Raw genomic sequence first — 66,227 nt, 5'->3', positions numbered from 1 at the left:
CTGTGGTGGTCTACTGGAATTGCTCAGAATGATTCAGGTAACATTTCTAGAGGTTAAACTACCTCAGTGGGGCTTACTTAGCTATTTCATTATTATAATAAGAGGCTGCTCTTAAGTTGTCTTAAAACTGGTTATCGGGCAAGAAATCTTGAAGGTCAAATATTTTCAAGTATTTTTTACTTTATGGAAATGTTATCTAGGAAGTTTTCATAATACTTGATGAGTTCCGCTGAAGGAGCGGGAAGTAGACTTTTTCTCCGGACTAACAAAAATGAATTAGTGTCTTGCAAGAAGATATGTAATAGAAATAGTCTGCTTTATGACATATTTTAAAAGTGATAATGTGCATTCCTCTATACTTTGCCATCTCCAGTAGTCCAACCACTATTTGTTTTCACTTGGGATATCAAGGTCGCATGGGAAGTGTATTCTTAAAGCAAGTTCAACCCTAGTGCCTGTGCATAAGCTGATGAGCAGGCTATTTATGTCTAGGTGGAAGTACACTTCTCAGGCAGGGCAGGTGCTGCTGCTCCAACTGTGTAGGAATTACTTACCCGAGCCTCCTTTCTAGGAACGTTTTTCAAGAGAACAACTAAATGTTTTTTATTTGGGACAGGCTGTGCTACCTACCACTGGACCGGTGTTGGTAATAAAGGATACCAGGTAATAATATTTTACAAAATCAAAGGCTAGAGGGCTTAGTCCTAACTGGACAGCTAGTGAATAATTCCTGAAGTGCAAAGGAGCTATTCAAGCTCCAAGCTTCTCTTGTTGCAGCAAGTAAATGGCTTGTAAGGATTTCCTTCTTCCTCGTGTTCTTCTGGAGCCCCTCGGCTCTGTTGTATTTTCCATACGCACAGCATCCCTATACATCCTTAACGTAAAGCAAGTTACACTGTACTGAAGGGTAACAGCAAGAAAGAACAAATGGTGGGTTTCTGAGAAGAAGCGAGATGGACGTCTCTTCTGAAGTGGTTGGAGCAATTCATGGTGATGACAGGATGATGCAGACTGCTCTGGCTGGAGAATGTTAAGAAACTGCCGCCACAGCTGTTTGCTTCATCACTGCTGGGTCTGGTCATCCTTGAACATGGTGTCCATGCATCAGCTGTTGCGTTCTGCCACCTTAAATTGAAAGGCCACTAAAGGGTTGGACTGGGTGACCTCCCAAGGTTACATCTGACCTATATTCCCCTACGAGTGTTCATACAGGGTTATTGTATTAATATTATATTTAATTAATAATTCTATTTAAGTTGTACATTATATTAAATAATTATGTAATATATTTAATTAATAATTATATTGTTCATATAGGATATGTATGGTCCTATAGGATTGTTGCTGCCTGACACAGTAATGACAGCAGTGAAACAGCTGCTCTCACAGCAGCTGCTTCTTACCTGCTAGCCAGCATTCATGAATTTTACACTCCAAACTAAAATACCCAAGTTCTTACTTGCATCTGGATTATTACAGCTGTTTTGAAGTCTTGAGCTTAAAGAAACAATTGTTTGCATATGAATGTAAAGACTCCACCTTAGATTACCCTTAAAGCATAGTTTATGGGTAGACAGGCCATGAAAGAGACTTGCATTTCAGTATGCGTGTGAAAAAATACTGTGCGTGTTCTCATATACTTGTGTATATGGAAAAAAATAGCAAGACACCAGCCTGTGTGGAGCTTTGGGATTCTTCAACAGGCCATTAGGTGGCACTCCTTGCACTTAAGGAATACTTACTTCTTCCTCTCCAACCTGTACAGGGAAAGAACAGAAAGTGCAGAATTAGCAGGCTTGTATTTCACCTACACCTGCACTCCAGGCTGAAGATGGATCAGCAGGAACCCTGACTGCACCACAAACAAGTTAAAGGAGGAGGAATGGGGGGGGTGTGGAGGGAGGTCTGCAACGAGCTGAGAGATGAGAAGTAAATTTACAGCTAAATGGGTTTTCTGTGAGTGTTTCTTCTAGCTTTGCCACAAGAGGGACTTGGAAGGTGAGACAGTAGCTCCTTTTTCTAGTTCAGGGCTCAGTGAATAACCCAAAAGGCATCCTTTTGTGGTCTACATATACCACACCACTTGCATCCATTGCAGTAAAAATCTAATTTTCTGTCACCATGTGGCATCAACCCAGCTCCACAAGAGAGGCAGGATGGAGTTGTAGGAAGTCAGAGAGGTTTATGAAACACAAAACTTAACTCCTGTGCCTCAGCTAAGCCAGGGAGCTGGAGGGATGTGACAGGCCGAGGGAAGGGTAGTGTACTGTAGGTGTGAAAGCTAAAAGAGGGAGACGGCCATGGCCTTAATCCCTCTGTTCCCTTTTAGCCTCTGCCAGGCCAGGCTGCTTTAAGACTAGATTAAGTTTCTAAGAAGGTGTAGCAGCTTGGCCTGAATAGCTCACCCTGTCTCTGTCCCTTCCATCCCCTATCGTTCGCATCATTTCATCTGCTTTTTTGTCCCAGTAAGTCTTAGACCTGACATTTCATAAACTGCCTAACAAAGAAGGTTTGAAGGAGCAAAAACCAACAAGCCAAGTATTTGGCTCCCTCATTGCTTAATTTAGAAGCAGTAAGTACTTTATTTTTCTTTAAATGACATCAACCTCTGGACCATAATTTCTGTGTTCACTGCAAGTACCTTCTCTTCAGAGATCTGTCACTAGTCACACACAAAGTCTGGGGTAAGATGTAGACTACAGCTCAGTGAAGTCCTGGTACAGTATCTTAGCTATAGGAATATGGTTTAGTTGGGGTTTTTAATTCTTCTAGTAGCTTTGTTCAGCAACTTACTGATGGGAGGAACAGCCATAGGGCCTCTCTGCTCTTACTACACTTCCTCCCCACTGCTTCGCTCCCCTGCCTTTGCCTTCCCACTGACCACCCTGGTCTCTTCCCAGAAGCATCCCAGTAATTATCCGCTTTCTCCCCAGAAGGAGCCGCTTGGTGGGTGTGCTGCCACCCATTTGTAAGCGGTTTTTGATTCACCAGGAGGGTGTGGGTTGTGTTCTGAGAGAGGCACAAAGCAAAAAAGCCGTGCAAATTGCTTGCTCGGAGGGTGCCCACCTGCAGATGCCGGCGCAGCCTCTGCAGCACTTGCCTGCAGCCAGTGCACAGTGGGACGCAGCCTGCCTGCAGCACCCACACGTGGCTTGAGGAAGCACTGGCCATTTTGTTCAACTCAAAGGCAGCACTTCTCAGAAGCAAGAAATAATTCAACTGGAGCAGGTTATTTTTTACCAATTCAGAAGTCCCTTCATGTTGAGCGCAGCGTACCAAGTCCAATGGTTTTGGCCTGTTTAATGCATAACCCAGCACACACTTGCTATTTTACAGGCATTACTCCCAAGAGTCTTAGGGGCCGCGCTATTTATAGTGCACAGCACATCTTACACTAGCTGTTTTTCAACCAACAGCAAGACAAACTCCCTGGTGTGTGACAGGACCACACAGCTTGGCATAGGCTGCTCCAGATAACACGACGGTGGAAGGATACGGTACAAAGTCTGGGCTGTTCTGCCAGATGGCAAATGGAAACACATCCAAAGGGAAGAGTCATCCTGAGGATAAAACACCCCAGGGGCTCCAGAGAGGACGGCACCTGTACCAGGTGGGGTGTGGAAAGCTGCAAGTAAGGGACTTCAGTCTTAAATCTGCTGTCTTCTGCGGGATATGACGCTAAGAATTATTTGGGTTATTCCTTTGATTTGCATTTAGCAGTACCTATATAGGAAATTTAATTTAAACATAAGAAACAACTTTATTACAGTAAGGGTGGTTGAACACGGGAATAGGTTGCCTGGAGAGGTGGTGGAGTCTCCATCCTTGAAGATACTCAAACCCCAGCTGGACATGGTCCTGGGCAGCCAGCTCCGGGTGACCCTGCTCAAGGGCAGAGGAGCTGGACCAGACCATCTCCAGGAGCCCCTTCCCACCTCCCCCCCTCAGTGGGGATTCTGCCTAACAACAACCCCACGAGCACTTCACGACAGAGTGAAATTACAGCTGAAGGCAGTTAAGATCCACCTGCTTGCCCTTGCGCTGGCGCAGCCCAGGACTGCTCACACCATCTCTAACTACCAGTTTATTTCCAGCTGCACGTTTCTTTCTCTCCCTGCAAGGTTTGGCACGGGCAGCTCTCGTCCCTGCCACCACCCAGACCACGTCCATGAAGGCTAAGCCCCCCACCCCATGCATCAGAGAGACTGGGGGACTTCAGGCAGGAGCTGGGCACGTGCCACGACACAAAGACAGGTACGAGGAAGCTCTGCCCTGCCAAGCTGGGCAGAGGAGCCGGTACCTGGGTCACCGCCTCTCACGGCCTGCCCTGGAAAGGCAGGTTTTAATTGCTGCTTCATTGCCAAGCCACGCTGGGGCGGGGGGAGGATTATCAGCCCTGTAGACAGCATGAATTAAAGCTCAGATGTAATTAACTCTGAATGCACCTATAAGAGATTTAGAAGGCAAGAAAAGCATCTGATGACAGGAAATAGGAGGTATTTCAGGCACTGCAAAACCCTAAAAGACTATTCAAGCTCGCTGGCAACATTTCCCAGGCAATTTGGCAGAGTTAAGAGGATACCACCCAAAAGGTCTTACTGCTAACATTTGGGCTGACACTTGCGTCTTGAAAAGCAGTTTTGTCTAAGCAGACACACGTCCCAAATGGTAAGCGATACCACGACTTTGGAGCTGTTTGCAAGGCGTTATGGACACAAGCATCCCCTGAAGGAATGACGAGACCTCAGTTTGGAGGAAAACGCTGAAAAGTTGCCTTAATGCAGCCTTCCTCTTAATCCCTTCACTGGCTCCAGAAATGTTACATTCCCCCAAGACTCTTCTGCAGCGGAGCGCTCCCACACTAAACCAACACTTTGCACCCTGAGCAGCGCAGGTGCTGAACCACGCATAGGGTTGCGGTCAGTCCATGCCCACCCTGCAGCAGGTACTGAGGGAAACGCTGCCTTAACTTCTTGAGCAAAAGGAGAGGGATTGGAGGTCTCTGCTGTCGGGCAAGCATCCTCACTCAGCTTTGAGTTGTTAAATGATGGGTTGACCCCAGCCCCAAGAGTATTTTCACATGTGGGTGTGGATTTGTGTTGAAGTGATACCATTTTCAGGAGACTGACAAGTAGATGTCCTGTTTGTGAATCCTGCACCAGTTTCCAGTCTCCTTGTGTCTCTCTTTCCTCTCTTCAATAGAAAGACTACCCAAGCTTGGCATGAAACTGCTCCTGGGTGATGCTAGCATGGTTGGATACACTGAATTCAGTGCAAGCTGAAGGGTATGTCCCATGAACTGCCACAGTTCAGCTGTGTCATGTATAATCCCGCCACCTCTGCCAAAAGAGGAGGAGCACCCTCAGCAATTCAAGACTAGTTTGCTTCCCCGAGACGGTCAGCAGCTTGCCACACTGAGCTTTTGTCAAGCAGCACCAACTCAGGGCAGGCAGTAGAAGCAGCCAGAAGCTACACTGCTGGCCATGACTTGGTAGCCACTCCTCTCCAGGCATTTTTTGCAACTCTCAGCCAAGGGCTTATGTAGCACCAGGCTGCTGCCAGCCTTCATCTCGGAGAAAAAAACCCAAACATTTTCCTCAGCCAAGTATTTTATAATTTAATCCAACACCCACACAAGGGGTGTAGCACAAAAGCCTGCAGCTCAGCTGACAGCACGTGGGACAACACTTGGGGAGCTAACGCAGCCCAGAAGGATGCAAAAGCGCTGGGTTAGCAAGGGGCAGGAGAGGCCCCCACGCATGTGTGGGAGCAGAAATGGCAAGGGAACGTGCCGGGGAGGTAGGAAGCAGAGCTGTTTTTCTCCGTGCACTCTTGCCTGAGAAAACTAGAGCAAATTTGCAAACCTACTGTAAGCACTGGAGGTGTAACCAGCCACCTCCCTCTTCCCTTCCTCCTTCATCCCTGCACCGGTGGATGTTTAGTCGTAGATAAAGCTGCCTAGTGAGTATCTAAACAAGAGCTTACACCACCGTAATCAACAACAAAAAAGCCTCCCAACCAAAATACACATCCTTTGATTGCTACAAGTTAAAATAACTTTTGTTTGCGCAGCACAACATCCTCCACCTAAAATAGAGCGACTTGTCTCCGTCGCCTCTAGGACACCAAGAACGCGTTTTTCTGCTCTTACGGAGGCCTTGTCCCGGTTAGGACACCAGGGGGACCCCGTCGCCCGCTCCCGCTTCCAGCCGTCCCCGGGAGCAGGTTCCCGCAGCATTTCCGCGCCCCGGCTCCCTGCGCCCCCGGCCACAGCCGCGGCCGCGGCCAGCTTCCCTCGGCCACCCGCAACAAGGATCGCGCAATACCCGCTCCCCCCCGCCCCCGCGTGTTTTCCTGGATTTGCATAAGCCTAATTTTTACCGTAAAATACATGCCCTCCCTGGTTACGTCATTGCGTAACATCGCATGGTGATGAAGTTGCAGCAACTCTCGACTCTATACAGTTGTTCCCTACTTGTGCTACTTTAAATAAAGGGTTTTTTTAAAAACTAAAATGTTCTCATAGTGCAGGTGGGGAAAAATAAAAGTAATCAAAGAAGTTTAGAAATTGCTACCTACATCCCATTAAAGAGTTCTACATATAACAAAAATTTAGGACCGAAGAGAGTTAACTTACTACAGTTTTTGCTTGTTCATTAAAATACAACTGTGCAGAACACGTGCCCAGCACCACGTTACTTACTATTATGTTGTGGCTGGGGAAGGGGAAGTGAAGGGAAAATAAATATGCCTAATCTGACAGCTCAAACCTTGCTCTTTGCTATCGGGAACACCATCAACCGGACTCTAATCTCAGAAAACACATTGTTATTACCCATGGCCCCAATTCCCTTTGCCAAACATTAGTGGTGTCCACAATCACATTTTCCTTGGAGAAATATTTTCTCCTTGATGTCCAAAGATGTTGCCAAGTGCTCAAATAAAAACAGTTCTTCTGAAATATCTTTCAGTTCTGGTAACCCAAGGTACCGCACTCACCAACAGCCAAGATAGCACTTTTCAGGGTTAGGGGTGGTAGTGTTTAGTTTGTTGCTGGCTAGTGGTTTGTTGGGTTTTCTTGACACGTTCACTCCCATCTTGTCCTCTGCTATAACGCAATCTTTATTAATGGCTTCATAAAGCTTGCTTACATACAGTAATGTAAGCAAGATACACTTAGAACCTAAGTGACTTGCCTTAAGATAGTTCTGATCATTTTTTTGCTCAGCTTTTTGTTTGACCCTTGCTTTCTTTAGGTAGTGAAATACCAGCTCACAACCCAATACAATATTCAGGTATTAGGCTTTCTGTTTGTGAGTAGGAGTCAAATCTCTGCATTTCAGTTATTCTGGATTCATCTTTTATTTAAAAGCAAAACCAAAATTGAACCACATCAGCTCTTGAAACGAGCCCAGGAGAGGAACTGGTTCCACCCTGGCAAACCACACTGACACACAGACAGGCCCACAAGGAGCACTGGATCCACATGGTGAATACCCAGAGATGAAATTTTACTTCCCATCTCCAACAGCATTTGAAAGAAATAGTGGGTTTCCAGTTTAGACGCTGCCCTGAAGCAGTGAGTCAGCTGTGTGTGATGCTGGCAAGTTGTTAGTCCATCTGTGTTTTTTGCATCCCTCCCCACTCAGATGTGAGGCATGCCCTGCAAACTTTTAGCCACGTGAAGATGCTGGTACTGGGCTTATAGGCTGAGCTGGTCACCTTTTCCAGCATTTATCACCACGTTATATACAAGGCAATTATAGTAAATTCTCCAGAAGAACCCATAAGCTATTACCAATAGAAGTTTAATCCTGAGCTGCACATTTAATAAGAGGGGGAAAAAAAAACCCAAAGTCCAACAACTTACAACTGACAGACAAGGAAACTAACTCCTAGTTCAAGCAAAAAGTTATGGACCTCTCATCTTCAGAGATAAAAATACGCTATTTTGCCACACACATCCATGAAGAGAAAGGATGGATGGGATGCATCAACAACTGTCTTTCCTGAAGCAAACACATTGTGCATTCTTTCTCCTCACACTTCACGTTCCTCCCCAATGCAGATACCTATAGCATATTTTTACTTGGCACGTCCCATATTCCTCATACTCACCTCACACACGTGTTTTATCTTGGTCTCGTGCATCAGTCTCTTCCCATCCTACTTTACCATTTCTATTCCACTCATTCCTTCCTCCTTGTCCTGCTAAGGACTTGAGTCTATCCCCAATGGGTTGGTGATTTGCATCTCATCTGCCCCTTCCACTTTTAGAGCCAACTCTTAGTACCTGGCTTGTCCATTTGGGAGCTATGGGCTTTTTTTTTTTTTTTTTCTTATTTCAGGAAAGGGATGAATGTGCTGTATATTCACTCAACTTCAAAGCTATGGGGAAAAGCCTGATGGAACTGAGTAAGTGGTAGCAAAAGTCAACAGAGTGAATTCTCTGAACTAGTTTTGTCTGGTAGGACAGAGGACCTTGAACCTGCTTCTGTCAGCTGCTATCCACCCCCACCAGACAGGGTCAGGAAACTCAGATTCAGCAGACAGTCCAGAGTGAACACAGCTCCCGCAGCAGTACAATAGCACAAACAGACTTCAAAGCATCTGCAGTAATTACTTACATTCAAGCTTTACTTTACACCCGCAAAAAAAGCTAAATGAGTATTTTATATGAAAGCTGACAATGGGAGACCCAAGTTTCTACAGATCCATACCCACCCCCTCCCCCCCCCAAAAGCAGATGAGATCCAAATCCAGTTAAGTCCCACAAATTTCTTCGAAGTCTTTGCTGCTCAGTACTCATAAATTCCCACTATGTATTTGCAAGTGCACGCAGCTATCTGCATATCTGCCTGCCTGCAGGCAAGGTACACGCGCTAGACTTCCACTAGACATCTGGGGTTTTGAGACTTTGAGTTTGCTATTGTCACTTTGCACTCTCTCCTCTTCTTCAAAGCATTCAGCAAGCACAAAGATGGTACTTTCCAGTCTGATTATACTTATCGGTATGACTTAGAGGTGTGATCTTTCCACTCCTGACCTTAAAGTGGTCAGCACAGCCAGATGTTTTACATAAGATACAGGCTGTCAGCTAGCTTCCTCTCAGGTTTGCAAGCATCCTTCTTTTCAGAAACACCCAAGAGAGACTTCATCTTTCCCTGGTGCAGTGTTTGACTTTACTATGCAACACGATCCCCCTGCATATTGTGCTCAACAATGTGACAATTTAAAAAAATCAGGTCTACACAGGATGGTTGCAAGTGCTAGAAAGGCTTCTTCCTTGTTCAATGTAAAACAAGGATGGGGAAGAGGCTATTTCAAGAGAACGTGTAAGAAGTTATACAGCACGGAAGCACGGAAAAAGCCTCAAAGCACTTCGGGATCAGCTCAGTGCTGCTGCACTTAGGTTTCAGCCTAACACACTGGCAAGAACCATCACCTTAGAGCAGAACTGAGCGCAACAGGTACCCAAGTGCCATGAAAGGTGCACTAAGGCTGGCAGACTCATCCCGAGATCCAGGTAACTCTTCCTGAAGCAGCACAAGACAGACAAGCACACGCAGGAGGGCTTCACAAGAGTTACAGCAGCGGCAGAAGCACAGCCAGCCACATGTTTCCTTGATTACCATCCAGTCATTATGAAGCTCATCAAAAAGCTTAGGGAAATTGTGTGGCATCTTGTATGGGTTGGCATCTGTAGACTCTACCATTCTTCTGCCATCTTCAAAGGGCTCGTAATTCATTGGGAGCCAAATAAAACTGAAGAGCTCCCATTAAACCTTACAAATCCTGTTTGAAGAGGGCTTTCATTTTGCACCTCACATACCTGTCAAAGTGGTGAAAAAACTAGAGCTGCCTCTATGTCCCACCATCACTCTCCAGCCAATCTAAACTTGGTGCTGTTTTTGAGGGAGAAAATCATCAAGAAAACGATCACCACACCCAGGCAGCTGTAGGCATTCTAAAAAAAAAAAAAAACAAACAAAAAAAACCAACCAAACAAAAAAAAAAACCAAAACAAAAAACCACCCCTCAGATCCTTCCCCAGAGCAGAAATAGCTCTGATTTAAAAAAAAAAACAAAAAAAACCAACAAAAACCCCAACAACCACCAAACCCAAAATCACTAAAAAAACCCCACAACATCCCACAACAAAACAAAACACCCCCAAAAACCCACCAAAAATCCACATGCCCCCTTTATCAGGGGGCATTTATAAATTACTTGCTATGGAGTAGTTTTAAAAGTTACAAAGATTACAAATAACCACATAGTTTTCAAGAACCTTTATACATCATCTTTTTTAATTAGATTAGCTTTACAAGCAACTTGAGAGCTCTTTCATAATGAACACTGCTTTTCAAATTACACAACTTTATAGGCAACCTGTAAATGAATCCTGAATTTCTTCGCCTGCTATAGATAAAGGTCTCATATTTCACAGCCAGCTAACATCATGAATAAAAATAACATTATGAAGCTTTATCTTTAACCAGGACTAGACACATACAGATCATAAGACAGTTTAAAAAATAGTTTTAAAACAAGGACCTGCTTGGTGATGCTCAAGACTGAATATTCAACCGACATGAAATGAACAGTTTCTAAAGGACATGGAAGAAATGGCTGACCTGATTTGTTGACCCTATTGTAATGACTTACATGGAGTGAAAAATTAAGCACTTTTTAAACCTGTCTGGCAAGCACAAACCTACAGTGTGATTAGAATTTGATACGCCGTGTAACTGCAGAAGTTTGAATTACAGAGGGACCGAAATGAGTTTAAAGGCTTATGCTTACATTTCTAAAACAAAACCAACCAAACCTCCATTAAAGTAGTACTAAAGAAGATGAAGTAGAAGAGGTGGCTTTTTTGCTTGTTTCATTGGTAGCCTAAATGCACTGCAGACCAGACAGTAATGAAGATTTGCACTCCTTGGCCAGGTTGGCAGAGGCACTTACAGTAAAGGTATCCTGTCTTTTTTTCTGGGAAGAAAAGAGGAAAGAGGAAGAGAACTGTAAAGGGCAAGAACTTACTAAAAAAAGGAAAAGCGAAATCAAAACAAAACTGGGATTTCTGTTAGTTCTTCTAAATGATATACCAATACTGAATTTTTTCCCCCTTCTGTCAGTTTGTTACTAAACAATTAGCTTTTTCATGTTTTACATGAACAATAGTAATCTTTTTAATAAAAAATTACTGAGCTTTCCATAGAAAAGGTCTCTAATTGAATACAAACTATACAGATGCTAAAATTGTCACAAGTTGTAATATATACAGAAATATTTCTGTACACTCACATTGTTTTGGCTAAGTAAGGAATAAGGGACAGATAGAAAACTGCAATGGGTAAGCCGATCAACCCCCAAACTCCTGTAAATATGAATGCTGTCTTTTATAGGTTTGCTTTTGTTTTCTCAAGCTTTTGAAGCTCAGGAAAAAAAAGAAAGAAGAAGAAAAAAAAAGTATCAGTGTCCAAAACATCCATTTCTTAAAAATAAGAATATCAAAGTTTCTGCACATCTCAGTTTTATTCTGTGATGTCCCCTCTCCTTGATAAAATGAAAACAATGTAAAAGAAAGTAAATGTTTTCTTACTAAATATATACCTCAGTATTGATCAAAGGGCAGTGTCGTCTTGGGGAAATCCTTCAGCACAGTGAAAACCTAAAGATGTATTGCACAAGGAGCCTACAGTGATGCACTTCAGCTTCAGTGTGCTGACCATCTCCTTGATACTATATAATAGATCAAGGTGTCAACTTACAGACTGCATGGGACACCAACATTTGAAAAGGAAATTAAAAAAAAGTGAATTTTAGATATTCTATTAACTTATATACAAAGGAAAGGGGAGTGGCAAGTATTCTTTAGAAAAGGGAGAAAGCTCAAAATTTTCTGTCAAGTACGTAAGGAGGTTCTGGGTACCTCTAATAGCCTAGGAAAGCCCTTGTATATTCTTGTAACTTGATGGTATTTACCAGGTCCCCAAAGCCAATGACAGCAACCGATAGTGTCAAGTTCACTTAGTGCCAGTCACTTAAAAAAAAACCAAAATAAAACAAAAAAAAAACAAACCAAAAAACAAAGAAGAGACAGAAACTTCCCCTCTGTGGATTCAACATAAAAACCACAAACTGAATGTTACTAATAGCGAGATACTGATTTGCGTCTGTTAATAAGGTTCAAGAGGACATAGTCAAAAAAACAATACAGCAGCAATCTTTAAAAGTTAAGATTAGTGTGAGATATGATATAAAACAATCAGGTTTTTAGCTGGTAATTAAAGTGCTCCTTTTCTGACTTAAGGTGTAAAGAAAATTAAAGTGAATCAGTTACTGGCAACCCTCACATTAAATTAGGTCTTTCATGGCAGAGGAGAACAGTATGAACAGTTTTACAAAAATAGATCCATGTTATTTTGGAGAATACTGTAATTTTTTTTCTTTTTTTTTTTTTCAGTTTTTCTTTTTTTTTTTTTAAGACTCAATTTTGATAAACTGTACCTGGTCATACAAAAATTACCCAAAATTCAAACTTTTACCATATAAAAAAAGGGAGAGATGAATTGGATTCAGCTGGATGACAGGTCTGGCAAAATATAAGGATGGACAAATTCTATGTAGGGCACTTATTTATGTCCAGATGCATATGCTGTTTCTTACTGATTGCTTATCTTCTTCACATAAGCAGTCACAGGCCTGGAGTCACAATCACATAGTACAATGCTTCAGCAGTCAAAGAACCTTCTATTTGATGCAACATTGAAACACTGTTTGCTTCTTTATTAAAATGTTGGTTTGTTGTTGATTTTCCTTTATCTTGTTATTCACATTCAAAAGTTAATAGATAGCATCAAGATTTATCAGGGAGAATAGCAAGGGGATTTGCTAAATCAAAGGCTTATAAAACGTCTTTCCCAACTGAGTCAGAAGGTTTATTAAGTTCAACCCTCACACCTTTTTCACCTGCAGAAATATGAAAAGGAAATAGGTATTATTTTTCAGTATTTATCAAAGTACAGACTATAGAACTGTTACATCACTTTCCAGATTAATTTTAAGAGAGTACTTTGAAGATTGTCTAGTACGTATGATCTAGCAAGATAGATATTTTTGTATACATGCTCTGTATCCTGTGCTGTGTAGAGTTAACAAGCCGTGGTTACTCATCATCTCTGAAAGCAGGCACGTATTTGGCTGCCCAAGTAGAAAATGGGATACTTCACATAATACTTGCAGTTCTGAAGCTCATCATCTCAGCCTTTATAAAGGTAAGCTTTAAGAACGGCCAATTGAGAATCTGAGGATATTGTCCATTATCGTGTAACAGAATATCCGGAGTTTCTGGGCATTTACCTTTGTAAAAAAACTCTGAGGGATTTTTAAAATACAACATTCCATTTGACTTGCTGCTAAAAAATAAACAGAAGAAAACCACCAACCAACCCACACCTCTTCTGTCCTTTTTTCTAAAAATTGACCTAGATAACTTCAGGTACTCCCAAATAAAAGTTTGACTATCAAAACATTAACAGACACAGCATCCCATACTTAAGAAAAATTCACACATATTCTACCTGGCTTTAGTTAGACTGACACTAAGCCAAAAATGCATAGTCTTCTATTTTATGACATTTTATTCTATAATTTTATATTTTATTGTCAGTAGAAAAGAAAAAGCATCTCACACAATTCTTGCTGCAGATACAGAGCAAAGAATGCAATTTTAATTGCAAACGAAAACTGAAATCACAACAATATGATAATATAAATCAATTACAGGGCAAACCAATACTGAAATTTAAACAACCCCTCCAACCCAGCCTTTCTTCCTTAAGGGCCTGCAGTTTAGGGGGACCCTTGAGAGGGAGGGGGGCCGGGAGGGAGCACCTTCCCTGCAGATACAAACCCACCCGAACCACTTCCCTGCACTCTCTCTGAAAGGGCAGCAGCCGAAGCTGCGCGGAGACAACCAGAACAGCTCTGATCCGGCAAGGCTGGCTCCAGGAGCTGCGTGGTCACACGTGTGTGACACGAAACCCGGCTTACAGACAGACAGGCTTCCTGCGGAGACCAGGCGGGCGTTACCCGGCATTCCTGACCGCCTGGGAAGTCACCGTGCCTCGCCGGGCATGCACCACCGAGCAGCAGGACAGCCTGCCCAGCCGGAGCTAAAGGACTCCCTGCATTTCTTCGCAAGCCAGGCAGGAGCTGCATTGCTCTCACCGCTCCCGAAATGCACAAAGTCACTGGCTGCACAAAGGGGGACTGAACTAAACTGCAGCTTTCGCAGCCGCTAGATAGCTCTGGGGCTACTTATGAGCTTCAGACACCTAACAGCAATGAATGGAAATCTCATTTGGAAATGACTGGCACACGTCTTCTACATCATTGGTTTCAGAGCTCTTGACAAAACCATGGAGAAACTGGCCCTGTGCATGTGTGCACTTGCAGTACACCTGATTTTGGTTTATTTTTAAACTACTGTAACAAACCCAAAATCGTGATGGCAATTACAAGCATGGCAGAAGTCCTAGGCCATTTCTCCTTATAGTGCTAATTTGAACAGGAAAATTAGATCAACTTCCTCTTGAGGGAGAAGCCAAAAAAGGAAAACAGATGCTAGATATGTGGAATTGGAAATGGAGGAAGTAACTCCATTCTTTGATTCCAGATTTTAATTTTAGGCTTTTGTTTATCCAATATAGAGATTCTAGTCAAGTTAAGTTGTATTCACTTGTGGAATCACTATATTAGATCAAAACTATTTGGGCTCTCAGTTCTGCAGTGCCTCACAGTCTCTGGTGTATTTATCCTCCATACCTATTAAGGAGACAAGACTAGGGAGAAGCTGTATCCCCCATATAAAAATACTGAGCAGCCTCAGGTCTCAGAGGAAGTGTGAGCAGGACAAGGCACTGACCTGGATTTCCCAAGTCACTGTCTAGCAGCTCAGCCACTGGGTCACCTTTCCCTGTAAAACCTGACTCCGAGTTATGCTGTTTTTCTCCCCCTTTCTGTGCACAGGGTGGGCTAAGGAGATGAGGCTGGACTACTTAGCTATTCTTCCAGAAAAAAAGAACACAGAGGATTTTAATAAGAGATTACCTGTTAGATATTTTACTTTAGCTCGTGCTCTTTCATCTGCATCAAAATACCACACTGTTATTGCGTACCTAGGGAAACGGATGGAAAAAGAATTCCTGAACTATGAAGAAAAAAAAAAAACAGTGAAGCACTTGACATAAAACACAACCCAAATGAGATGATACTTCTGCAGTCTGACAGAAGAAAGATTTTATAAAGCACAAAGCAAGCAGGTTTTTCTTTCTATTAGTAGGTATTGTTTGAACAGTCATTGAAAGGGTGACACTGATGCTATAAGTTTACACTTCTTTTTCCTGATGAGTTGCTATTATGGTTCTTGCCCAGAATCTGTAATATAGTCTCTGTCCGTATCACCTTGCCCTGTGACTTCACCTTTTACTTTACTTGGTGTCCTGGTTTTGGCTGGGATAGAGTTAATTTTCTTCTTAGTAGCTGGTATAGTGCTGTGTTTTGGATTTAGTGTGAGAATACTGTTGATAACATGCTGATGTTTTAGTTGTTGCTAAGTAGCACTTATCTTAAGCCAAGGACTTTTCAGTTTCCCATGCTCTGCCAGCAAGCAGGTGTGCAAGAAGCTGGGAGGGAGCATAGCCAGGACAGCTGACCCGAACTAGCCAAAGGGGTATTCCATACCATAGAACATCATGCCCAGTATATAAACGGTGGGGAGTTGGCTGGGAGGGGCGGATCGCTGCTCGGGCATCAGTCAGCAGGTGGTGAGCAACTGCATTGTGCATCACTGGGGGTTTTTTTTTCTTCTTTTTTTTCCTCTTTCTTCTTTTTTTTTTTTGTTATATTACTTTTCATTACTATTATTATTATATTTCATTATTATTATTATTGTTGATAGTATTATATTTTACTGTAGTTCTTATCTTAACCCACAAGTTTTACCTTCTTTCCCGATTCTCCTCCCCATCCCACCGGGAGCGGGGCGCGGGGAGTGAGGGAGCGGCTGCGTGGTGCTGAGCTGCTGGCTGGGGTTAAACCACGACATAGTGTAATGGGTCAAGTCCATCACTGAGTCACACTGCAAGAACCTCTTTTTTTGGACATTTGCCATAAGCAAAAATTAACTACCCCTTCTTACACAGCTCCTTTGCTTTTCCACTGCCCATAGAGGATTTAAATATGAAATGCCAGCTATTGAGAAAAGACGTGAAGGAGCTTTAGTAAATGGCATTTCACCCTCTGACTGCTCAGAGCACAAAGGGGGAGGGGAGAGCGGTACAGCCTCCCGAAAGGCTACAAGAGGACATGCTGATGGCAGTTTCAAGTTACTTCTTGCAAAGGTACTTGTGTTATCTCACAGCTCCAATGTTCAGTGCTCTGGCCATCCAAATGTGTTACAACACGGGCAACAGGAAGTCTGGATCAACAACTCCAATGATTTACCTGTTAACGCTATCTGGAAACGCCACTCAAGATGTGAGGGCAGTGAATGCAGGTACCTTTAGCATCAGCCACTGCCCTTCACTGAGGGACAAAGGAGATATCAAGTTCCCCCTGTGACTCAGACTGGGAGCAACTCCTCTAATACTCCAGAGAAAGAAAAGATTTGTGTGTCAATGGTCGTTTCTGCCCCACAGCCCTCTCCCAACTCCCAAACTAGAATGTGGTGGCTTAGTTTGAAAATTACTATTTTTCTAACAACTCCCTCCCAACAAGAGGGGACATAAAACTGAAGTACCTAGTCAATCTTCCAGTAACACAGTAAGGTGCTAAGGACGAAGGGAAGGGAGGAGAGTGTAAAGCCATTACAAGAGAAATAATGAAGACAACACCCCTTGGCCAAGGTGGGGTCTGCTTATGGCTCTGTGTGCTCCTAAGCAGTTCTGCCAAGTACATGCTCAGAAACTTCTGGTGTTTCCAGTCCTCCCTCCTACCCACCCAAGAGGATGTTTTCTCCAAAATAAGAGATCAGACATCAGTACAAACTCAGGAGCACAGCAGAAGCCTAATCAATTAGCAGAAGAAAACCCCTTCTCGTCATAGTGCAACTGGACCTGTACACGGAAAGACCTGGGATCAGGTCATAATTCATAGTGTCACTCATTTCTCATTAGGATTTGCTCATTTCTTGATAAAAGAGGCATCATGCAATATATAGAGAGTCCATTAGTCCTACCTTGTAGCAAATGCTGGCTGTACTTCATGAGGGTTGCGGCGATCAGACCAGAAGAATAGCAGTCTATCGAATTTGGGTTCAATATCAGCGAATTGGGCTTTACCTTCTGGAAATATCCGAAGGATGCCTCCACTTACCTACAAATTAAATATTTAAAACTTGTGCTTGAAAACAATGTCTCATAGTATTTAGAAGTACTGAATATCACATTTGAAAATATTTCAGACACTTGGAACTGAAATAAAAGCCTTTACCAGATGCTACAGAAATTCTGAATCTATGGCTTTTCTGTTGATACATTTCATTTAACAAAACATTTTACACATTTTTCACTGAGTAATTTCAGAATGCTTGCAAATACTAAACCTCCATTCATGTTTAAGCAAAAAGCTGTGGTTTTAGATTGGTTGGGTTTTAGCTGCATTACCTACTTGCAAAAAATGGACAAGACTGACTGATATTACACAGGTGGCTAAAAATATGCCAATACACATGAGAGAAACTGTATTTCACATCGGAGTTTCATCCTTTCCCATTGAAGAGACTGTTTCATTTAACAGCAGCACAAGTTTATGTCATGTTTCTGTAATTAAAATGAGGAAAGACTAGGAAACTTCAAACTAAAGCTTGAATCTGTATTACTCCTGGTCAATTTAGATCTCTTCCAGGCTTTGAAAAACAGTTGGACCTACCTATGCACACCTAGAAAACAGTACAATTAGGTGGGGTTAATTATTTTCCAGTCACATTAACTTCTTCCTACTGATGGTACTGATGTTGTTAAATCTAACTATAGATAGCCACCATAGGCCTTCATGGGAAAGTCATAACAGTGCAAGTACTAACAAGGTAAACTGACATAAATGACTGTTTTTTAATTGTGATCTAAATCCGTGAACAAGAAGTAACAATTTAGATCAATTTGTTCTCCTAAAGAAAGTTTGAGCTTCTTTCTTTGCTAGCCAATATACTTGGTAATATATTAATTTGTAATTTAAAATAGATTTTGCAGGAAATGAAATACCTTTGTTCATAAATTAAATATCCAGCTAGTAAACTTTCCACAGTTATTGTGAAAATGCAATTTGCTTGACTTCTACACTCTGGTATGTATTCATTTTCTTCCAGGAGAGAAACCGTAAATCAACTAAAAATGCCCCAAAGCTGCATTTTAAGATGTTCAGTCCAACCAGTGCACTTATATGCAAAGATGCTATCATGGCAAAAAAAAGGCTAGTAATTTATTTTCTAATTGAAGGATCAAATTTGACATTTCAAAGAGCAAGTCAGAAACAGAAAGCTTCAATTGCATCCATTTCTGACTCAGCTTTCCGATCTACCAGTTTTATGCGAGTATGTTATCAGTCTCATTGTCTCATCCGGCTCTTCTAAGAAATGGACAGCACTCAAAAAAAAAGGGGGGGGGGGGAGGGAGAAAAAGAAAAAGAAAAACTCTCAGCTCCAGCCTGTGTTATCCATATCTGGTGCACCCAATTCACAGAAACCAACTGCTTACGTGCTCTTCCACATGCTACTTCCTAAGTATGATACAAATATCGGTAGTTCTATCTTTTTTTCATATACAATGAGAATAAACTTCTCCATAGCTAACTGCACAGCAATCAAGGAATAAACAAAGCTATCTTTGCATTACTTTCTCCTGCTTTCAATACAGCCAGTTAGCTACGTCCATTCTTCAAATCTACCCAATTCTACTGAATCACTAGGAAAATCCTTATTAAAAAGTTACTTTATCATAGTCACTACATCTATGGAGAGTTTCGAGTCACTGGTAGCAAATTCTTAGACCACTTGAACTGTGTTACAAATCCTTATCCTACACCCTCTATCTACAATGATACAAAGACTTGTGCTGCTTTGAACTATACTGATATAGCAATAACCATAACACTTGGCTTATCTGAAACTGCTCTCAAGCTACAGCATCCTTCTTTTTATAAGCATACTCAATTAAGTAATCTAGTTGCACAAACAGTAAACTCAAGATTCAACAGGAACATAAGGAGAAATAAACTAAGAGCCATTACCTTTCAAATATTCTTTATTTACTTTGTGCGTGTGTATGGGGGGGGGTTTACCATACAAATAATGTACAATAAGTTGCATAATTAGATATTTATGAAATTTGGATACTAGCAGATACTTACACGTATAATTGAGAAACACACATGAAAAACACACAACCTTCCTTCAATCTCACTGTCAAGGAGGTCCTGCTGGCATCATTCAAAACCTTGAAAATAAATGCCTCATCTCTATCTGCTCTCACAAACAGCAGAACCAGGGGGGCAATGGATACCCACAGTTAACAATGTAAGAACACAACTAAGGCACAGAAATAAGGACATGAACAAAGAGATGTAGCGAAGGTGCATTAGCAAGTGTATGTAAAAAAAAGTTATAGAAAGAAATTATTGCATACCTTGGCATCCCAGTCTTTATTAAGATAATATATACACGTAACACATCTTCCATCTCCATTTGGATTATCAACATGGCGCACGTATCCTGTTCCATTGCCTGGATAACAAGCCACCATAGCCTAGAGTCAAAGAATCAAACACGATAATCAATTTTATCTGTGTGGGGGGAAAAAAGTCTACATTTTATCTGTATTAATTCCTAAGTAATTCATACATAAGCAACAGAAAAAATAAGTTAGAAATAATGGGGGAAAAATTTTATCTGTGGTTTTTTTCTAGTTAAAAACTGGTTTTGAACACAAACAGATGTCTACAACAAAGGCATGAAACACATTGAGAGGAACACTGTTCATTAAGGTATGGAAGGTGGGGCTGCTCCCATGTTGTGACTAATCCTTCAGACTTCCCTCCCTTGAATGAAATACAAAAGAGGAGAAAAGTCTTGTGTATAATTAAGTAGCATACGCTTCTCCTTGTGATAAGGACTTGTTTTCCAGACTCAAGTTCACAGACAGCTATCTTTTTGTCTTTTTTTATTCTGTGTTTCTAGTGCAAAGAATTTCTCCTCAAGAAGTAGCGTCAAACTTTATTTTTAGGAGACTTTTTAGACAAGACCATTAGCCCACCTTAATCACCCCAAGTGCATTCTTGGGCTTGCATTTTGTCCTGTACATAGGAGGTCTTTGAACCTTTGTTGAAACAAGCCTACATGTATAACAAAAACATCCTTTTTAGTCAAGAAGTGAGAAATTGAAAACAGACACCGACAGTAATCTGCAATAACCTTCTGACATCAAACGATTCCCAGTACAGTAGTGTATTTAACTTCCCATGCTGCACTTAGCTCAGCTGACTTGAAAGACCCCTAGAAGGTGGTTTGGTTTCTGAGTCTTCAGACATGCGGATGTGCGTGTGAAACAAACTGGCCACCTTGCTAACAGATGGCCTGATTAGCTTGATTAGCTATCAGTTCACATGGCCCATTTGTTGTACGGCACATCCCCGTATCATTATGCATTTGCTGGAAATAGTAATCATTTCAGGTTTTTGAAAGAGATCAGAACAAAGTTTTCCAGACCAAGTCATCCACTGCCACCACAGCACTCAGATGTCTGCAGTGACAATATCCTATCTGCAAAAAGTCGTAACATGAATTTAAAAGAAAAGCAAAAAAAGTGAGTTTCTACCAACAATCCAATAGACCACAAACCTCAATGAATGTCTGCTGTCTAAAAAAACCCTAAAAACTTTTAAACGCAATCATTCCTGTCTAGATTTAGCCTGGTTAAGTCAGAATTTAAAGTCAGACCTCTGGATTGCAAACTCTTTCACCTCTGTTACGTAAAATATCAAAAATAGTTTTCCCAATGAAGTGTTAACTGTGAAAATGTAACCCATCAGATTAAAAGTATTTCAAATCAACTGTTTCAGTGCATTTTTTGCTTTATGCTGATAATTTTAACTTTTCCTCCCCTTTTTTAAATGTTAACAAATACAGCTTTCCACAGTTTGCATTACTTGCAAGAAACTGTGCTTTGAGCAGGCTGAGAAATAGTTTAAAGTACTTGCAGTTCAATCAGTAAACATATCACATGTAAGCAGAACAGATTTCGCTGTAGCAGCAAACATTTTAAAATCTTTATTTCCATATGTACTCTACTGCGGGAAGAAGCAATTTTTTGGTAGCTCCTTTTAGGCAGAAATCAGAACATAGTATTTGCCAAACAGTAGCACCGTGGTTATAAAAAAACCTAAAAATTAAGCCAAACTTCATTCACATGAGATGGAAGTGACTACACTGCATGAAAAGTACTCAAAACTACAAAACTCAAATATACTTGTAATTTTGAGATTAGGCACTTAAGCTTCTCAATACCTTCACTGGAATCATAGTGTAGTCATCATGACAGGTCTCACATTATGTAAACTTAATACATGTATCAAGTAACGTGACCTAATATTTGGCAAAGTCTTTACTTATCAGTTTTGCTGCAGGAAGATAAACCCACAAAAATCAAAACAGTGAGTTAAAGATACCAAATAACGTAATAAGGGTTCTGTAATTTCCTTTCTTACGGAGAAAAAAAGGAACAAAACAAAAGCAAAGCTGGGCTGGAAGAGGAAGATATTTGGTTTCCCTGAAAGCCAACCCTCTTGAAAAAAGTCCCACGTATCACATAAACCCTATCAAGCTCTCATGGAGCATCAACAGTGCTGAAAGCAGATCCAGGTCCAATTCTGTAACAGCATTCCTAATAACAGGGAAGTTTTAATTTAAGGGGTTTTGCTGAGAAGTATCAGGTAAATTAAACCTTGACATTAATTGTTGCTCAACACCTGTGTGAAACAGCTACTAAAGCTCATGCAGAATGAGGACAACATTGAGACTGAGTAGCTAGAGCAATGTCAATTCTCACTGAAATCACGAGGAGTTAGACTCAGATTATGAAAAGGTCTTCAGGCACGTAAACGACATAAGTATCTGTCACTGAGCTAAAAAACCCAGTGTTAAAAGTTTAGGACAGTTCCCAGGTCTCTCTGGCCAACAGAGGGTTTTTTTCAAGGGCACACTTGGTTGCCATCTGTTCCTCAAAAAGATAATTTTGCAGTTAAAGAAGCATAAATTTGTATCCTATTGCTATAGTTTCCTTTATAAGGTACTGAAATGAGTACTTGTTCTCTTTGCTGAAGGGAAACCAAGAAAGGAATCTTTAACATCAACATTGCTGAAGAAAAAGAGGACCAGCAGCACTTTTTGGAAAGTCTGGGGAAACACCAGTTGTCATCAACTTCACATAAAGAGCAGCCACATTCAATGTCAGAAGCATTTCACACAATCACGTGAGTATAAAATACTGTCAATATTTTAAAAAAGCTTTAAAAAATTAAAAACATTAAAAGATGTTTTGTTTTTGACTTGAAGTCTGAAAAACTTTGAGTCTGAAACTTCTGCTATCATCAACTGCAAGAGACGAGAAACAGTTTTGCTGCGATAACTTATCTAATATGTATTTGTTATAACAGTAAGAATGACTCAGCGGCAAATTGGAAAGCAAACGTTCGCGAATCGGCCGGTGTAGCATAATATACATTGCTTTTGCCAGTTAGTATGACAATTCCCTCTCCCCAATTGAACTATGATAAGGAAAGTCACAAAACTTAACAATTTACAGGACATGGGAAATATATTGCTTTGTGAAACAATATCAAGTGAGTTTGTGTCAAACTGCCATGTACCGCAAGATTACCCACGTGAAAAGGACAAAAACGTGACCCAGGTAAACAATGAAGTCACATACTTTTGTTGTTGTTTTAACATTTCACAGTATAAATAAGCAAGCAAATACACATATGCTAAGCAGAGAGAAAATTTTGGGGTTGCAGCTTTTTTTTTTTTTTTTAAACACTGTTAATGGCACTCAAGAGAGCCAGGCGTTTGAGACCAGAATGTCCAAGATTCCTTAACATTTTAGACTAAGAACAATAAAGTTGTTAGCTCTCCAAAACAGAGACACCTGTCTCATCAGTTCTCCCATAAAAGTAATTGATGAATTCAACTCAAGGCATTACTTGCATTTTCTTAATAGACAAGGAGGTCTCCCCTTTTGTGCTTCTTGGGCATTACAATTTTTAAGCATTCAGTAATCTTAACTTCTGCAAAGAATATATTTAAGTCACACACTGGATTTGTTCACCCACTGGATTCCCTTGCAAACACTTTTAATATTAACCTTCTTTAACCCAACAGCATTCTCTTTTAGTCCGAGCACTCATGCCTAGCACATGAGTGCTGTCCTAAGATACCCTCTGGAATTCATGAGTAATCAAGAAAGCATGAAAGCGCCCTCGCCACTCTGCAATCTGCCCAACTTGTGTCTATCAAACCAAAGTACTCACACACTTAAGAAGCTGCTGATTGCTCATGCACATACAGCTGTTCCACTCGCAAATGTTTAACTCTGGAAAATTAACTTTAGGCCACCAGCCCAAACGAGCAACATTAAGTTGTTAACAGAAGAATTAATTGAAACCATAGATTTTTTGCTAAGCATCTGCATCCTTAGTGTGTCAGCCATTACTCTAACAATTAAATGCACAAAGGTAACATCAGAGGGAACAATCCATAGTCCATACGATTTTGTTCACTATGTAAAGAGGCAGCAGCTAAGACACTCGACCCTGGGAGGCACAGCACACCAGTGCAGCTGAAAACATGATTTCATTTGGGAGTAGCCTCGACCTCCTTTCACAAAAGTATGACAGCCTCACCCATATATAAAGAAGGAAGACTTGCAGGTAAACAGACGGAAGCTTTTTCCTCTATCCTCTCCATTCCTCTCACAGCTGGATACCTGCAAGTTTAGGTATTGTTCCTTAAAAAAAAGGAAGCAGTTATAGCAAACTGTTAGGAAAAAGGGGAAAATACCAGTTACATGACAACATAAAATTCCTTAAGGGGGGGGGGGGGGACCCCAAGCCACAAACATAAAACGGAGAGAGGACGTGTGTTCTGTCGTATTAATTTATTAATGTAAAATAACTTTATGTTTAGCTCAGATTAAAGAAAGCTGCATCAGTCAAGGAGATGTCACTTTTGCTCTTTGCTGAAGGAACTGCAAATCTCAGTGAGCAAAACAAGATGTCTAAATGCAAGACCAATGACTTCCTACCAAAATTTATCAGATGCTGTCACAAAGACTTCACTGGAAGTCTTTGGCATGGATCATCTGACAGATTATTCAAAGAAAATAAAAGAAGACACACCACTGGAATGAAGAACCAAAGAAAATTAAAATAAAATCTGACCTGTGCCTATTTGGTCCATCTGTGATGTATTTCTAGTTCAAGAATTTGTTCATCCCTGACAAACAACAGTCCCGAGGAAATACATTTCAGTTTAAGCACACATCAGTAAGATTTTTCACAAGGTGTACAAAATAACAATCAAATTGAAGGAAAAAAGACTGTATTGGTACTACCTTGTGCGAGCAGTGTCAAGATTACTGACTTAAACATGCTAACATGGTACAACTTGGCTTGGATTCATAACTCTTCTCCTGCAAGTTCTTCATAAGCAGAGACAGAAAATTGCAACAGAAAGAAAATATCAATAGAATGAAACTCCTGTCAGCCTTACCCAAAACAGAGGAAGCTGAAAGGGGTAGAATAAACTCTTTGGGACACAGCTAATCCAAGTATTTCCATACTAATTTTCATCCCAGTAAAACTTTATGCTGTTATCCTCCATGATATATTAAGCAAGGCTAGAGAACCAAGTTTTCACACAAGTTAACACTGTGAAACTAGAAAAGCTGGAGAGAAATATCAGCCCCTGGAAAGATTCCCTCATTAAAAATCATTGCAATCATTGTCAACTGGAGAACCTGCAAGAAGAAAGCAAGCCACTACTTATGGGCTTAAAAATTAAACAACACAGTAGTTCACATGTCTAAGAGAGAATGGGAATCTGTAAATTTGAATTAGAAGCTAACATAAAGAAGAGATTGACACATTGCAGCAGCTTTGAATCATTTATCTTTAAGCCCTCTCTCCTAAATTACCACTACAGCCATTCAATTTGTCTATTAGCAAAGGAGTATGAGCTACTATTTTCTGTTGCATTTTTCTCTGCAGATATGGTAAAACACCCAGCTGCAGATTAAAAAAACACAAACAAACAACCCAAAAAAACCCAACGACTTCAAATACCAGCTATTTGGGTCATCTTCTGGCAATCACAGAGTAAGCTACTCTTCTAGGAAAAAACAACTGAAGGCAAGGATGACAAGCATGGGTCACCCCTCTCCTGTGGCTGCTGAAGGCAGCCGCAGAAGTTTTAACAGGAAAGTAGGCTTGGCAAAGCTGCCAGCTCTTGAGCTGGCAAACAGAAGGCAAACTGAACTGAGAACAGAGATGAAAAATGAACTCAGATAGGAAGGGACAGAGGAAAAACTGAGATTTAGACATAGCTGTTTACACTATAAATAGAATCAGCACACGGCTATGTACATGGATTATATCTTCCATGAGCTGGTAGGGAGTTCAGAAACTAATGGTAATGTGACCTACCTCACTCCTTCCCAGGCCTTTCAATGCAATGGCCAATACAAGATTTCTACTTGCTTTGATAGAACCACATTTCATAAGCATACAAAATCAAGCAACATAACATACCATCAAAAGTTTGGCACAACAGATTAATACTTTTACTACGTTGCTTATTTCTAACTTGCCAATCAGATGTTCATTTCTCAGACAGAAGTTCAGCTAAAGTTTTGCCAACCTAGCAGTTCAGCGGCAGGGTCTTCAACTTCTCTTCAAATTAAGTCACTGCTTTACTCTTGTCTTCAGTTTTACGTGTTTACCTGCTTGCAACATTCACTTCACACATCCTAATAAACTGACACAAATCAGAAGGCAGAAACTTTCATGCTGGTTCAGTGGCTACATTCAACCCAGCACTCTAGGGCCAGAACGTCCACATGGAGTTTGGATCCCAACACCCTGAATGTAACCAGGGTGTCACGCAGCAAACAAGCTCAGGTATTTTTCACTGTAGCTACACAAAGTTTGGTACTCCCCCTCTACCGTTCAACTCTAATTGCACTCAACAGCAAGACCACACAAAGCTGATTTCCAAATATCATTCCTTTCATTCATGCATGTGCATAGGCTCTAAGAAATGTTCATGAGCTCTTGAATCGATGAAGAAATGTGCACAGAAGTTTGCATAATTCATCAGTTCTTCCAAATGGCACAGGAAAAAACCCTGAACTGCAGTTGCTTAAGTCTGATATTCAGGAAGTGAGTGTGAATGTGGGATGTGCTCACACTTTGATTAATACATCTAATGAATAAAAAACTTACATAGGATAGAGAAGCTCCTATGAAACTATCAAGCAAGAGCCATTAACCTGGGGGAGATGGTGGAGATTCTTGCCACGGGGACAGAAGGCACATCCCCTACACGGAGGCTCTGACTGAGCCCTGAGGAAAGCAGGGCAATCGGAGAAATGCATTTCAAAAGGTGAACTGATGAGCAACTGAAACCGGTGTTATAGACAGACATAACAGGAAGACCTAAAATACTCTTCCTAACTCCCAGTTGAAGTCCTGCAGCCCCCACCGCTACTAAACTGAGATAACAACATTTAAACATTAACAAGGTTCTCTCTGCTCTCCTGTACCTGAGCTTGTAAAGTTGCAAGTCTCAAATCTCCAAAGGCAAAGAGAAGAGATTGCTGAGTCAGCTTACAAGCTTCAGGGGAAAAAATAAAGATTGTATCTTCTTTAATAGTTAACACACTGGCATTTTCCAGGCTGCTAGCCAAGTTAGGTAGGACATGCCTATTCTCAAAATTGTGCCAGTTTAACCAAAAGATGCTGTTTTAAAACTGAATCAGTGAAACTGGTGCAAATACCCTTGCAGTCCTTCAATCTTATGAAGGCCTAGCTTCCATTAACTTAATCTAACTGCTTATTAGGAAAATAAATTAGGAAAATAAAACTGTGTTCAAATCTAAAAAAGTATACAGAGTTGTGCAGTGGCTTAAACAGGATATTAAAAAAAAAGTAAAGTTTATCTAATGCATCTCTGAACATAAACAATGCCTTCAAGCCTAACACACCCGCACACCCTTAAAAAAAAGAAAAAAAAAAAAAGAAAAAGGATTTAAAATGAGCACATCTAAGCTATGTTAGTGCTTCAAAGCACTAATAGCTCCCCTAAGGTTCAACATGACACATTCTGATAGTTTTGATATCAAAGTCTACTACAAATTTTAAAAAAGGTCAACAACCTAGAACAAACAAACAAAAAAAAATCCACCAGATATACCTAATCAAGGCTTCCCAAAGAAGGTAGATGAAAAGCACTGTCACCAGGGGCAGAAGGTTCTCTTGTAAAAGCCTAGGAGTAAACACAACACTCGATTTTGCAGCTGAGAAGGTTTTAAAGCATACTTTGATTTGTGTCAGCCTAAATCTGTCTACATTCTGATTAAATAAGTTGACCAATACACTTCAGATTCAAACAACTGTTGAATAATGTAAAATGTATTTGTAGAACTGGCTGACCTCCATGGATAACTCCCCATTCCCTCCAAGAGAAGCAACTGGTGACTCAGTGTTTTGGCGCTGTACAAAAATCTGACAGAGAAGTAAGTCAATCAACACAAATTTTAAGAGTCTGTTTTTAATTTAACGTTGTAAATGATTTGAAATTAATAATACCATGTAGAAAGTAAGTACTTTTTCCCCCCAAGATGGGGCAGAACGTTCTGCTCTCAAACGAGACTAGTCAATTTACTAGTTTCATCACTAACCATTCAGAAAGAGCACAGAGAAGCAATATCTTTAAGAACTAAAAATAACACAACACTAAAACAAATTACAACAGTGCACTAAAATAGTACGAAGTTAAGTCTCATTCAGCTACATCACTTAAAATATATTCTGACAGTAGTTTGTGCACACCAGATTTCCAGAGCCAACCACATGACATCAGCAGGCACACTGGTGGATGACACATGAAAAAGCGTGGTTACCTATTTTAAGATTATTACATATGATCAGTGAATTTGTTTGTTTGTGTGAGAGGTACTAGATAAACTGAACTTACATTACCTTAAAAATAAATGCTAGACCAAACTTCAAAGCTGGAGACTTTTTATGCTTCTTAATACCAGGAGAGGCTGGGGAAGAAGAACCCCTGAGGATTAAGGGTTGGCAAGGGATGGTTGCTTTTTGTTTTTATTTTTAAACAAAACCTCACTGTAATATCTGTGAAAGTGAACAGCTGAGAGATTTGCCATTTAAAGAGTATCGCTCATCATCACTAGCATTCTCCCTGCAAAACTATACACACTGAGAAGCCTGGAACTTCTTCCCTACAGAAGATAAGAAACTGTACATGATAGTTTTGCTAAATACTATGGGCAGGGGATATAAAAAGGACTGGTTTTAGTTATTTCATTTCTTACTTAAAACTGTAATTTTGTTTCCGCTTTAAGGAGCAAAATAACCATATAACTGAAATTTAGCTTGCAGGAAAGATATCTTTATATAAATTTGAATGTTGTGCAACTGCATGGTAATAGGATTACATGTTTAGCACTATGGTTAGCCAGATACTTGAAGGTACTCGTGTATTCTAAGTATCTTAAGTTCACTGTATCTACGCGAACTTTTACTGAAGTGTCCAAGTCAAGGTCTCAGCTACCACCTCTAGATTTTAACCACAGAAGGATTTACTGCCATAAACAGAATGTTGAGGAAAATTATTTTTAAAATAGTTTTTAATGCTATTTGCAAGGGGACATACATAATTCAGCATGCCCACAGCATTCCCAACTTGACACTATACACTATAGCATTCACTCCTACTATTAGAGTCCAGATAATTCTTTGAAATTATTTATAAATTAAAAAAAACAAATAACTATGCACTGAAATGCTAATAGACAAAGCGCTGATTTAATTTATATTAACACTGCACAAAAGTCTGACTAAGGTTTAAAGCCAAATAGCAACGAACAGCCTGTAATATGCTTTCAAGTCACCTACAATTTAAATTCAAGAAATGCTGACTCTGCCCATACTGCTTTTTATGGGCTTTCACACATAAACTGTCTCCATCCAAACCCTTTTTTACAATCCCACCATCGCACTGTAATAGGGCCTCTCTCCCAGCTGGTATAAACAACACTTGGGGTTTTTTTGGTTTGAACTAGATCACCCAGTGTACCCAGTTCAAACGTAAGCAGGCATTACACAAATCTACTGGTGTTCCAGCTGTGTCAGGCTCCCACCAATGTTTGGGGAAAGCCTTGAGGAACAGCTGTGGCCACGCAGAGCTGAAGGCTGACCATAAACGCCAGGAGCAGGACTGCTGACATTGGCGCGCGAGTCAGAAAAGTGACTCCAAAACCCACGCCTTCCATGTATGTCCCAGCAGAGCCAGCCGCATTATGTCAAGTTAAGGAGGCATTCTGCCACGACGGCGAGGCTGCGCCGGCTCACTGAAACTCCTGGAGGAGGGCAGCTCAGGAATGCGATGTATTTGCTCTAGGAGTACGTGGCCACATGAGCACGAGAAAGATCTGAATGTACCCAACACTGACTCCAGGCAGCAAGAAACACCTGAGGAAACTGCCCGTCCTCACCTAGCTGATAAAAAAGCCCCACCGTCTTCTTAAACGCCAATTCAGCTGACTCTACAGCAGATTTACGCTCATGGCAGCAACAAAACCATCTTTAGGTTAGGACCTCCTGCAGAGAGCAGAGCTCCCTGGTGCAGCTCCAGCAGGCTTTTTCCCACTTTCCCCATCGGTCACAACCACTTATGCCAGGAGACCAGCGTGATGGAAAAAACACATCACCATCATGCCTTGACAAAAATAAAACATGCTGCATTACCAGCTATCAATTGATTAAAAGGAACCCATCTGGTTTGTTCCAAGTCCATTTATACTTGGCATTAGGAAACTGCTACGAAAATAACCAATCCAGGCAAAAAAGTTACCTACTTTCCTCCTTGCCAGTATTTCAGTAACAAAAATACTTCATATATTCATCAAATTATTCACCCTTCCTAAAAGGCAAGCAGGCTTCTCCAGATTGGCCCCTTTCCATGAACAACAACTAAAAAAACCTGTTGATGCTATCTGTCACGGCTCCTGTCAATCAACATTGCTATGACTGTCTGTAACTCGACAGGTATCGTGTTTAGAAGTAGGATGCTAACCTCAAACTTCGAATTTCCCACTCTAAAAATCAGAAGGTGGAGGAACCCAAACTCCACACGAAGTGATGATGTAAGCAGAAAAGCCATAGTGCACAAAACCTGACAGGAACAAGAAGAAAGCCTCTCTGAAACAACTTGTCACTGATTTTTTTTTTTTTCCTCTTTCAAGGCATTCAGAAGAGCACAGAACCAGGATCTCTCTTCCCAAATGCTCACACAGAAAGTTAGAAACCCTAACACTGGCTGAGTTAGCATGCAGCCAGTACTTACATACTCTTAAATCTTTTGTAAGAGCACTGCATTTAGTAAAAAAGGGAAGCACACTGTTCCACATCCTACCCAGAAATGACAGATTTCAAGACAGGACATGCACATCTCATTCCCTCATGTTTCTGCAGAAAGGTTTTTCTGTATGTCCCTAAAAATCCAATCAGCAGGAACTGTTCTGGTAAACCAAAGGACAGTTAGGGCTTTACAATCTACCGTACTCACTGGGAAGAGATTACAGGGATTAGCAATAGTAGCCTAGATCAGAGGTGTCATCTCAAACCAGGAGGACTGTTCCATAGGACATATTTATGCAACCTACATGCAAGATCTGCAGAGCTTAAGTTTTATTTTTCAAAGCCTGTTCCCAGCTTTATGACCAAAGATAAAAAAAATATATGCAAGAACATAATTGATGAAAAACTGCCTCAGTCTGCAAACACCTTGAAACAACTCAAGGATATGAACTCATCATCTTAAGCAACAGCAGTGGAAATTACTGATGGACAGATGATGTACAGTGAAATGAAAGGAAGATGAAGAAAGAGAAGCAGATACCAGAAGGAATAGCAGCACTGACAAAAGTCTGCATTACCGGAAGGGGGAAAATAATGCTGAGTACCATGAGAACTAGGAAACAAGTGGAACAACAATCAATTCTGCAAAATACTAGATTCCAGATTTCTATACAAGAAATCAACATCGCCTTCAAGTCAGCAGGCAATCACTTCAGATTTCAGGGTTGGCAGAAGTATGTTTTTCAGCCATAGACCATATTTTAAAATGAAGTTTCTACATCATTACTGAAAATAAACAACAGATCTTCTAAAACATGTATCTATTATTGTACACTAACAGTGGATAGCAGTTTCTGAACAGGAGACAGCATTTCAGAAAATTACCCATGGGCAGCCAACTGATTTACTAATCACCTAACACTTCCGTTAGGTGTAGTAGATGGCCCTGTATCTTTACACTAAAGATACTACAGATCCCAGAACTCACTTTGTATCCTAAGTCTTCACCTGATCTGAGATGCGCAACCAAAGAGGAAAACCAATTTTGAAGCCAGAGAAAGGCTGAAGGGAAGAAGAGGAAGGAAGAGGAGGAGCAGGTAAGGACCTGTGGATGGCGGAGGTGTTTGCTGACCATGTGCCACAATAACGAAGGGGGAAAGTTTCACAGCATGGGTTTTAATTGAAACTGCCTTCTACTAACCCCATGAAATCAAGCTGCAAGCACTAACAACTGAGATGCCCCATCAGGCCTCAGCTTTAATTGCCTTTCTGTGTCCTCCGGTCCCTTAATCAACTGCACTACAGAACATCTCGGACATCAGAGGTTACTATCAGCACACAGAATTGCAACTGAAAATAAGAAAAAAAGCCACTGCTCCATGCACAGCACAGTATTATCATGCTGATATCCACCCACTGTGTGCAGAAGGCTGCTCACATCATCTGTCTCCCAGGTAAAATGTTCACACAGAGTGGCCTTGCAAAAAGCTAACTGCCTCCAGACTGTCTGTATCTCTCTGAATGGCAGCTCTGCCCTCAAGCGTATCGACTGGTCCGCCAGCTTGGCACACGCACAAACCCTAAAGTGCCAGTAAAAAGACTGTAATATATTTTATTCCCAGAATCAATACAAGCAATGCTACGCAGCTACCAGCAAGACGACTGAAAGTTACTCCAGAAAACAAGAATTTACTTCCTCTGTAAAGGCAACCTTAATTAAGGGTTCCCAAGCCAATATAACCCTTCCTTGCAAATGAAGGACAGATGATGAAAAAAAGTATAAGAGATTTTTCAAAGGGAGAAATCTCAAAAGGACTCCATCTTCCCATCGCTGGCAAATTCTGTTCCCCACTGACACCCTGAAGAATTCCATTGCTCCCTCTAGAAAGCTGTACCCCGGGGGAGAAAAAAAACGTGTTTTGGAATTTTCACTCATTCAGAGGCAATTTTTCTCTGCAGTTTTACGATGGAGCTATTACTAGCTGAACTGTAGAAGCTGAAGGCTCAATGGTGAGAAAGGACCATTTGTTACTACCTTTGTCTTTCAGTGGGTGTGTACCTTCACAGTAGCAGGATGTGAGTGTAGAAAGAGTAAAAGGCACAGTAAAAAGTCAGAAACAACACCTCTGCAACATTCATGTTGCTACATGAGAAGACTAAACTGAAAATAAAGGTAGTTGATAGCATCTTCATCTACATTTCTTGTCCTGCAGAGGAATATTATTTTCCATGTTTACAAGGCTCTTTATAAAGTTATAGGACTAAATAGGTAAAAATAATATATGTTTATCTTATTACCTACACAGCTTACAATATAATTTTGGCATAGCCTTTGGCTCATGAAAGAGACCACTCCCGTTTTCTATTTTCACTAAGGAAAATTACAAAGTCAGAACTCCAGTCTAGGAACTCCTGTGTTGTTCTTGAGTCTGTGCCAGGTGTTAGGAGGCCTTGGGGAGTCACTGCATGTCATTTTCTCCAAACTATAATGGAGATTTAATAAAAATTTACTCAAGGCATTAATTTTAATGCAAAAATTAGAAATTTTAAGCATGGATCTTACTTCGAAGGCATTCCAAAGTACTGGAATAGGCAAAGCAAAGAGCAATAAAATAATAAATTGCAACAGGAATTTCACTACAGCAAATTAACCTCCATTCAGTGAAAAATGAGGAGTTACCAGCAGGATCCCCACAGGACCTGTACTTTTCATATGTGACCTGGGAAAAGGGGTGAGCAGCAGAGTGACAGTGTTTACATGCAATACGGAAATATGTTGCATAATCCATCCTAGCCCTGACTGCAGAAAGGTGCACAGAAGGGTAAAACAATACCAAGTGCCCAGACAACAAAATGGCAGGTGAAATTCAGGAAAGAGTAAGTGCAGAGGAATACTGTCTGGAGAGAAAAAAAAATAACAGCCTCCTCGTACACAGTGATGTCTTCTAAACTGAATAGCATCACTTTAGAAAAAACTGTAGCAAATACAGGCTGTTCTCGTAAGAACATCACCTCAGCACAGCAGCAGAGGCAACTAAAGTGTCATAAATCACTAGAAAGGGAAAGGCAACACAGAATACATCACTATGTCAGCATACAAATTCATTATGTACTTGTATGTTAACTACTGTAATTCTGGTTGCCTTACCTTAAAGGAGGATTAGCAGAACCAGAAAAGCGCAGCAGGAATGACCAGAAACATGGAACAGTACCCATCTGAAGAAATACTAAAAAGACTACAATTCTTCAGTTTAGGAGGGAAAGTGTGTCAGCTGAAAATGTATGGAAGCACATGCCAGACTTTTAAAACCATGAAAAGTAAAACCACTGGGAAACGAGTTTTCACAATACAGAGTCTAGGAGACACTGAAATCACCAGGCAGTAAGTTTTAAACAAAAGGAAGTTCCTTTTCCATCTAATCAAACTGTGGGACTCGTTGTTACAGGATGTTGCAGAGGCCAAAAGTACAAATGGCTTTTAAAACAAGATTACATAAATTAACAGCAAATATGTCCATCCATCTATGCATATTACGAGCAGTGGTCCAGATGCAACCTCCCGCTCAGAGGGTTCCTGAATTGCCAGAAGGTGGATTGTATATAAGAGCATCAGTTTATATACATTTTGAAGCTTCACATACACACCAATTATTGGTTATTTACCACAAATACATAATGGTATGAACACAGATGACAAATACTTGTGTGAAACAGAGACATGCGATAAGAAAGAACTCCCATCCAGCAACCATAAGAAGGCAACTTGCTAAAATCCGAAACTAATTGGCCAGAGTGCAAAAACGGTGTAAGTTTTGAGCAGAGTGGGTCATCAGCATTTGAGCAGTAACAACGGCTGGTTTATGTTTTGTTTCACTGCCTTTTAAATTTTCTTTTTTTACAGTAAGACTGGATACTCTTCAAAAACACATAGCTTTAACCTACAATTCAGGGATGGTCTAGCATCTAGTTCATACAGAAGGTCACTTCAGATGAGCGCAACTCCATCTGGCTTCAATTTGCAACTAGATATAGGGCACGGATGGTCAAACTGGCATCTCCCGAGAGGCATGCGGCTCTTATCTTTCGAACACAGTCCTTGCAGAGGATAGCCCATCGACAGGGTGCCTGCAACTGCTGAATACCTGGCAGAGAGCAGCAACTGAGGCAAGCCTAGTGCTCTGCACCCCTGCCGGGGGCAGCCTGCCTCCCTTGGCACCTGCTCCTTCTCCCTTCTCCTCTCCCTCAACAGCAAAGGAACCCACCACTGCAGACCAAGGTCTCCAGGGGAGCACAGGCAGGAGGAAAGGGGGCAGGAGCAGCAAGTACGCGTGGGGAATACAGATGAAAGAAAAATGGCTAGAAGTTAAACGAGGGGTGAGGATTGCAACTTGAGAGCTGCAGGTTTTTGGTTTATACAACAGCCTGACAAAATATATGAGCCTGACTCTTACCTGTTCAAAGGTTCCCTCCTCACACTTCTCTGAAACTGTTTTTAATGTTAAGTGGGTGGCATTTTTCTTAAATAAAACTAAAATATATTGAAAATAATGTTGTCCAGATGTTTGTTACAAATTTGCTACATAAAGTAAAAACATGGGAAATATTAAAGTAAAGCACTTTTTGGTAGTTTGTGGCTTTGAAACAGCTTATTTCACTTTTCTGTCTGTCTAGCAAAGAAAGGATAGCTATCCCTGGTGCACTATGCCCTCTCACTATAGAAGAGGTCCCAAAATCACATATAATTTTAAAATAATTTTGGAGATAAAGTATGAGCCCCCCTATAGATAAATAATTGATTTCAATTTCTTAAACTTTTGCTTAAATCAGTCCTGTGAAGTGTACACATTTTTTAAATCAGCAAGCTATCCTAGGACATGACTGTGTAATGGGCATATGCACATATGAACTGTAAAACAGGCAACATGGGAGAAAACAGTGAAGAGGCAGCAGCACAGACTGCAGTACAAGTGACCACCTGGATGACCAAAAGGGATCCAAGCCAGGAATATTTCAAACTGTTAACGTTACTTACATATCCGACCACAACATTCCTTTAAGAAGCAAATGACCACTAGTAGGAAGACAGACTTCTGGCCACTTCACTCAGAGATGCAATAAGCAGGACTTACTACTGACTGTGCCATTGCTGGAAAAAAACTATTTTAACAGACTGCAAAAATTGACTTGTTTTCTATCTCCTCCACTCCAAACTGCAGTATTTTTTTTCCACAGGAGGGCTGAGGTTGGCAGGCACCTCTGGAGATCATCTGGTCCAGCCCCCTGCTCAGAGCTGGGTCACTCACAGTAGGTTGGGTGACCAGCAGTCAGGTTTCGAGTATCTCCAAGGATGGAGACTCCACAACATCTCTGGCAACCTGCTTCTCTGTTTGATCACCCTCACAGGGGAAAAAGCGTTTCTGATGTTTAAATGGAATTTCTTGCATTTCAGTGTGCCCACTGCCTCGTCACTGGGCACCGCTGAGAAGAGCCTGGCTCATTCTTCTTCAGTCCCTCCATCAGGTATCTGTACACACTGGTACGGTCCCCCCCGTGCCTTCTCCCCTCCAGCATAAACAGCCCAGCACTCTCAGCCTCTCCCTGTATGACCTGAAAAAGCAAATCCACTATTATGAAGAGTGCTACTGACTGGCTGATGCTCTGTCATACAGGGGCTAAAGGAGACACAAATAAGGTTAAGCCAAACAGAGGTACGATTAGCCAACATCTATTTCACCGGGCATCATGAAACATGCCAGCTGAAACTGAGTCAGTTTAAGATGCCTTTATCAACTGGCCACAGTTTCCTTTCTCACAGCAGCAAGGCTGCGTGCCAGCTGCCTGAACAATGCAGCAACCACTGGAACTGGAAGAGCCCGATGCCTTCAGCCGAGCACACAGACCACGTACTGTTCGAATACAGCAGGAGCTGTTGAGGGAGCTTGGTGTCCACGGTGAGGGTTAGCTGCTTGAACAGATGCTTGAACAGGACAGAGAGCAGCAACAACAAAGATATGTTATTAACCAACTATAAACTGCCTTGGAAACCTTTCACATATTGCATTCCTGGACTTCTTCACAGTCCAGAGAACTTAAACATATGAGGATTTCTGCCTCAAAACTAGTATGGACCAAGTTTTGATCTATAGCAATTTAAATTCCACATCATCACAACAGTCAGGTTAGTCTATTATTGTAACTTTTTGGTTTAATTTGACTAGTAACTTCAGGACTCTTCTAACTATATAGCTGCAGCCTTCTGAACTACGCAAGCAGGAAGATAACAGACCCTGGCACACCAGAAGGTCAGCGAGCCACAGCAAGAGTGTGCCCAGCAGAGAAACCTACAGCCTGACACTTCACCAAGAATTCTGAGCTATCAACAGAACAAAGTGATGTGAATTGACAATACAAGCTCCTCCTGTAAACAGATCTAAAATATCTTTATATATAAAAAAAAAACCAAGCTAGGCAAATACATATAAACCCCCAAGTCTTCAGCCAGTTTATTGCATTTTAAAACTCCTTACAGTCATCTGACAGCCAACACAACAATTCCTCCACTCCTTTAGGACCAAAAGGGAGAACAGCTTCCTGAACTCCCTCACTGCATTCACCTTTGTATCATTTTCAACATTAATGCTTGGTTTTGCTGAAACAAGGAAAGGCAGTCTCAGGCTCTGCTCTCACAGCAGCACACTGGGGCCACATAGCAGCATCTCCTCAAAGCCGTACGTCATTTGTACAGTCCAGAATGCCTTCACGGTCAAACTATGTGCTCTGAGCTGGTCTGACCCTAAATTAATGTGCAAAATTAATCCTCGGGTATAAAATAGTCTTTTTCGTTAGGCCCCATTAATTACCCTACAGGTATGGCCTTCATCTCTTCGTTACAGCACTATGCACACAACATATACATAACCACCCTACCTTCACACACAACATCCATACAGACGTGCAGGCACACATATTTCTACCCGATTCCTATTTATAACATTATATGCTAACAAAAATACTCTCGAGTAGTTTTAAGTTAAATACCAAAGAACAAGAAAGTCTTCAAGTGTAAGCAGCTGTTACGTGCATAAAAGCATTGCTCTATTTTTGACAGACACTGCCCTGGAACAGCGAGTGAATTCGCTTTCAACCTGAAGCTTACGACTGCCACTTACCAGCTAATTCTGGCACAAGCCTGCACTGAAAATATGCTTATCATTAACCAACAATCTTCAGAAACTGGAAGGAGTTTACAAGAATTTAATGAGCACCAAACGACTTTTTCAAAAGGCCACAAAGACCAGCATTAGCCCTCCTTTTGAAGGGTCTAAGTAGTGAGTCACAAATGTGGAAGACAAAAAGGGTGTCATAAATAACGACTACTCCATTCAGTAGTAGCTGCAAAGTCAAATAACTTTACTGTTCTGTTCACTGAAAATACTGCTTTCAAAATATTATTTTCTTAGTGTAGTGTAAAAAACGTGCCAATGATTAAAGATTTTGTATTGATATATTCTCAGAAAGTTTATTTCCAAAAACCACTTGCACAGTCCTTAGATTGTCCACAGTCACTCCCTTACTGTGAAGTAACAAAATAGAGCAGCCCAAGAGACAGGGAGCCCCACGAGCATCCCACTGAAGAATTAACTAACCAACCCACTCACAACAGTCCCAAACTGAATTTTGAACTGAAAAAAGTGCTGTCTTTGTGCAAGAGCTCTCCAAGGAGCCTAAAGAAAACCAATTTAGTTTCTGGATGGGCAAGAAGAAACTTTTGCTCTATACAGAGCATCCATTCCCCTTTTACAAAACAAGTTTCCTTTCTGCTGCAGCAGAAAGCCTTCATTTAAGCTACAAGGTTAAATGTAGCTTACTAGCTACAAGTATTACCTACAGGTACATACATACTAGCACTCAGTACAGGACAACATGGTAGCAACTAGGAAGACAGCATTTTGCAAAATTCCAATAGCAACCTAGCCTGTTCAAGCCAAAAGCTGTCAGATATTAACCAGGACGGTCTAAACACCACAACTGAATTACAAACATCATAAATGCAGGTAAATATCACAAAAGAGAATAATATTCTGCCGATTTATTTGCAGGAAATAGCTGGCAACCTGTTCAGAAATTAAGCATCATCTAGAAAAAGGGAAAATATCTCTCAAACACCCAGTCAAGGTTACTGATACAACTAATCCAGAGATTTGAGGAGAACTGCTGTTCAGACAGTCCTATGACTTGGCAGGACATCACTTCCAAGGAATTTCAGTCCAAGAGGCCACCGGCAAGGGAAGACAGCTCTTCCTCTCTAGCTGTACAGCTATGATGAGAAGCATCCAACTTGATTTCTGGGCGGTATTGAATCAAGCCCATTCTGCGCAGGAGAGAGAGCATAGCACATCAAAGCAGCAACATGGTCAGAAAATCATTAATTTCATTTTTTTCTGTCAGTGGTATCAATTACCCACAGTGTACTGAAATCACTGATGTGCGCATACCGCAAGGCTACAGGTTCCTAATCTCCAGAACAGCAACAACTCAAAAACTAACTTCAGCTGCACAGTCAAAAATGACCAGGAAAAAGCAAGCAACAAACCAACCCAGAATTTCATAGAGCTATCCTAATGCACCAGGGAACAGAGAGGAAACAGGACAAGAAAAGTGAAATAGTACTGAAACTGCCCATTTCAAACAGAGCCCCTGAAGCAGAACGAGTGCTGGACCTGGCACAAGGGGATGTGCCTGAGCAGTGACTTTCCTTACCAGCGGCAACCAGCAGCAAACAGTAGCAAGCTGCAGCACGGTGTTCATCGCAGAGGATGCCAGTCCAGCTCTGTCTTGAAACAGAGAAACCAAGAATGTCTTTCATGCTAATAAAACTCTAGAATAATGGATAAGGACAGCCAACAAGCATAAGAAATCTAGCTAGTAGGTTGGCTTTGAAGCTGGGGGTGGGGAGGGGCAGAGATGGGGAAAAAAAATCAGTTTTCATTTGGAGAAAATACTTTTTTCCCCTGTGCATGTTACACGGGATCACATGGTGGGTAGACCAGCAAAACTTCTGTACAAAACTGTCACAAGGAAGATCCTTGGAGGACAGAAGAATGCTTTTCTGATGGCAAGAATTGAGTCTCATACTGAACATGGAAGAACAAAGAAAACAAAGGCTAAGAAAGAAAAAAAATACATAGCTAACAAAGATTTCTTAAACTGTGTTTGAATTTTCACAGGCAAATTTTGGGATAATCAGTCCCTAAGTGTTAAACTAAGGCTGTAGTTTGGCAAACACTTTAAGCTGGCATAAATTTGCATTGCTGCTGAAAGAAAGTCTCACCATCTGCCAGTCCCCTGTGCCAGCACAAACATCCGAACACTGAACCAGGAGCACTTCTTTTGCCAGTTTATTTTTCAGATGGATCAGTTCCCCAAACCAGTTCACAGGATGGCCATGTAAATACTTGTGCTGGCAAAGAAGAGTGACTACTTCTCCAGCAGTGCCAGCCGAAAGTGTTCACTGAACTAGAGCCTAAGACACAGGGGTACGGGGAAGTTCCTAGCAGTCACAGCCGGCACTCCTCACCCTCAGACACGCTATATTCATACCACACTTAAAAGTTACAATCACCACACAGTTGGCCCTCAGAAACTAGTATAACTTTGTAATTTTCTCTAGCAGGAGAACCTGCCAGAACCTCAGCAACGTTCATGTTTTCATTTTCACTGGCCATAAACAAGTGTCCTTTCTGGCTGCTGTGCTTCTCAATCAAAAGATCATTTGCATTAGAAACAACAGACAGCCTTTTGATCATCTGTTCTGTTTGGGACCCAAAATGCTTGTACATGAGGAACAACAAATGAAACTGTACTCATTGCATGTCAGGGCTCTACCCCAACAGGGATACAAGAACTGTGGGCTGCTGAGTATCCATGAATCACCATACAATCCTTTGCTGACCAGCACACTCATCCAGAAGAAAACACCATCGCCAACAGAAACATCGCTGTCAGGAAAAGAATCAATAAGGATGAGCATCAATCAAGCAACTCAAGTGAGTATGAGACCTAGTCACACTTTCCCACAATTCAGTGACAAATTCAAACCCATACAGTCATCCATTAGGAACCAATTAGATCAGTAAGTTTTCCACCAAGAAATAAATTCAAGGTGTGATAGTGAAATAAATCCCAAGAATGATAAAGGATCTCCGTAAGTGGGCATGCCATAAGCAAATTAAGGGGAAGTCCCCCACTTTACAGATGTTCTTCAGCCGGGATCCCCAGCTGCAGCTCTTGGGTCCTCCGATCAGAGCAGGACTCACCCTAGCTGCAGCAGAGCCCTGCACCCGCCTCTGTGCTCACTTTCCTTCTACCGATGTTTTGCCACCATCATCACTTTTCAGTATGTGCTTGGTTGCCAAGCCCTTATTCTCTACTTCTGACTTTCATCTGTCTTCTTATTGCCGCACATGCTCACAGTTATATTTTGCAGAATAAGATATAGCGGAAAGAACATCCAGAAATCTTGCTTGAGTCTCCCGTATGCTATTTTAAACAGCATCTGCAGAACTCAGACTTAACCTATCCTCCTCCACGTTCCCTCTGCCCCCTCTCAGCGCTACACCGCTGCTGACAGCTTCAGCTCTATCAGCTGACTACTGCTCCCTAGTTACATTTCTCTTTCCTTGGCAACATTAATCCAACATGTTTGTAGGAAAGCCGCAACATACATAAATGGCCAGAGCAGAGAGCCTCTTCTTTCCAGTTTATTGAAAAGCTAACAGCAGGGTATGAGAAATCCACTCACTCTTAGAGGATTATTTTCTAAAGGAGCATTACTAACTTTGAAAGAAGCTAATTTAATAGGGCACAGTCAGACTAGTCCGAATCCAGAGCCCTCTAGGTCTTCAGAAAACTCCAGGATGCTCTAGCGCGCAGCATCATGTTGAAAACTGATGAGCATCAAGGGAATTATAAGCAGCACTTAAAGTACTTACAATCAGGTCAGTTTATTTTGAGATTGGAGGCAGGGAGAGAGTAAGAGATGAGCAATTATGTAATTCAACAATTTAAAGAAGAAACAGAAAAGCAGGCTTGCACAATGTGTAGCTAATAAACCAAATTTTTAAGCCACTGGTGGCTGAGAAGCAGCGGGTGCCACTGGCCTACTGGTAGAGACAGGAGAGCATTAAAATGCAGCAATTTGAACTGTACGTCTTCTGACAGGTTACAAGGCGTGGGAATGAAGCAAAAACTAAAGGGATGTAACAGGGACTGTCCAACTGTCTATTCAGTCTCCTACCAATAAAAGGCACAGGGTAAGGTTAGGAGATGGGTGGTGCTGGGTGTGATGGGAGCAGAAGCAGGAACAGCTGATAGATCAGATGTCTGTTTATACGGTGATTATTAGGTACCTGGTCCACGACTGGGATGTCCCAATATTATTGCAATACCAGTAAAAGATGGAAACTTCAGATTTATATGAAGTTTTAGATGATCAGCAGAGTTCACAATAGGGGAAAGAGAAACCTAGGAAAAAAATCATAAAGCAGCCCCCTCTCTTAACCCCTTCTCAACCTCTGTGTGGGGAAGGAGGAAAAAACCTTCTCACCTGGGTGAGATTCAGGAGAATTTCATTCCCTGACTTTGATGAGCAGGTTTATACCTCCACTGGCTAAGACAGGACAGGCAGGAAACAGAAATACGTGTACATACAAGTGTGGTAATTGATAAGGGGGGGGCGAGAAGACATGGAAGAAGAAAACCCTAGAAAATAACAGGAAGTAGGAGAAAGACACTATAGCTCACATATGCAAGTATGTGCCACCATCTGTTAGAGAAAAGAAGGAAGCAGAGTCTGGAAAGAAAGAGACTAAGAGAACAAAAGCAAGGAATGCAGTAAGTCAGGACTTCTGAGGTGAGTAAATAAGTTAGCCATTCTGTTATACCAGCTGCTGCACTGTCCACACACCTCAAAGGCAGTTGGCTAGTTTATACCTACTGCTATATAGATACCTTTCAGACTGGAGAGTAATCTACTGATGGTCAGGTCTAAGCAGAACCACATCAGTTTAAGTAGATCAGTTCTAGGTAGCCCAGTTAGTCTAGAGAAAACTCTTAACAGAGACTTTCAAATGTTAAATCTCATGCTTCTCACACTTAACATTTTACCTTATTTCATGTCCTTTACCTTAAGAGACTGGCCCTGGTGAATGTAAATCAGTTTAAAATAGATTCCATTAAAACAATGTAGCTTTTTCCCTGATAGTTTTACAGGCTAAGAGATGCAGGGTATACTCTCAAGACACATTTCTTTTCCCCTTTTCACATACTGCTTCTAGACATTTTGTAGAAGTGACGGCAAGTTCAATGCCAACAACACTATCGTCTCTCCCATTTTACCTACACCTATTCTTCCCCAAAACCAAAAGCAATTAGCCTTGATCAACAGCGTCATTACAACCTTTGATCAATAATCCATTCAATTCTGTAGAAGCACCCAGCTGCTAGTTAAAGCACAGAGAATAAAACTAAGATTTTATAGGTATATCTAGTTAACAAAACATTTTTGAAGACTCAGTAATAGAAAGAGGGTAGAAATTTCAGCACACTGTTGAGCAGATTTATTTATGATTCATTCCCTCTAATAGGATATGCTTGTTTACAGAGCTTGAACTAGATCTGGTAAAGGTTAAAGATTCAATAAAAGCTCCTGTGACTCCTGTGACATAATGCCAACCCTTACACAACATTCAAAACAAAGCCAGTTTTCTAAGAAGACACTGCAGTGAACGTAACAACAATATTTTAAACAACTGGCTGCAAGTGGTTTGGGTTTTTTGCTTGTTTTTCATTTAAAGGTCTAATTAAAAAAAAAATTAAAGTTAGGTTTAAAAAAAACGCAAAACAACACACCTTTAGAACTGTTAATACAAAATCACCTTCTCCTCAAAGCTACAACACTGCACGTCTGACTTCTCAGTAAACGACTTTTTGAGGAAACACAAACTCCAAGGCTTCACCACCCCAGATCTCCTCAGCACAGCTATATCCCTGACATTTATGAGCACAGCCCAATTCTAGCAGGTCCCCCTTTGCATGAGGTGCCGTACCAAACTGCAATCATTTAATACCATGCCAACCTATCACCTTGTGCGGCTAGCATTGGTAGTGTTTTAGAGAGGGCAGGGGGATCGCCAAGGGCTGGAATTCTTTTGCTGGTTCAGATGCTGGGGAATTAAAAATCTCAACAGTGATGCTGCAAATTGGTTTATTTAGCACCTTCAGTAACATGATACACTAAGTTCTCCAGACACCAACTATGCAAACCACAGTATGCACACAGGAGTAGTAAAATTATTCTGTAAGAGCTCAGTCAGTCAATGTGTGCTACATTTCCATACATTTTGGTCCTATTACTTGAAATGAAACCAGTAAGAATAAATATTACATGTGGATTGTTCCTTTTAAAAAGTCTTTGCTGTGAATGCAAATTCAACACACCCATCAAGAACTGAAAGCGGACTGTATTTGACTAAATGAACTAAGCAGCTGTCACCATGCAAAGTGCACTAACAGAAAAGCTCCAGTGTAACCTGTTGCAGCTATTACAGTATCTCCACTGCACACCCATCTATACTGCCAAGAATAAAAAGTACACCGGGACTCAAGCAGCAACGCAATCAAACCTCAATTCAGAAAAAGCAGGGGCAAGAAGTGAAGAAAAAATTACTTCAGATGACCAAGAGGTGTCTCTGTGTTTATTTTACATCTTCTCTTTCCCCTTCTAAACAGCCAGGAGCCCTGAAGGGATGTACAGAAGAAGTTTCCACTGCCGGACTGCTCCCCCCGCCACAGCCCTTTGATTCAACTTACTGTGGTGTTAATGGCAGAGGAAAGGTGCAGTTCTCCATGGACGCAAAAGAAGCGAGAAGGTGAAAGTCACATCATTCCTATCCCTGCTGACTTTACGAATAAGCATTCCCAAACACTGACAAACCCCACGTTTCAACAGATCAAACTCTTCCACTGACTTGTCCATCTTTTCTCACCAACTACTTCTGTTTATTCAACTCAGGGGTGAATCTGTGAGAGTGACAGTATTCATTCTGCTCTTGCTGAAACTTTAGGGAACTGAGCTTTCCTGCAGCACTACAAGCACTGACTTTTGTGGGGAGATAAGCAAGGGAAGGTGAGAAGGCAGAAAGTAATGCATTTCTGTACCACCAAGGAGTAAAGCACTGCACCTTCACTGATCTGACCTCTGCAACTGTTCTGATCCCCCAAGTACACAGGAATTTCAGCAGTGACTGAAAACCAAGTGGAGCTAAACAATCTTCATATCTTCATGCTGCACACTTTTGTGGAGCAACAGCAAAGCTTTTTCTCTACCTTTCACAATCAGCAAAAGAAATGTAAGATACAGTAGTCCAGGAATTGCGTGCATGATTCAGGATTACAATTCCAAAAGTCCTTTTCTAAAGCCCTGGCATGTATTATTTACAGAAGCATACCACTGCACATAAAAGCAGAAGTGGTATTCCTCTTTGCTGCATAAAATTGAAACCCAGCAAAGCCACTGATACTTTTAGAGTGCAAGTTTGAAGCACTGGGGACTTGAAGAGATTTAGGACTGTCTGAAAGATAAGTTGGCTTAGAAAAGTCCAAGCTAACAGGGATCTAGGAGGAATCTAGACCATGTTCCCATCAAAAAGTTTTAGCGCAGTACTCGTTCAACTAAAGGTACACAGAGACCACATTTCAAAAACATGAAAAATTCCCACCCACTTTTCTTTATCACGGGAGTTTCCGTGCCCCAAACAAATCCAAGGCTGTTTTTTTGCCTTCCAGTTTCTCCCCTCCTCCCTCCCGCAGCTTCCTACCAGCTGAGATTCTGCAGCTGCAGCAACAACAGTCTGTCTGTGACAGTGCAACCACCACAGCGGGATGGTTCCTACCAATTCACTAGCTTCCTTATGTTTTAATAGAGGTAGCAAATTGTGAAGGGGCTTCCCTCCCTCTTTTTTTTTTTTTTTAACTGAAAAGATACTGATGAATATTCATTACTAGTCCTTTACCAAGGGCGTGAATTTTATTTAAAGGACTGGAAAGGAATTGCAAATTAGGCTAATACAATGGGAGATTTTCACTCAGTTCTCTGGTCTCAAAACATAGCTAAAGAGTAAGATATTTGCAGAAAAGAGATTTGATGATAGTAGCAAAAAAAATCTCTCCCCAAAGCCACCCTGCTCCTCACGGCTGTGACTCTGTGGCCCACTGTAGCACCGACTGCCCGAGGGTCGCAGGGTAACTCACTGTTTTACAGTGCCACCGGGGCACTCGCTCACCGACGCGGGTCTCCTACCCGCATTTTTAAGTCCAGCACTTGGCAGGCCGCATTCTGAGCCAGGACGTACCAAAACCCGACCCATTCATGCGAGCCTCCAAACGTTATGCGCACAATTTTTCACACTCCTCAGCAAGCGCCGCACCGGTAAGATGCGCGCTGCTGTTCCTCCCGAGCACGCCTTACAGCCGGTGCCTAGCACTCACGATCCCCCGTTTTGAGGAGCCAATGAGTATACTGCTTTCAGTTTTTTCGGGAGACCACGGGAGAACCTGCATTTCAATATTCATCGCCTAGCGGATAAGCTTCCAGGTCAAGTTTTTAACAAAAGGCAGGGATATAGATGAGATCGCGCTTTTTTTCCTGCTCTGGAAGGAGGGAAGGAAGCAAACAAACCCTCTCACGCCTTCTCGGTCGAGAGCAATCCCCGGGCGCTGACCGCAAACAACACCCGCCCGCCGCCGAGGCTGCGGCCAACCCGGCCCGGGCCCGCGGCTGGGGCTGAAGGTCCCGCCGCGGCCGGGCGGGAGGCGGCTCCGGTAGGCAGGGCGGCAGCGGGCGCACACGTACACACACGCACACACACAGACACACACACAGACGGACGTGCGCACACGCACGCACAGCCGCGGACAGGCGCACACGTGCGCGCACACCCGCCCCTGCCCCGGGAAGCGCCGGCTCTGCCGCCCCGCTCCCGCCCTCCCGCCGCAAACCACCCCACCACACCCCCCCCGGCTGCACGGGGGGGCACCGGGGGTCCCGGCTCCCGCACTCACTTTCGTCCTGCCGTTGATTTTGTAGTTGCCCAGCTTGCCGTTGCAGTGTCGGATGAGATCGTCCATGCTGTTCATGAGGAGCCGGATGGTCTGGCAGCCCGGCTCCTTGCCCTCCACCCAGGTGATCTTGTCGCCGCGGATGTCCTTGGAGGAGTCGCTCTTCTGGCTGACGAGCTGCCCGTCGGTGAAGCGGCCGGTGTGGTGGAGGGCCCGCACCTCCTGGGCCACCAGCCCGCCCAGCTCCTTGCCGAGGAAGTCGTCCACCACGCAGATGCCGTGCTTGTTCATGCAGGGCACGATGTACTCCAGCGCCAGCCGCTGCGGCACCAGCGACTTCGTCTGCCCGTTGGGGCGCAGCGCGGCCCCGCCGGGCCCCGCCTGCACGCCGCCCGGGTACAGGTTCGACTTGTCCCGGTACAGCAGCACCGCCTCCCCGGAGGGCGACGGGGACTGGGCCGCGGCCGGGGCCTCCGCCTCACCGCCGGCGGCTGCGGCGGCGACGTGGTTGTTGGTCAGCGGGGCGGCCTCGGCGGGGATCTCCGGGGGCGGCGGCGCTGCGCCCTTCCCCGCCGCGGCCAAGGCCCCGGCCCCCCCCGCCGCCCGGCTGCCGCCTCCCGCCGCGGCCCCGGCGCTGTGGGCGCGGGTCGGCTGGGGGTGCCCGCCGCGGGGCTCGGCAGCGCCCCCTGCTGCGGCCGCCGCCGCCGCGCCTCCGCCGCGGCAGATGAGCTTGTGCTTCTTCCAGTCCTGGCGCTGGTGCTCCTTGCTGCAGTAGAAGGAGCTGCGGCAGCGCCCGCACCGCAGCAGGTTCTCCATCTTCCCGCACAGCTCGCAGTACTGCCGGTCCCGCTCGCTGCTGCTGCTGCTGCTGCTGCCGCCGCCGCCGCTGCTCTCGCCGCCGCCCTGGCCGGCCCCGCCGCCGCTGTCATTCGCCATGGCGCTGGTGGTGCCGCCGCAGCCCCGCTCCGCCGCCGAGGGGTTATGTAAGGAGGCGGGCGGGAGCGGCGCTAACGCGGGCCCCCGCCCGGCCGCGCGGGGAGGGAGCGCTCACTGCATCATGGCCGCCCGGCTCCGCCGCGGCCCCCTCCGCCTCCGCCGGCCCGCGGCCTCCTTCGGGGCGGCCGGGCGCGAGGCTGCCGCGGGGGCCCGCGCCGCCCTCCCTGCGCCGCTAACGCCGCTAGCGCCGCCTCATCGCCGCCCCGCCGGCGGCGGCGCGGCCGAGGGGGAGAGCGGCGGCGGGGGGCAGCCGGCTGGCGCGGTGGGGAGGCTGCCTTCCGCTCCCCGCCGGCCTCTCTGCCCAGTGCGCGGGCCGGCGCGGCCGCCGCCTCTCCCCGCCGCGCCTCCGCCGCTGTGTCGGGGCGAGGAGGAGGAGGAGGCGCCACTCTCGCGGCCCGCTTTGCACGTACGCCACTTCCAGCCCGCCAGCGCCGCCGGCGCGTCAGGCGGGCGGGGCCGCGACGCCAGGCGGGCGGGGCCGGGCCGAGGCAGGCCGCACAGCCGCAGCCGCGGGGCCCGGCCCCGCCGCCGAGCGCACGGACAGGCCTCGGGCCGCGGCCGGGCGGCCTCGGTCGGGGCGCCCCCGTGGCGGCGGGAGAGCGGGCGGAAGCGGCCCCCGAGGAGCGCGGCCTCCCCGGCCGCCTCCGCCGCGGACCCACGCCGCCAGGGACGGGGGGAAACTGCTGGGAGGGAGGGGGGGCGGGTGGGGTGTCACCCGTCTGGGCTGCCCGGGACACCCCCCCGCCGTCCCCGGACGGGCGGTGGGTCCCTAATCCGTGGGTGCCCTTGTCCCTGTCCCCAGGGGCGAGCTGCCCCGCTGCCCCTCCGTGTTGAGCGGAGGGGGTGCGGGCCTGCCGCAGGTGAGGCGGGGGCACCGAGGAGCAGGAGGGGCGCCGGCCTAACATGGAAGCCGGGCGCTGTCGCCTTGAGTGACAGGGAGGGTGGCGGCAGCACCCGGGCACGGTGGGGGCCAGGTTTTGTCACTCCCGTAGGCCCCGAAATATCCCCGCCGGATAGCTGGCAGAGCGGGACGTGCGCTGGCTCCCTCATAAATAACCTGTGGCTTGTGTCCCACCTAATTCGGTGGTAACGAAGGCCAGAGTCAGACTGCTTAAAAAAGCAAAAGCAAAAAGCAGGAAGAAAGAGCAGCTGATGTGGCCGCTGAAACGAGGAGAGGCCAGGAGTTGGGGCCAGTGCTGTGATCAACATGGCAAAGCCCCTGACAGGAAAAAGGAAGCTGGTTTGGCAGAGCAGCGCCGGTGGAGGGACGAAGGTCCTGACACAGTCACGTCGGCTGTCAGAAGCCACATGAGGACCTGGACTCCTCTGAGGTGATGTGTTAGCTCCGATCGATCCGGCTTAACCGTGGCTTTGCTTGCTTGTGGTAGATGTTAGGAAAGTGGGTGCAATTTCCTGCGATACAGCCCAACATGGTGGTTGGTGCCTCAGAGCCTCGTGGTAAGCCGGAGCGAGGACTCCTCCTGAGCTGGGGGTTCTCCTGCCCACCCCCTCGGAGAACCATTTGGTGAACAGACAGCAAGTGTTTGCTCCATGGGCTGGGCTGGCGAGAGGCAGTGCCTGCAGTTGGTGCGCACTGCCTGTAAGTTAAGCAAATCCATTGTAAAGTCCAAGAAGTGTCAAATACATGAGGCATTATACGGATCTGGAGGTAGAAAGGTGAAATGAATCCTCTGGTTGGGAACCCATAGGCTGCCCAGGCTTTCGTGTGATTTTGGATAAATCAGTTTTTCTTTGCCACTGTAGAAGAGGAATAGTAATGCTTTTGCTGCTCACAGGCTCTTGGGAGTCTTAAGACTGTAATATACTTGTATTATAGTGAGATGGCTTTATGTACACAATTAAAATGGTTTGGTTCTTATCATCTCTCTACATAGAACTGGATTTAAAATTAACTGACATAGCAGTAGGACTTGGAGGAATGTTAGGCACTGCGTGTACTACGTGAAGGATGTAAAAGGAGAAACAAAGTGTGCCAAGGCTACAAACGCCTGTGGTACAAACACAGAAAACGAGAAGGAAAAACAGGGTGAATTATTAGAAAGGCAAAAGGAATACTGAGAGGACAAGGTCATGAAAGCCCAAAGGATGAGATTTCAAGGTGAATGTGATCAGCAAACTCCAAGGCTGAATTAAAAAAAAAAAAAAGCCAAATGAACTGGAAAAGCTGGGAACTAAGAACAGATAGAGTTGCACATTAGTAATTTCTTTGTTCATTGCTCTTAAAGGGAGGAAAATACAGCGGTAGAGGCAGAAGGAAGTGGGTTAAAAACAGGTTTTAAGTCCAGAGCATAAAGTGGACAGATTTTTAATCTAGGTTTAATGAGAGTTGTGCTCTAACTACAGGTATATGAGGTATGTCAGAAATACTAGGCTAGGCATTCCTCTAGCTTGCTTTATACTGAGATTAATGCAACTGAATTCCTTGGACTTGCAGCATTGTTAAACCAGGCTAAATGAGAAGAGAGTCAAGGCTGTTATTTTCAAAAACTTCAGAAATGCAAACAATGACGTTCTGCCAGAAAGAAACTGAAGAGTTAAAGACCTTTTGCATTTGTTGCGTACTCCTTCAGCAAACATAATGGAGTTGAAAGTCACAGACTTGAAACTCAATAGTCCAACTATGAAACAAATAAGAAAAGGACCAAGGTACAAATATGGTGCCTGACTAAAACCTAATGATAGTTATTAATTCATGGACTAATTTGGCTTCAAAAGTCTTTTGTTCTTTCCCTCTCTTTCCCACATGTCTTTTGGGATGCAATTAAAGGTCTTGGTCTTAATTTTTACATTTGCTAATGTGCTGAGCTACTTCAGGTTGTCTTGACATACTGTTCCCCAGCGTGGTCAACAGAAATACCAAGTTCATCAAAATCCGTCTTTGGGTATATGAAGCATTTGCCATATTTTATGATTACAGCACTTCACCAGCGGCACAGAATAATTTAATGAAGGTTGTTGGCCAGTGACAAAGCTGCAGAAAAGAGCGGTGGTGGTAAGGAAACTCTGGAAGACAATGAGTATTTATATTACAATAGTGTCTACAACATGCTAGAAATGTTTTCCAAGCATATAAAGACTCTATTCATTGCCAAAGAGCTTGTTCCTTAAAAGACAGTGTAAGGACAAAGCACAAGGAAAAGCAACTTATGGTATACAAAGCAAAATGACCAACATGACGGTTGCCAAAACTGAGGGGGAAGGGACTTCCTCCTCTTTCTTTTCTGCTGGTTGCTCTTCACTTGCTCCCTAACGTGGCATTTCCAAGATAGCTAATTTCCTGTCTCTGTCAGTGAATATTGGAAAAGAACTTGACTGGTGACTAGGTAATGGTGATACATACTGCTTTGCAGAGAATGCAGATGAAAAGTCTTTAAAGTAATACCAGTCACGATCAGGATGTTGTGGGATAAACGTAATGCAAGGTCATAGTTTTTTGTCACCACTTAGATATGGATCTGATATGTTTATTAGAAATGCAAAAAAAAAAAGGGGGTTGGTCAATGAATCACTTTTCTGTTTTCATTAAGTAGTAATAATAGCTGCATTTATACCATGCTTTACATATTTTGAGTACTGCAGTGGTAAGGTTGTATAAGCAACCGAAAAAGAATCTTTGAAGCCCAGGGAGCGGGGGGAATGCAGAATAACAAGATTAGAGAAGTTTAATTCACAGAACAAAATCAGCTTAGAAATAAAGTTTAAATAGAAAGTAATCTCATCTTCAGATAGCTTTGCTGTGAACAGGAAAAAAGTCCCTAGGACTCCAGGCTAAGTTTTTCACTGCTGCCAGAAGGCCACTTGGAAGCTACACATGCTCCTGAGGCTGGTGATAGTGTAAAGCGTCAGTCAGACAGATGTGTGTCCACGACAGCATCACAATTAAAATTCAGAACTTGGGTGCTTGTACCATTTGCTCTCTCCCCCCCAGACCACTCCACTGTGTTCTTCAGCCTGACTGCTCTTATACCACTTAAACCATTATTCACTGATCTCAACAGTGGCATTTTTCAAGCTTGCTTTTCATACTAGCAAGTGAACTGTAACAGGTTTGCAGCTTTTCCAAATAAAACTAGAGAACTGTTTGTCTGAGTTGGATTCTCTGTTGAACTCACTTCCTTTCTAATCGGGACAAACTGTACAAAGTACATCCACAAGGCTATGCAAGTGCTCCTTTGTTGAATGCACGCTCTTTTCCTGAGGTACTCAAAGGGTTAGCGTGGTTTATTCATCTCCCAAATACCTCCCCTGCCCCTTGTTTCTGCAAAGCGAGGAAAGGGTCACCCATTAGAGGTGATCAGGAAGGTGTAGGGTTATTGACTGGCTGTGCTAATGCCGACCATTATGGAGGAGCACACCACAGCAGGGTCCCATCGTCCAGTCACTCAGTGGCCAGCACAAGCTAAGGGGTCTCAGTAATTTTCAAGATCCAGGCTTCAGCTCTCTGATACGCCAAGAGCTTGATATTCTTCTGTCACAGTATGAAGTGGCACACAGGCCTTGGGACAATGGATAATCAGGCTCAGAGCCCTGAAAATAATCTGCAGTGCCCTGGACCACCTTCCATCCTGCTTAGTGCTTGCTGATGCCATTGTAGAGTTTCTTTAAAAGTTTTTGCTGAAATTAAAGTAACAGAATAATTTGGTTGTTTATCACTGAATATCACAATGGTGTAATGTTTAAAAGAAAAAGCTTTCATTATAATCTGAGATTATAAGGGTTGGGCTAAATTATAAGGAGAAGTACTCTCAATTATTTTGTGTAAACTTGTGTTTAATATTTTGTTTAATATTGCGGGATTCCTCCAGGCTCTTCAACTAAAATTGTTTTTGCTGTCCCTGAATCTGTCTGAAATGATATGCATTTGCTTCTCTGGGAATATAGCCTATTTTTATTACACCCAAAATATGGTTAGGGTTGATCCAGAGAGATTTATACATATTAAAATATTTGACTACTTTAATAATTTTATTCATATTTAAAGAAAAATGAATTACGCTAGTGAAGTACAAGACAATGTCCTTTTTTTTTTTTTTACTGAAAATGCTGCTACCAGATGTCTATATCTGTAAAGCTATGGAAATGCAGCAGAGCTTAGAAAATGCTCAAGACTGACTCATTCCAGTTTTGTCCTCATTTTAAACTTTGTACCATGGAAAGTTCAAAAGCTTTTTCCACATTGTTTGTGAGGTTTCTCCAGAGGGAGTATTTCTGGCTTTGGTTAGAAAAGAACTCCCTGTCTTGCTAAAGATTGACAATTATGTACATTTTTGGCCTCTAACTTCAGCAAGCCAGCAGGCCCTCGGGGTGCTTAAACTCCAGTTATGGACAGAAAGTTACTTTTAAAGAACATTTTTTAAACACTATTTGAAATCCACACACTGACACAGCAATAAGCAGTTTTGGGAAGAAAAAAAAAAAGATTCCTGTGTTATCCATATGTAGGTGTTAATCTGAACTGCTCCGGAAGCTTTTCTTGATTTCGGTGCAGACAAATCTTCCAGCGTGAGAACAAGGGACTCCAATGTAAAGAAAGTCTCTCCAGCGCTTTGTAGGGCCACAATCATAACATGACCTTTTCACTCTACATCTGATAGGTGCTTTTTGCCCCTGTGTCATCATGATTCAGCATCGTGACATGCTGAAAGATCATCAAGGTGGAAACAATGCCGAGCAGTGTTAGGATGATGTGGCCTGCCATGATTATTTTGCACGTACCTGATTTATTGCACATCATATTTTCTCTTTCCTCGTCTTTCAGCTGCCAGGCACGTAGTTCTCTCTTCTGCCAGTGCCTGGCCTTGTATTCGGAAAAGAGAACAGGGATGCCCTGGGGTGTGGGCAAGGAGGACAGTTTGCTCTGTGCCCCTTGGTTTGGGAAGCTTGAGAGCGCCTCAGCTCACGCATTGCAATATATCCTGCTATTTCATGAGTTACAATCTCCGCTTTTTTTCGTGATTCCCTAGAAACTATTACCCAGAGCTCAAGAGAGGGACTCAAGAACTGTTCCTGAAGCCATAAATATGTGTGTTAGAAGACTGGACATTTTATCTTTGAGTGAAGATGCAGTTTCTTTTCCCTTTCTCCAGCTGGCTAGCACAATTTCTGATATCTCTAAATTCTTTTTCTTATTGAGGCATTTGTACCAGTAAGAGAGATTCTAAGAAAACAGCAAGCTTAAAACATTTGCTGCTATGAAAGGAGAAACCTGTCTCAGTAATTTAAGAGAGGAAGGAAAAGATAATAGTGAGGGAGTTTTTGAGCTGATAAGACTGACAAGGTGTTATTCCTCAATAAGACTTAGGGGTTTGATTTTTTTTCTTTTAATGAGGCAATTTCTTGAGAAGAATGGGGGCAGGCTTCATTTTTGTTTGTTTTGCAAGTGAACAATGGTGTCCTCCCCCTTTTCTTGAACAATGGGGATACAATATTATAGCTCATGTTTTGTTAAACTATCAAGATAGCACAGCTGTCCTGAAGAGCTCACCTTTGCCAGGGCTGGATACGGACACGCACACGCACATAGGCATTGTGAGCCTGAACCCTGAAAAGCCATTGCAATCTAGGTGGACTCAGTACAGCTCAGCACCATGTTCTCCTGCACTCCCCGTTCCCCCTTCTGCCAGGACAGTGCCTGTGTGTTCCCATGCATGCCTCTGATGTATATCAGGATGCAATGTCCGGCTGCTTTCCTGCCATTGCTCCCCTCAGTGTCTCGCCCATCCCAAGGGCTTTGTGATGCCTTTTCTTGCATTTCCATCCTTCCCAAAGACGGAGGCTTTTACGCCATGCCCTTCTGTTTGCCTTTTCGGTGCTCTTGTCCCCTTCTTCAACGCTTTCTTTGGTTGTGGTACATTTAAGTCACGGTGTTGAGTTGCTGCCCATCAAAAGGGGTGGTTCTGCTCCCTCCAGCAGCATGTTCCTTAGCACCACGCTTGTCAAGCCCTTTGGTGAGTCAGTTCAAGAGAATAGTTTTCTGTTGGATTAACGAGTTGGATCGGCTTACCGAGTGGTTTGATGTGGTGCAAGAGAGGGTGTGTACCAGCAAGGCCAGGAGTCAGGGAGGGAAAAGCAGGACCACCCAAGTCAGAACGGTAAGCTGACTCAGTCATGTCATGTAACTTCACCCTTATTTACTTCATATTATATAACCTGACCCATTTCTACTTTCTCCCTAACTGAGAGAGAAGCCTTTGCTTTTGAAACTGTATTGAGAGAATCGGCAGATCCAAAGCGCAGGATATTCTATACCAAGACAGGATAATGCCTAGCATCAGCTGATTCTGCTATCTAAGGATGCAGGGAGAGGTGTTTTAGGCTATTGATTCTGTGAACAGCATGCCAGGGACTCACATTTTGTAAGGGTGTTTTTTTTTTCTTTTCAGGTTTTAGTAGTTGAAAGGTTCTGCCTGTTGATTGAGATAGTTCTTGAGATTTTAGAACTGCACAAATGTGGTATTAAAAATTGTGATATTGATGCACTCATTATGATGGTGTTCTGTGTCTTCTTGTTTCCTGTGCTAACAAGCACAACCCTCTGTGCAAATACTCTTAGTCTAATACCAGAGTAAGATATTTCAGCATGTTTTAAAGCACTTCCCAAGCAACTTATTCCAAGGACAGATACTTACTAAAACAGGAATGCTAGTAGTGGATATATAGTAATTTAAATTCCTATATTAGTATGAACAATTGTTGTCTTCCCCCTGCATGATCTAAATTGACACTATTCATTTTATCTCTTTCAATGGACATTTAGATGGCACAATGCTGTTAATGAATCCAGTAAAACAGAATGCTGGAATTGTACACTGGAGAGCTTTTACAAAGCAGTACCTAAATATTAGGTCCCGGAAAATTAAACATACCAGGAGTTCATGCAAGCACACAGCTGAATATGAATTACTAACATCTTTGGGTTGTTCTCGGAGTGATAGTACGTGCTACAGAGCTGTAATTAGGTCTGGGTTGCGTCTGAGTCTTGCTATCATGCTGCATCAGTTTGTCACTGTTAGAATTGCTACCCCTGAACCTGTTCCTTGCTCACCCAGCTAGCTAATTAGTGACCTAGAGATAAGGTGGCATTTATTGGTACTAGAAGAAATGGCCTTTCATTTTTATGCAGAAGCAAAAAACAGGTCAGTAAGCAATTTACACATTCTTCATCCACCCACAGTGCAATGGAAGATGATAATGCTTATCTTGTCAGGAGGCGGATTTCACTTTTTTCCTTACCGTTTCATTAGGCTTACATTTTCTCCCTGGCATTATTCTCTCTTTTTTTTTTTTTGTTGTTGGTTGGGGTTTTTTTGGTGGTGTTTGTTTGTTTGCTTTGGGGGGGGTGTTAACCTCATACTGCCTCTAATGCTAGGACAATGTTCAGGAGTTTTCATTAAAAAACAGATTCCTAAAAGGGTTCCTCAGATTACAGTTTCCTCACTGTGTGATATAGATAGAGTTTGAACTGGAGGGGATAGGCAGAGAATAGATAGAGACTCTGTCCTCACCTATTTATCAAATGGTACGTGTTGCTGAAATTTGGGTGGGAGGCAATGCTCCTCCCTTGTGCAAACATACCCTCCAATAAAAGCCATGTGCTGTGGGCAAAAGTAGTTAAGGGCTTGCTGCCTGGTTTTTTTTTTTTTTTAAATAAACAGCAACTTATCGATGTGAGAGGCCACACGTGGCTAGCTTATATACACACAAAGGCTCGTGTGTTTGTGGATATGCCTACTCTGCATACCCAGCCTGGCTCCCACCTTATTTTAGGTAGGGTGACCATTCCTCCCCTATTTTAAGAAATATTCCGTATTTCATTTGTGACATGAGTAAAAGAAATGCTGAATCATATCTTTGTGGAGCAACACTCAGCAGTGCATTTGTTAATGGAGCCTTATTTTCGATTTAAAAATATCAGCCTCAAGAGACTAAATCTTTTAAGAAAAAACTACAGCACGAAGCTAAAAACTGTTCTCCCTCTCTGTTATCTTAAGATAGCACTGAATCGCAGGCCTAGGATAAAAATCATTTGAGAATGTGGGTTCATGTTAGAGAATCTGCCCCAAGCCTCTGATTTTGCATTTGTAATCCAAATATGGACGAGGCATGTCAGGAAAAAACTTCTTCAAAAAATGCCAATGTGTACCATCAAATGCTTGCCTGGTACACTATATATTTTACTGCAAAGGTTTAGTGAATGCTATATGCGGGGCAAAGCTATGAAGCAAGGTAGCAAACTCGTTTCCCTTTGCAAGCCTTCAGAGCAGCTAGATGGGAGCCCTTCCAGAAAGCTCTCTGGAAACTTTCATCTAGCCTCAGCGCTCTATAAATAGAGGAGGTCTTCATCCCCGAGGAGGTTTTGCAATGCCGTTCTGCAGGGGAGCGCTGAGCTCCAATGGAGGCAGCAGAAGGAGAGTTACAGAGCGGCATGGTGGGACCGGGAAGGGGACTGGGATTTCCTTGAATGTGAGATGAGGTCTGCGGACAGGTTGAGAGGAGAATAATTAAGATGGAAGGCTCATCCCAAAAACGTGTGTGCAGGGAGAAATTCCCTTAGATCCGACACAGAAACTACTGCCCGCAGAGTGGAAAATGCAGCCACAGCGACCGTTAGCTGCAAATGACAAAGGAAGATACCTGATACTCCCTCAATCAGTCAAGAAACACTCCTGAAGAGGAGATCTTTCAGTCTCCAGAACGAATGGAGAAATGGTTTCACTGGGATCAGTGAAAACAGCAATAAATGCTCTAAGAATTACTATAGTTTACCACATAGAAATTTTTTAATTGCTCTGATGGACTGTCAAGAGTGAGATAATATGCGGCAGAGTAATCACAAACATAACTCTGGACTAAGTCCCAAGAGCAAAACACTTGGAACTTTGTTTCTAAAAATTATGTAAATATAGAAGAAAACCAGCTGACTGCTACAGAAGCTGGAAAAATCTGTCCTAACACTCTCCATTTTCATTAATGTAGGTCCCTTGATCGTGACAGCAGATTAAAAAGCATTGTCTTCCAAAATTTAGCTATAGTGTATTTTCCAAGATTTATCTACAGTTTAAATGTGGGGCAAAAATTTTGTTGGGGTCAAGCTTCCTGTATTATTTTCAAAAGAAATAACTTAAAAAATGGGATTGAAAAAGGAAAGTTTCACTCTGACTTCTGATAGCTCAGCCTCACGGTAATATAAAAATCTCAGTTACTATACATTTGAAAGAGGAATACTCCATTACCTATTTGATTACTTTGGAAAAAAAACCTGAAAATATAAAAAAGAGGCTTAATTTTGACTAAGCACAGTAATTTGGAGCCAACAAAGCTAATTTGGGAGACAACATTTTGTCTACAGAAGAATGAAAAATGAAAGCAAACCATTTGCCTGCTCACAGACTGCACATTGAACACACTGGGCTATAGATAAGTTATTATTTGATGTCAAAAACCTTTGATATGCAATCTTTAAATGTTTTTCTTCCTGCCAGCAGAGTTTCAGAGTTAAGAGAGATCTTTATTTTGTTGATATAAATATAATATGGAAATGATCATATAGGAACACTGAGCCATTGCCCTACAAGATTATCATCCCTCTGCCTTCCTGAAAGCGTCATCCAGGTACAATTTCTTTAAAGGTGAGGGAGATGTGCTTTCTGTGCCAGAACAGTACTTCCTTCTTTCAGCGTGCTAAGGTTTTATGGTAGAGTTTTAAAATCAGAACAATCCAATCTTAGATGGGCTAGAATGTATGATACAATGCGCTAATTATAAGGTAAATTACAAGAAAAAAAAAACCAAAACCAAAACTGATGAAACTGATGACAAATTACTTGGTCATACGTATGGCTTGTAAGTACACCGTGACAAAACATGTACAAATGGGAAGGGATTTCAAACAGTAGCATGCATTAGCTCCCAAACACTTCCCTTTGCTTTTTGACACCAGTGAGCAAAATCATCCTAGCCTATCCTAGCCTGCTTCAACTGAATCGTCTACTGCAATCTCACAGGCCAGAGTGGAAGGAGTTCTCGTCATGTAAACAAACCTGTTTACACACACAAGAGAAGAGTAGTCACTCCAATGTTGGTGTAATCCCTCTGAGCAGCTTCACAGAAACCATAGGGCTGTACTCTTGAAGTGGTGCACACGTACCTGAGATGGGTACAGTGGTTTTCAGAATATTTTGTTAATATTTTGCTAAGTACTGAAATACATTGTTCATAAATTGGTCTGGCTGCACACTGTGTTGGTGTGAGAGGGCCTGAGAAGGAAGGGAGAGGCCAGAACTTGTTTCCAAGTGGTTTATTGACTATTAAACACTTACAGCCAGATAAAAGCAGCAGCAAATAACCTGATCCATGTGTTACAACAGTGCACAGTCTCACCTTCTCTCTCCCTGCATTGTATTTCCAATCTAGGTCACTGTGCAGTGCAAGGCTGTTGGTTTACCAGATAATGTTTCCACACGTTGACCCAGACGCGGTGATGTCAGGCACATTTTCAGGCTGTTTATGCAAACCACCAGTGTCCCGAGCCTGCTCCTGGCACATATTTTACTTTCCTCCTTGCTGGTTTGGTGCCTGGTATGGCTTGCCCAACCTTATGGATGGAATTGGCTATACTGACATCTAAACAGCTTTGTAGATAAAGCCATCCTGCCATCAGCCTGTCAAACATAAATTCCATCCCTACCCTGCAACTGCTATGTAATTAAATGTTCTCCTGCTAAGAATACTCTGGTTTAACGAGTTTTATGAGTCATGGCAGCAAAGGGAAAGGAGAGTCCCCAAAAACAAGAATGGGCACAAACACCCCCTTGATAATCATCTTATTTAAGACAATAAGGTTCTCGCTTGTCCAGGGAAGTGAACACCAGGTCTCCTTGGATCCCTTGTCAGAGTATCTCACATTGCTGCTCACTAAGGTACCCGGAGAAAGTGATTTTGCAGTTCTGAATTACATAAAACTTGGTAGTACAGATGCTTGCAAGGAAGCGGTTTGTTTTGAGTGCGCGGCATATTGGTCTGAGAGTGCTTGAGAAGGAAGGAAGAGGTGAGAGCTTGCAAATTTTGTGCTCTCATAAGCTCAACCCCAAACCCATCTACACCACAGGACGTGTATTACACGTATAAGGAGAGCATGTCCCTCTCCTTTACATTGCCAGGGCTCAGCAGTCAAGATCCCAGCGTTTAAAGCAGCACCGAAACAATTTCTTCCTAGCTGCAAGCAACTAGGTGCATGAAAATCACTGGTGCGAGAAGGCAGCTCAGCGGCACTGCTCTCTTGCCCCGCCGAGGCAGAGGAATGCACGCCGTGCATCGCCAGGACCATCGACACCCCCCTGGACCATCCACACCCCTCTGCTTTCACACCTCGCTCCAGCAGGGAGGGACTGTGCCCCTGGCAGTGTGCACAGGGCGGCGCGGCTTTGCTTGCCCCCAGGTGGACAGATAACTGCCAAGGTGGGGAAGAGGCAGTCAAGGAGTGTGTGGGGATGAGAAAAGGTTGGGCACATCTGGAGTTCCTCTGACCAGACTCGTCCTCTTGGTGTAGCTTGCACTAAACACAACGAGCCATGGAAAGCAAATGTCAGCTGCCTTAGCTTCTAGGTGCATAAGGCAAATCACCACAGAGGTGTTTAAACCAATCTTTAAACTCCAGGTCTGTCCGCTGAAGAGATTACCACTCACTCAGCACTCAGGTGCACACACCCCCGCCAGCTTTCCTTGACCTATTTACTGGCAATGAACTACATGCAAGCAGACCTTGTGTTTCTACTGCTTGAGCTAGCGTGGCTCACTTCGACTCCAGAGGGCTGAGGGAAGCACATACCAGCAGTTTTGCTGGCAAAGCTGGGAGGGTAGTTGTGGCTAGCAGGAGAATGGTGAGGAGCCAGGGTGGGGTAGACTGGGATATTAACCCTTCAACTACTGCTGGAAGAAGACGGGTCTCCAGCCTGGTTGTGGCCGTACGGCTGTGTACAGGCTATGACTGCCCAAGCAGGGCTTTGAGAAGGACTGTTCCCTCCCTTCCTCTCCCCATGCCACCCCAGGAGGTGCTGCAGCTGCCCCAGCAGCCTGCCTGCTCCTCCCATGGCTGCCCTTGTCTCTCCCAGGACTGAGCGCTGCGTCCTCATGCAGGGGCTGGCCAGACCATGCTGAGCTGACTCGTGTCCGGTGCTTGCAGCAACACACAGCACGAATGACAGGGCTCTGTGCTGTCCCCCAGACGGGACAAGGATCAGCCTCTGCTGCAGCCCCCCTGCTTACCTTGTCCTTTCACCTTAAGCTCTTCATCTATCTGGGTCCCGTTGCAAATGCCAAATTAAACCCTTAATACCCCTGAGCAGGGATGGAGGGTTAAATCAGACGAGAGATTAGAGTACCTGAGCAGGATATATGCTTAACTAAGGGTCCTGAGTCTAAAACTAAAGTCCCAAATGCCTCCAGGCAGCTGGCTACACCCCTGGTGGTGCCAATACTTGCTAGGCAGCTGCCCATGTGAGCCACTGGTCACTGTTCATAGCCAGGGCTGCTGCTCTCTGGGCAGCTTGGCACCTGCCTGTTCAAGACCAGGACACCAGGCTCATGTGGGCATCCTAACCCACCGGCAGGAGAAACTGGCACATGAAATACTTTGCAAAACTTTGGAAACCTGAGGCAGGTGTCTGACCTGCAGAAAGCAGTGGGATTCACACACAGCCTGCTCCTCCAGACACAGCCAGTTTCTTGCTTCTCCTCTTTTCAGTCCTCCAGGCAATTTTTGAGGTAGCCACCAAAGCACATGCTTAAGGTTCTGGCAGAAGAGCGAGGCCTGTGCAAGCAAGAAATACGGTCCGTACACGAGAAGCACGGGAGGTCTGGCATACAGCACCTTCAGTTTGTACATCCCAGGAAAAATGAAAAACCAGTAAATAAAACTGTCTGCTTGTTTTGGCTCAGGTGACTGGAGATTGAGACTAGGTAGTGTGAGTTAGTATAATTTAATCTCCATTTCTCTCTTTTATAAGCTGTGAAGTTCATGCTGATTTTCTGTCTCTCATATGACTTTCTCAATCTTCGTAGGCTTCAGTTCTGATCTCCTTTTAAACCTTGATATATCCATGCTATTTTTAGTCTTGCAGACTATTTTTGGGTAATATCTACAAGATATAGTCTTTTTTAGCTAGTCTCACAGCCAAAACTGGGCCAGACTCTCCTTCTCTTATACCTTGATTGCTGCAACATCCTTTCTCTGGTTGTGAGACACATACACGTTTGCCCTGCGGATATTTATTCACAGGGCTGCTGAAAAAGTTGTTCTCTTTGCTTGCCGTTTTGTCACCCCTTTCCATTGACATCCTTATCTCAGTAGGAGAAGTACTCAACCCAATTTGTACAAGCCCATTTATATTCTGGCTGATGGTATTACTCTGTACATGCAGATGGACTTATTTGCACATGCACAGCGGGTGGAGCGATTTTGCTGCGCCCCAGGTTGCTGCAGGAAGGAGCGCAGCCGGAGGTGTCCTGCTGCTGCGACACCCCCGGGCGCCGCACACCTCTTGGGGCTCAGCACGAATGAGCTGCAGGCCATTGAATCACTGGCAGTGGCTGTTTGTTTCCAGCACCACCTTTCCTGGTGTCCCAAGGCCCCACTGCTGTCGCATCAAGGATATGCACCACTCCCATGACGGGCAAGAGAACGAGGAGCCCTGGGGAAAGGTGGCTGCAGGGTGCCAGAATAGCCCTGCCACCCCCAGAGCAAATTCCTCCCGCCCGCAGCCTAATTGCTGTGAGCTTCAAGTTGCCTCAAGAAACAGGTTGTCAAGGGGAGGCTCTAGGCCAAAGGACCTGAGTTTCATTAGTATGATCCGATCCACGATGGGCCACTCAGAAGCAATCTGCACATTCAGGTAGCCCAGAGCCCCTTCTTCCCTTGTAGATTGCCTGCTAGGATCCTACATAGACTCTCTCCTTCACCAGCTCTCCTGCCTCTGCTGAGATGTTGCGCGAGTTAGATATCGGGGGGCTTATTTTAAGGAACAGTACACCGCTAATCTGCAGTTTTTCTAAGGTACATGCTATACATATGGAAATACTGTAAAGCTGCTCTCAACAGGCACGGATTGAGTTTCCCCTAATTTTAAACACAGCTGCTTGTCTTTGCTTTCAAAGCCTTCCGAGCCTATCTCCATTCTCTCCGTGACAAAATACAAGGTGAAATCCCACCTTCAAGGAGATGCCCCATACTGCTCCATACTTCAATTTTATCCCTGCAACTTTGTGCTCTCTGTCGTGCTGCCTTTCACTTTCAGGAGATGCTCCCATTGAACATCCACTTCCCAAAAGCTCCTTAGACCCGTCCGCAGCTGAACTGGCAATGGCAAGGCTGCTGGTGTCCCACTGCCCCTTGGGCTGGCCAGGCAGTGACACCACAGTGCTACTGCATTTCTAAATGGGTATGACACTAAGTGGTATCCCATACAGAATGCTGCTCAATTTCTCTGCATGCTGCAAACAAGATTAACCTGGATCTTAGAAATTAAAATAGACATATATAGGCTCTGGGTTCATGCAGATGGTTGTAGAGAGAGCTTAGGAAATAAAGATCCCAAGCCTGATAAAAATAATGAAAGAAACTATTCTAGATTTTTTTGTGAATTCTGTTCTCTTATTGTCACACAGAATTTGCCTTGCAGGCTAATCTAGGCCATCAATCTACTTTATTTTATTTTAAGATAGTAGTTTCTTTCTTCCCCAAACCATATTCTAATGTTAGTATTTTACAAAATATAAAAGTTTAGACATTTTAGCTTGTATATGCTAGAAAATGGTACTGTTATAACAATGCAGAAGTAATCATCCCCACCTATTGTGCAGACAGCATAAAGACATTTTATAACAGAATAGCAATTCCCAAATAAGAACTGGAAGAAATTTAGCGGTATAAGTCACCTCTCTATCATCCAAAGTAGGGCTTTTGCCAGTATAAACTAGTTTGGTTACAAAACATCACAGCTCTTATTGCAATTATTATACTAGGAAAACTAGTAGATCCAGACTGCCTACAAAAACATGACTGCAGCAGCCACCAATATCCTGAGGACTTGTTACACCAAAGTCAGTCCAGTTATAACTCTTGATTTCATTGAAAGCTATTCCAAGAATGACTTTGTCCCACTGGACTGGATTCCCTTTCATAACAAGAGCCTGAAGTGCACTTCTAGTAAAATCACATATTCCAGGAAATATGTAAAAAGTAAATTTTTTTTTTATGGTTGGGGGAGGGACTGTGGGGTGAAAATGAGTCATTTCTGTATAGCTGCAGGAATTCTGCCACTCCAGTAAGTATCCAACCTCCCACCAGCGTGCTGCCCTCCTTATTTTGCAGGCTCATGTGATTTTTGCAGCTCCAGGTGGCCTCTTTTTCCCTCCTAGATGGCGCAGCTAGGCCTCACAGTCAACACAACAGTTAGTTAACCAGAACTGTTTTCAGCTTGATAAATATATCTGCGTGAAGGCATTGCGTGGCGCGTGTGAGTCCAAGCGGGGCCGAGGTGCGGGCTAGGCAACGCGCAGCCCAGGGCTGAGGCAGCCACATGCCAGGCAGGAGGAACTCGCTCCCTCCCAGCACGTAAGCAGTGGAAACTTACAGCACATAGGGCACAGCAGTGTTAATCCCTCTCAGCTATGCTACCTCCCAGCCCCGTGCTTTGGTTTCCACCAGTGCTCAGGTGGCCTCATGAGGGGCATGCTGGGTCACCTGCGAATGGACGGCGTGGGGACATCCTGGGCACCTGGCTCCACACTCAGCCTGGGCTCTTCCCCCTTTGTGAGGCTTATCTGAGCTTTCCTTCTATCTGCTTTGCTATGTTGTGGCTTTTCTAAGTCTGACAGAGAAATAAAAGCACCATCTTCCTTTCATCAGGAGAAATGGAGCTGCTTCTGGGCACTGAGGCAGCAAGACACAGGGAATGCTAATGTGAGTCAAGTTTGGCCCTTACCATTGGCAAAGTAAGCAGCTGGAATGGTGGTGGCTTTGCTACGTATTTTAGCTACAGCAGAGCTTGAGAAGCAGGAATGGGAGGGTACAAAACACTGTCGCTGCTCCCACCTCTGCTATTTCCCCTTCCTGAGATGGTATAGTAGGACAGCATACCCAACTTTCCAAGGTCTTCTGCCAGCTCCCAGTTCCAGCTTGGCCATTCCCATCTTCCCATGAGCGGTTTAAGTCAGTCCCAGTCCTGGCCTTTTATCCTTGGAGTGGCAAAAGTCAGCTTTGCCGGCTCAGCTGGGGAGCCCAGAGAAATGGCTTTGGCTGGACAGACCCAACCAGGTGCTCTGAAGTGCAGCCTGGGTCCGCTCTACCAAGCACCAGGCATGGGCTTGGCATGTTTTGGTACCTTCACTTAACAATTAATGCCAACCCGTTTTACTTCATATTGCAGCAGCGTAGGAAAGTGCATACAGTCAGTGACTGGATCTCACCTAAGAGGATGGTAACATATTAAAACTCATCTAATTCAGGCCTTTGCACTTGTCAATCAGATGTTTTGCATGCAGCCGAGTGGTGCTCAGACAGCATAGGCAATATTGCCTACCTATGCGGTTTCATGTGGCTCTAGCTTTGACCGTCATTGCTGTTTCCTCTTAGGTTTGGGACACTTTTTGGAGATGTTGCTCCATTGCCAGGGTGTGTGCAGCTCCGCAGGATCAACGGCGAGGAGACCCCGCTTCACAGGCTGGCTCCTGGCAGGTGTTTCACACGTGGTCAGCTTGGACCTGCCTTTGCATTGAACGTGACTCAGAGTCACTGCTTAGGCATGTGCATCTGTGCAAAGTAGGTGCAAACCACTGCTGTTCATATGTGGAAATGACCTTGCTCAGGTATCAGGGGCTGTGTCACTTGGGATCTTTTACCTCCATGGAGAATCATGCCTTGGGCTTCTTTTCACTCCCCTGCTTGGGTGAGGGGGAGTTTGTTTTAACATGTCAGGTTGAAAACTTCAGTGGGTTAGGAGTTGCTTCACATGCAGCTCAGCTGTCCCATCTCAGCAGCAGCTGCCTCCAGGGGAAGGGGAGAGTGGGCAGTGAAGCACAGACACCCTACAGCTATAGGACTCTACCTGTATGGATAAGTTAACCTCCTTTGCCCGCTTTTGTAAAATACTGCAAGGTTTATGCATTTCAGTATCTGCCCTATGCACGTATTACTTATTTGTTAAAAGCCTGCTGGTTATTCCCCTTCATCTGTTGCACCCAACTGCTGTTTATCCTAATTTGGCATTTGGAAAAATCTTGTCACCCGAATTACATTAGCAGAAGGTGAAAGTAAGCAAGGAGGAAACAAGGACAACTGCATATATTCCGTGTGGGTAGATTACTTGTTCTTTTCCTGTGCA

At 43.4% G+C, this 66,227-nt stretch overlaps 1 protein-coding gene across 4 annotated transcripts; it reads right to left on the bottom strand.

Moving 5' to 3' along the window:
* Positions 1-10,277: 10,277 nt before the first annotated feature.
* On the bottom strand, positions 10,278-47,988 carry EGLN1 (egl-9 family hypoxia inducible factor 1). Of its 4 annotated transcripts, XM_050893249.1 has the most exons (6): positions 47,368-47,988; positions 46,837-47,310; positions 19,689-19,808; positions 17,246-17,382; positions 15,118-15,185; positions 10,278-12,975 (listed from the first exon to the last, which is right to left on the bottom strand). In XM_050893249.1, exons 1-6 carry the CDS (start codon positions 47,767-47,769, stop codon positions 12,911-12,913), a joined length of 1,266 nt encoding a protein of 421 aa, XP_050749206.1. In that variant the 5' UTR covers positions 47,770-47,988; the 3' UTR covers positions 10,278-12,910. The 4 variants fall into 4 exon arrangements, with proteins under 4 accessions (XP_050749206.1, XP_050749204.1, XP_050749205.1 ...); XM_050893247.1 differs by having other exon boundaries at positions 46,837-47,988; XM_050893248.1 differs by having other exon boundaries at positions 10,278-12,989; positions 15,126-15,185; positions 46,837-47,988.
* Between the last annotated feature and the right edge of the window lie 18,239 nt (positions 47,989-66,227).

The sequence above is a fragment of the Gymnogyps californianus genome, chromosome 3, assembly GCF_018139145.2.
Source record: "Gymnogyps californianus isolate 813 chromosome 3, ASM1813914v2, whole genome shotgun sequence".
Classification (NCBI taxonomy): Eukaryota; Metazoa; Chordata; class Aves; order Accipitriformes; family Cathartidae; genus Gymnogyps; species Gymnogyps californianus.
The sequence above is the reverse complement of the archived record's forward strand: the minus strand, read 5'-3'. Positions and strand labels throughout refer to the sequence as shown.

Excerpts from the sequence above, each read along its gene's own strand:
- EGLN1 (XM_050893248.1), bottom strand. The coding sequence starts at position 47,769 with ATGGCGAATGACAGCGGCGGCGGGGCCGGCCAGGGCGGCGGCGAGAGC. Across the intron at positions 19,809-46,836 it reads AAATCAACGGCAGGACGAAA|GCTATGGTGGCTTGTTATCC; the intron begins GTGAGTGCGGGA and ends CTTTGACTCTAG. Across the intron at positions 12,990-15,125 it reads GCACGAGCTAAAGTAAAATA|TCATATTTCTGCAGGTGAAA; the intron begins TCTAACAGGTAA and ends CCTATTTCCTTT.